At 36.6% G+C, this 72,089-nt stretch overlaps 4 protein-coding genes across 5 annotated transcripts; 1 reads left to right on the forward strand and 3 right to left on the reverse strand.

Moving 5' to 3' along the window:
- Window positions 1-19,890: 19,890 nt before the first annotated feature.
- LOC104224102 (pentatricopeptide repeat-containing protein At4g16470) lies at window positions 19,891-25,575 on the forward strand. Its single transcript, XM_070145734.1, has 6 exons — window positions 19,891-20,464; window positions 21,693-22,654; window positions 22,769-22,829; window positions 24,356-24,500; window positions 24,795-24,916; window positions 25,080-25,575. Exons 1-6 carry the CDS (start codon window positions 20,115-20,117, stop codon window positions 25,333-25,335), a joined length of 1,896 nt encoding a protein of 631 aa, XP_070001835.1. The 5' UTR covers window positions 19,891-20,114; the 3' UTR covers window positions 25,336-25,575.
- Window positions 25,576-26,004: 429 nt separating this feature from the next.
- LOC104224103 (putative pumilio homolog 16) lies at window positions 26,005-26,745 on the reverse strand. Its single transcript, XM_070147408.1, has 3 exons — window positions 26,690-26,745; window positions 26,283-26,541; window positions 26,005-26,160 (listed from the first exon to the last, which is right to left on the reverse strand). The coding sequence occupies exons 1-3, from the start codon at window positions 26,743-26,745 to the stop codon at window positions 26,005-26,007; spliced, it is 471 nt and encodes a 156-aa protein (XP_070003509.1).
- Window positions 26,746-30,417: 3,672 nt separating this feature from the next.
- Window positions 30,418-34,553, reverse strand: LOC104224101 (uncharacterized). Of its 2 annotated transcripts, none has more exons than XM_070145736.1 (5): window positions 34,277-34,553; window positions 33,657-33,701; window positions 31,816-32,235; window positions 30,980-31,132; window positions 30,418-30,626 (listed from the first exon to the last, which is right to left on the reverse strand). In XM_070145736.1, the coding sequence occupies exons 3-5, from the start codon at window positions 32,192-32,194 to the stop codon at window positions 30,559-30,561; spliced, it is 600 nt and encodes a 199-aa protein (XP_070001837.1). In that variant the 5' UTR covers window positions 32,195-32,235; window positions 33,657-33,701; window positions 34,277-34,553; the 3' UTR covers window positions 30,418-30,558. The 2 variants fall into 2 exon arrangements, with proteins under 2 accessions (XP_070001837.1, XP_009773977.1); XM_009775675.2 differs by lacking the exon at window positions 34,277-34,553 and adding an exon at window positions 33,833-34,214 and having other exon boundaries at window positions 30,419-30,626.
- Window positions 34,554-34,670: 117 nt separating this feature from the next.
- LOC104224100 (scarecrow-like protein 13) lies at window positions 34,671-38,863 on the reverse strand. The gene is made up of 2 exons (XM_009775674.2): window positions 38,766-38,863; window positions 34,671-36,876 (listed from the first exon to the last, which is right to left on the reverse strand). Exon 2 carries the CDS (start codon window positions 36,636-36,638, stop codon window positions 35,010-35,012), a length of 1,629 nt encoding a protein of 542 aa, XP_009773976.1. The 5' UTR covers window positions 36,639-36,876; window positions 38,766-38,863; the 3' UTR covers window positions 34,671-35,009.
- Window positions 38,864-72,089: the final 33,226 nt, after the last annotated feature.

Genomic DNA, 72,089 nt, shown 5'->3' on the forward strand with positions numbered 1-72,089 from the left:
ATCTTCAGATTAACTTTGACTCTGAGTTACTTTCAGTTATTATATTATCAGTTCAATTTCAGCTGTCAGTTATTCTGTTGCCTTATATACTTGGTACATTATTTCGTACTCACGTCCCTTTTTGCCGGGGATGCTGCATTTCATGCATGTAGGTCCTTATCGACAATTGGACAGACCTTCCTAGCAGATAGAGTCAAACATCAGCTTGGTTGGTAAGCTCTACTTCCTCGGAGTTTCCAGGTATAGACATTGGAGTCCATTTTATATATATAGGTTTGACGGGCAGGTCGAGGCCCTGTCCTGACCATGGTACAGTTCAATTATCTCTAGAGGATTGTAGACGAGTCATGTATATTTTGTATATCAATAGATATTCATGGCGGCTTCGTTGGCCTACATAGTTATATATATCAGCTTTTGGGTATGTTCACCCCATAGATGTGAGAGGCATTATTTTTAGACGATTCAAAATATGGCCTCATCAACCTAAGTTGAGGGTTATCCCTTTAGAGTTCACAGTTACAGTGTTGTACACTCGGGCCGAGTATGGCACTGGGTATCAGCCACGCCTCTTCAGGTTTGGAGCATGATAAACTTGGTATCAGCGCAGTTCTGTCCTAGGGAGTCTACAAGTCGTGTCTAGTAGAGCCTTATTTATAGATGTATTGTGCACCTCATTATATAAATAGGAAGCTACAAGGCATTTAGGAGTATGTTACACTTCTTTCAAATCTAAATATGTAACGACCCGGCTAGCCGTTTTTAGAATTTATGCCCCGATCCCCTACTAACTGCTTTCCCCGAGTTTGTTTTTTCCATTTTGATTAAAAGTGGACTGCATGGAGTACTTTTTAGTGGTGGAAAAAATATTAAGTGATATTTTCTTATTCGTCATTGCTTAAGGAATAGAGTTACCGGGGTCAAGTCAGATATGAGCGGGTCAAAATGGATAACTCAAAAAATGGATAAATTATCCGACCCGATCCGACCCATATTTAAGATGGATAAAAACAGGTTATCTGACAGATAATATGGATATCCATATTATCCCCCAATTTGAGGCTTTATAAATGTAAAAGTTAAATACATTAGTTATCCATTTGGTTAACTATTTTTTTAAGTGGATAATATGGTTCTTATTAATATTCGATCCGTTTTAAAAAGTTCATTATCCAATCCATTTTTTAAATGGATAATATGAGTGAATAACTGTTTTCTTTTAACCATTTTGCACCTCTACATGGGACGTTCTATATTATGGATAAAACGTTCCTTAACAGAGACAATTTCATACTCAAAAGTCGAACCTGAAATATCTTATTAGAAATGGAGGAGTAATTATAAGGTAAAGTAACCCAACATTAAAGGGAAAATGGTGAAAAATTCTTTAAATAGGTTTATATATGTATGTTCTTAAAATAAAAACGTTGACATGATGTCAAAGGAAAACATTCTGGGATTTTTCTTCATCTTAATTTACAGTGGGGACATACTATAAAAAGTTAGTTGCCTATTTCATAATTAGAATTTCCGACTATTTACTTGGGACATGTAATTCCTAGATAATATCATGGTCACCAGGAAATATACCGTAATTTATGCACTTTGTTTTTTCTTTCTTCCTTTTTTCGTTAGGAAATTAATTGGGAGAAATTTAAAAATAGTCAAATTTACAAATGGTCATTCAAAAATAGTCACAGTTTCAAAAATAATCGAATTTTAGTCACTTTTTATGTAAAGATAAATTTGAACAAAAATATTGTACAAAATCCGGAAAATACTCCAGTATAATATATCGGTCCATCATAATATGCTGGAAGTTCATAAACAGGTGCACTGATCTCCAGTGTATTATTTTGGAACTTTCTGTGTTGCACCAAAATAGTGGCTATTTTTTAATGACTTTGAAAACGCTAGCTATTTTTGAATGACCAATCCGAAAACTGGCTAGCCCGTGCTATTTTTACAAATTAATTAGTGTTGTGCCCAATAAAGAATTTTGGATGTTGCCTTATATTCTCCTTTCGGTTATACTTTTCTTTTTGGCCTACGTTAATATTGATAAATTTTTCAGGTTGAGTTGTAAGTACTTATTCATTACTAATTAGACGTCTTGGGTCATAGCGTTTTGGATAAATTAAGTCGATTTGGTAGAGGACATTTTAACCTTTAAAATGAGACTTTTCGGCGTAAATTCGCAATACTATGATCCTAATGCGGGTACGGATTAGCAAATGGAAAACCATAAAAATGAGACTTCATAATTTTAAAGCGTTCTTTTATAATTGAAACAAAACATAAAAGATATTTCTATGTCTCATTTTCATTAGTTAGACTTCTTTTTGAGTAGTTGGAAAAGAAAAAATTTCATTTTGAGTCAAATTAATAAATTTTGCATTTAGATTAAAAATATTTATTAAAAGAATCTGAAAAATCGTGATCGTAATTGGACGATTTGAGGGGAAAAAGCTAAGATAATATATTACAATTTTCGTTATATTTTATATCACAGCAATTATAAAATAAAATGAAACATCACTTATTTATACAAGCATAGCAACTTTGAGGAGATATTTGTGCTTAATTTATACCTTCGACAAGTAGAAAAATATTTTCATAGATATCTTCATAAATTGTGTGTCTGTGCCCTTAAGTTAAATAGTTGCTTACAATATCTTTATAAAGGTAGTTTTACAAGCTTACACTATTATAAATGGAAAAAATAAAATAACAAACTCCCATTTATTTAACAAGTATATAATTTAATCAATGAGCTCAAGATCTAAAACAATGTTATTATCTTTAAACTAAAGTTTATCGACAAATATTGTGGTAGAATGATAAATATTTTTTAATTTTATCCTTAACCAGAGCGCAAGTTCGAATATTGAATACAAAATCAATTTACCTTTAGGATGTGTCTGGTATAACGGAAGATATTTTTTTGGAAAACAAGTAGTAATCTTATATATTTTTCGGTATTTTGGTACACAAATTAAGGAAAATAACTTCTCAAGTGTATTAATAAATAATTTAGATACATTAAACATGATCATAAACTTTCGAACCAACAACCTTTCAAGCCCACAAATTTCATAAAATTCCAAACCGCCAAACTTTCAAAACCGTGAATTTTCAAACCCGTAAACTTTATAATTTCTAAACCCTTAAATTTCCAAACACATAAACCTTCGAACTCATAACTTTGGAACTTGTAAAATTTCGTACTTGTATTCCGAAAGAAGAAAAAAACTAAAACTGAATATATATAAAAAAATATTTTTTTCCGGAGAGGGTGGGGGGTGGGGGTGGGGGGGGTGGGGGGAAAAAAATAAAAAACAGAAATTTGAAATTACAGAACAAAAAATAAAATAAAATTGTGTCGGGGTGGGGTGTGTGTGTGTGCGGTGCAGAAATACGAAAAACACAAATTTAAAAATTACAAAAAAATGTAAAAAAAAAAAAAAAAAAAAATTGAGGAGGGGGGATTAAGCAGGGTGGGTGACGGAAAAAAAATTAAAATTTGAAAAAAAAAAAACCTTTTAGTTTGTTTTGTTCCTTCCCTGCAAGAAATCTACTTGGTGACTTTCAACTGTTAAAGTTCTTATTTTTTTATTTTTACTTTCATGCGGCCGCGACTAATCCTCATTCATTAAAAGGTAATACAAGGTTAACAGTTAACACGGGTTATTGATGTAAGGAATCTTTACACAATAACCGTCCGGATTCCCTGTTTAATTTTCCTAGCCGGTATACATAGATTATAAATTGATTGTGTATGATTAATAATTCTCCTTTAGATCTCAGTTCTGTTTTTGACAACTATAAATTATTCATACCACCCCTAATAATATACTACATCCGGTCCAAAATAAGTGTCTTTTTAGTTGTTTTCACACAAATTAAGAAATTTAACTTTTAACATTAATTAACAATGAAATTGACCATATTAACCTTTGTTATCTCTTCGCATAAATACTCATAACACACACTCCAACACTGTTTACTACAAGGGCAATGTAGGAAAAAAATAATTAATTCATTCTTGAAATCTGAAAAAATCACTTATTTTGGACTAAAAAAATGCCAAAAAATCACTTATTTTAGACCGGAGGGAGTATTTAATTTAAGTTTTATTTGTTGATTGTGTAAAAGGATTTAGTTAAATCCTATATATATCTTGCTCAATCCAATTAAAAAAGAAAGATGTGTTGTTCATCTATCCCTTTCTGTTTTAGGTGATTGTATTGTAGCTTAATTGCTATCACACAATTTCATTGTTGCTATGTCATTTCTGTGTCAAAATTAAAACATAATATCCATGAGTTTTTCTTTCTCTCTCGACGAACTAGACCGATTCATCATAGTTTATCTACCCTAAATCTATCGCTATTTGAAATTAAAATAGTTGTTTCTTTGATTACGCTCTTTTTATACATTCTTTTTGAAATTATTAATAGTAAAAAAATGTTACTTAGTAACATCAATAAAATATGGATATAGTATCTGAGTTCATCATACAATGATGCAATTAAATGATAATTCTACCTCAACGCAAAACTCATTTAAAGTTTAAATAAATAATCTATTAAATTTTATATTACATTTATTAAGTATTTCTTTACAAAATTTTCACTCATTCTATTCTCATTAAATAGATTTTTGAGTATTCACGATCGGCAGTTCGGTGCACGAAGCATTCCGCAGTCACACAGGATACGGGGGAAGAGTCGCACCTAAGGGGTGTGATATAGACAATCTATCCTGATGCAAGTATATGTTGATTCCATGACTTGAACCTGTAACGACCCGACCGGTCGTTTTGAGTACCAGCGCTCCGTTCAGCAGTCGGAGGCCATGAACAGCTTCATTTCGGGTATTATGACTTGTTCGCGTGGTCGGAATTTAAATTCAGGAAGATCGGAGTTAAAGTTAGATGAGAATTCTCATTTGAGAAGCTTAAAGTTGAAAGAATGAACAAGGATTGGATTTTTAAGTAAACGACCTCGGAATCGGGATCTGAAGGTTCCAGCAGGTTCGTATGATGATTTCGGACTTGGGCGTATGGCCGGAGTGGGTTTTGGATAACCCTGGAGCGTTTTGGCGCCTATTGTGGAAGTTAGCATTTTAGGAGAAATTTCATAAGTTTGATTTGAAGTGCATTTCGGTGTTATCAATGTCCGTTTGGAATTCCGAGACTGGGAGTAGCCCCGTATGGTGATTCTAGAGTTGGGAGCGCAATCGGAAGTGAATTCGGAGGTTCCTAGGTCATTTTGAAGTCATTTGGCTAAAGATAGCAATTTTAAGGTTTTTGAAGAGTTTGACAGGGGGTTGACTTTTTGATATCAGGGTCGGAATCAAATTCCGGAAGTTGGAATAGGTCCGTAATGTCGAATATGACTTGCGTGCAAAATTTGAGGTCAATCGGACGTGATTTGATAGGTTTAAACATCGAAAGTAGAAGTTGAAAAGTTCAAAGTTCATAAAGTTTGGATTGGAGGTCGTTCGATGATTTTGTCATTGTTTGATGTGATTCTAGGCCTCGAGCAGGTCCGTAATGTGTTTTGGGACTGGTTGGTATGACTGGTTGGGGTCCCGGGGGACCTCGGGTGAATTCCGGGTGGTTAACGAATCGAAAGTTAGATTTTTGGAAGAGCTGGGCAGCTGGTGTCTGGTATTTCCGCTTCTGCGGAAATGGAACCGCAGAAGCGGCCCTCGCAGAGGCGATAATTGGACTGCAGAAGCGGTTTTGGCCATCAGTGAAGAGGACCGCAGATGCGGTCGAGTAGCCGCATAAGCGGAACCGCACCTGCGGTCGGTGAGTCGCAGAAGCGGAAGGGGCAGCCTAGGAAGGTGACCGCAGAAGCGGATTTTTGTCCGCATAAGCGGGACCGCAGAAGCAGTCCCTGGACCGCAAAAGCGGAAAGAGCTGGGGCAGATTGTTGTTTTAAAAAGCGGATTTTGGCTCATTTCCCTCATATTTTCATGACTTGGGCGATTTTTGGGGAGCTTCAAGAGAGGGTTTTCATCTTCAACACTAAGGTATGTTATTCTCACCCATTATGAGTTGAATACATTGATTTTGTATGGATTTTAGTATGTAAATGGGCAGAAAATTGAGGGTTAGAGGAAGAGCTAGAAAACTAGGGTTCTTGGATTTTTACCACGATTTTGGACATGGAATTAAGAGAAAATCATATATTTGAGTTCCTAAGGTCATGGGTAAACTTTACCTTCAAGAAATTTCGGATTCTGGGCATTTTGGTCATTTCAGTACCGGAGTCGGGGAATTGTATAATTTGAATTATTAGCAAGTATTGGAGTATATTCTCATTAGTTTGCCGTTATTTGGCTAGTTTTGGAGCTTTGTGCGTTGGTCCAAGTCTTCGGGAGAATGTAGAATGCCGGTTGCGGATCTTCGGAGCGAGGTGAGTCTCCTTTCTAATCCTGTGAGGGGAAAATTACCCCATAGGTGAATTAAAACTGATTATGTGCTCCTATTTGAGGGGGCTACGTACGCACGAGGTGACGAGAGTCCGTGCGTAGCTACTATTATGCTATTGTCCGGGTAGTCTAGGACCCAAAAGCATGCTATACTTGAATCATTTGTAAATCATTGATGGCTTGAAATGCTTTAATCATATTAAATTAATAAGCGAATTTCTAAAAAGACTAAAGCTATGTTTTCCTCAAATTATTAAAAAGGAATGGACCTTACTTGGATATTTGCTCCACGCTGACTGTTTGACTGATTATCTGTCTACGTGTGTTTATACTTCTGTTGGAACGGGCCGATCGCCTCGGTGAAATGGATGCATCTATGGTACGGGCCGCTCGACCCTCGACAGTGCACAAATTTATATTTCTGTTGGAGCGGGCCGTCGCCTCGGCATGATTTGCGCATGTTTGTGCTATTATCTTGAACTCATTTGAGTTGTTTTATGCCACACTATGGCTCGAGATCATTTATTTAATAATAACAAGAAAACCAAGGAAATTTTTCATGAAAGAATGGTATGACTGCTTGTTTTTCCATATCTGGATTAGAATCCTTTTTATAAAATAAATTCACTGCTTGGATATATTTTTAAGGATAAATAGTCATTGGATTGCTAGTGAGTGTCAGGATTGACCATCTCGTCTCTACTCCTTCGGGATTAGGCGGGACACTCATTGGGTACACGTTGTTTTTGTACTCATACTACACTTGCTGTGCATTTTGTTGCACGGGTATATGTGATTTCAGTGGTCTACTGGACGTAGCAGCACGGATGATTCTGGGGACTAGAGAGCTGCATCATTCGAGACGGTCGCAGCTAGGGTAGTCCCTTTCCAGTACTGTGTTTATTTTCCGTCCATTGTATTCCGAACGGATGATGTATTTATATTCCTCTTATCAGTAGATGCTCATGTACTTGTGACTCCGGGTTCTGGGATGGTTGAAACATTGTATTAATTGCTTAACTTTAAAAGAAATTTGATTTGAAAATTGTATTCTTTAGAATTTCTAAATATGGAAGAAAAATCATGTATTTCCAAAAGTGTTAAAACAAGATTTGATTAAGAAATCTGGTTGGCTTGCCTGACAGCAGTGTCCGGCTCCATCACGACCCTTAGTAGATTTTGGGTCGTGACAGAACCCGTGACCTATAGGTCGTACGGAGATAAATTTATTGTTACTCCAAGGATCTCCTTCTTTTTGAGTATTCATCGTTATTAAAAAGGCATGGAACACCTTCTATTGTTACCCGTGACCTAAAGACTATGCACTTCAACATCATATTAAAAACACCTTCTCTTGACTTTATCTTAAGGATCTTGCCAATACTAACATAGAAGACATTAACTCTCCTCATAACTTACATAACCCCTTGGGCAATAACTCTCACAAGACAAAAGACTCTAATGTCTACCCCTTAGTACCAACTATTGCTCCGACAGTAGAGAATAACAAAGCACAAGGCATGGATATAGATCCTAAGATACCTACAAAAAGCTTACCACCCTCTTTAATGCAAAACCTAGGTAGCCCACAAACAATACCATCCAACCTGCCTATGAGTGACTCCAAGCTCATACAACAAATCCCTAATACAAATCAACCTCAATTCATGTCAACCTCAAGTCATAACAATATTAATGTACAAGACCTCTTAACTCCTAGGATAGACAAAACTCTAGAAACACATGTTGACCCCTACAAAGTAATAACGGATATAAACAACTTCCCTCCCAATAGTAGTGACTCCAAAGTTACAACAAACCCAATCCTTAGTAAAAACAAATTACATGATGCCAAGGTTACCTCTCAACCAAAATAGGAGATACCATCGGCCAAGGAGGAATGTATGGATGAGGTCACAAACTCCACCACAACCCTAAACACCCCTGATTTTCACTACAATACCAATACAATTGGACCATGCCCCCCAATCTTGGCTGGAATGGGGCCTCACGGGACATGCTCTCAACATCAATCTTCAACTAGAAGGGAGGGACCTCATAATCCAAATAGGAGATCCTTCATACCTAGCCCAAATTGTGACGGAAGGGATGCAACTATGCTTGAACAACGTAATGATCCGTCCATGGTTGATCCCCCAGCAGCCCATGCAAATGAATATGGGTCCCCACCCCTCCCCATGGAGCTCCCATGTAGGGGACCAACAGTCCAAGTTCTTCATGCACAACCCAAACCTCCTCATGTACCCGTCCCATGCAAACCCTCAAACCACATTTACCAACATCAATACTGCCCAAACACAGCCGTTATCCCAACCCAACAACAACACACCCATAACCCCACTTCCCAGGACAATACCACACTTAACCCTCCAAGTATCGAACCAAACACAAACATTACTACCACTCTCAACCCTCCAAGGATCGAACCAAACTCAAACAACATATCCAACCTCACAAACTCATAACCAAATGCGATGGAAGAGGAGGAAGAAGAGGAAGAAATTTCAACAGAAAGAATAGTGGAGCACGGAGTGTTAAGATACCCAAAAACAATGGCATTCCAAGCAATAAGAGAAAAAAGATTCATCTTAATCTGCCCAGTGGATTTGAGGAAATGCTCCATCTCCATAAGGAAGGTGAATCCACCGAGCATCTACCAACATGCAGTGGTGTTAGTACCAACAATGTTCACCCACTATTGGACATAACAGGAAAGCATGAGGAGCGACCACAACTCCTCAAGTAGCCAGGATAGAGGTCTATCAACCAGAAACATTAGCATGAATATGATTATTTGGAACTGTTGTGGAGCAAATAGTGCGGAATTTAGAACAACTTTTGGAGCTATGCTGGATTATCATCGTCCTAGTTTAGTAGCACTGCTGGAAACAAAAATGGAGGATCACCATGTCTTGGTCCATGATTTCGGGTACTCTAGTCTAATCCAAATGCTGGCTAATGGGAACTCGGGAGGCATTGTGCTCATGTGGAACAATGGAGATACTATGGTAGATCAAATTGGAGGAACGGATCAAGAGATACACGCCATGGTAAAGGTACAAAACTCAACAAAAAATGGTTATGTTCTACTATATATGCTAGTAACCTTATGGAAGAAAGATTAATTCTCTGGCAAACTTTAAAAACACTAGCAAAAAATTATAAGGGTCCATGGCTAGTTGCGGGGTGACTTCAATGAAGTCACACGTGCATCGGAAAAATATGGAGGATTGGCTATTAACTATAATAGAATATCCAAATGTGGACTTGTAGACTTAGGTTTCAAAGGGTCAAGATTCACTTGGACTAATAAGAGAAAAAATTGTAAATACATAATTATGGAAAGGCTTGATAGATGTATTGCAAACACAGAATGGTTAGAACTATTCCAAGACGCAAATATTAAGCATATAACTAGAAGCCATTCGGACCACTACCCAATCAAGCTAGAATTTTTTTAAAAGTTTCTCTACCAACAATAATATATTTAGAATAGAAACTATGTGGCTGTCACACCCCACGTTTAGAGCTTTAGTCGAAAACTCTTGGTCGAGCCAACCAAATATCACTAAAGCCATAGAAAATTTTTGTTTAAAAGCTATAGACTGGAATAAAAATACTTTTGGTAATATTTTCAAAATGAAAAGCAAAATACTTGCTGGATTAAATGGAATCTAGAATTCTCAAAACTACCCCCACAGTCAATTCTTAATAAACCTGGAAAACGAACTCCTACATGAGTATAATATTATACTCAGGCAAGAGGAGGATTTTTGGAAGCTTAAATCCAGGATTCAATGGATCCGGGATGGTGATGCAAACACAAATTTTTTTCACATCACCACCATGCAAAGAAGAAAAAAAATAGAATTATTTGTTTAAGAGACGAAGCTGGAAATTGGATCCAAGAGCAAAAACCCATCAAGGACCATATTATTGACTACTACAAAAATCTCTACACCACGGATCATAACCAATCCCTACTCAACAATACCCACCTATCCATTAATTCCAGAATTAAGGATCAGGATCACACGTACCTTAGTAGCATCCCCTCTATAGAAGAAATTAGGAGGGCACTAGACTCTTTTCAACCTCACAAAACTCCGGGGCCGGATGGACTCCACCCGTTTCTATACCAAAAGTATTGGAAGGAGACTAGCAAACTTCTCATAAAATGTTGCCAAGATTCCTTCTCAGAAAAAAAAATGCTTAAAAGCATGAATAATACACTAGTCTGCCTAATACCTAAAAGTGAAAATGTTGAGACCATTAGACAATATCGACCTATAAGCCTTTGTAACACGGCCTATAAAGTCGCCGTAAGGATTATCAAAAACCGCATTAAAACACTCCTGCCCACCCTTATCCATCCTACCTAAGCTAGCTTCATAAAAGGAAGTAGGGTTGTGGATAGTGCACTAATCATTGATGAGGTACTGCATCACTTCGAGAATACTAAAGGGAAAAAGTAAAAAATGATGATTAAAATAGATTTGGAAAAGGCATTCGACAAAATAGAATGGTCCTTTGTTCGATTTTCCCTAAACTCCCTGAATTTCCCTCCGGACCTTATAAAACTCATTATGTCCTGCATCTCTACCACCTCAACTGCTATCCTTATTAATGGATCTAGAACGGATTTCTTTGAACCATCTAGGGGTATTAGACAAGGGGATCCCTTATCCCCATACATCTTTATCATCTGCATGGAAATGTTATCTAGATTAATTGATCACGAAATTGACTGTTGTAGATGGACCCCAATCAAAATTAATCCCAAAAGCCCGGAATTCTCACATCTTTCTTCACTAATGATCTCATTCTCCTAGCTGAAGCCAACCAAAAAAGTTATAACTCTATCATAGACACTATCAACAAGTTTTGTAACGCTTCTGGGCAATCTATTAATTTCGATAAATAAAAAATTGTATTATCAAAGAATACTCCTATAAATCACAAAGACCACATCAATAAATTCTTTTCTATGAATTATACCAATAACTTCGGAAAGTACCTAGGTTTCCCTATGCCAAGCACCAACCCCACTAAAAAGGACTTCCAGTTTATCCTGGATAAACTAAACAATAGACTAACTGGAAAATAAAATTCCTAAATATGGCAAGTAGGACAACCTTCATAAAAGCCACCCTAGCCACAATCCCGAACCACGTCATGCAGATTTATGATCTCCCCAAAACAATACTCAACAAGATTGACTCTATTCAGCGGAATTTCCTATGGGGTAGCACGGAGGAAAAAGAGAAATGTCATCTTGTAAAATGGAGTATAGTTACAATGCCTAAAAAACAAGGGGGTCTAGGAATTCCTAACACACATATGAAAAATTCCTCCTTCAATGCAGCTCTAGCGTGGAGATATAGAAAAAAGAAAGATGGCTTATGGGCCAAAATTGTACATAGTAAATACAACCACAGAAAAAGCAAGAATATAGGCCCCCACACTTGGAAAGTTATTAAAAAAGGTAATGAAATATGCAACGCAAATATTAAATTGCTAGTAGGTGATGGAAAAACCATAAATCTTTGGCATGACAATTGGATTAATCAATAAGGAACTCTTAGGGAATCCATCCAAGGCCCCATACAAGCTGGGGAGCTTGACCAAAATCTATCCTGCCTCATTAAAAATGGAATGTTTGACCTCAAAAACCTATCCTTCGAACTCCCCCGGACATTGTCTCTAAAATCAACTGCACATACATAAAACAAACCGGACCCTCTGAGGACTCATACACTTGGAATTCTAAAAATCACAATTTCTTCTCAATCAAAGCTTCATATGAAGCTGTCTCATAATCCACGGGCAATCCTAAAAACGTAGCCTGGATATGGAAAATCAAGTCTTTAAATAAGGTAAAATTCTTCATGTGGACAATCGTTTGGGATTGGCTACCCACTAAAGAGTTGCTAAAAAAGAAAGGGATTTGCCACGAAGACACTTGTAACATTTGCAACAGGGAAACAACGGACATGTAGCATATTTTCTTCCGATGCAACTACTCTAGGCAAATCTGGCATCAAATCAATACAAAACACCCCTTCTCTCAAAATCCCAAGGGAAAAGACACTCTCCAAAATTGGCTTAAGAACAAACTCTTGTCGAAAGCTTTTTTTTATAATTACCTTTGTTGGGCAGATTTTCTCCCATTCCTCTTATGGAATATATGGAATTTTAGAAATGGAATCCTCTTTGGAGGAAATAAAGCACCCATCAACAAATGCCAACCCATCAGTAGGGCCATAGAATTCCTCTACATGGCAAAAAACAACTGCTTAAAACTTGCCAAGGAAACTATTTTTGTAAAATGGGAACCAACCAACCCAAATTACTACAAACTAAATATAGATGGCGCCAGCGCGGGCAGTGGGAGGAATAGGAGGGGTGTTTAGAGACAAAGGGGGAACTGGATTTTGGGTTTCAATATGGGACTTAAATATGCCACCAACATCTATATGGAAATTCTAGCCCTCCTTCACAGAGTCAAACTAGCACTAACAAAGAAACTCCTTCCACTAGTAATAGAGACAGACTGCTTGGAATTATTAAACCTCCTAAAATCTAACAACTGTCTATACCAAAATTTAATTGGTGACTGCATGTACCTATTACGGATGACGAATGATCCACAACTGACGCACATCTTTAGAGAGGCTAATGGAGTAGCAGACCCGTTAGCTAAAAATAATTGCAGCCTAGACACTTTTTGTACTTTGAAAACTTTTGATGTTCCGCCTGTTTTTACTTTTCATGTACTAAAAAGAGACAGTCTAGGCGCTATGTGGCCTAGACTGAGCTCTTGTTGTAATAACACTTAGCTTTGTTGAATAAATATTTTATTACCCAAAAAAAAATTGTTCAAAGTTGGACGAGGAAGTTGATTTTTGAAGTAAAGTTGTGTGTGTAAAATACTGTATAAAGTCACCAATTGTCATATGTAAGTCGCGTTCATCAACTGCAATTTGTACCACTAACATTTTATAAGTTGCAATCAGTGGTAGCGATTTATAACTCGTTTTTGGCTTAATGCGTTTTATTAGCATTGAACAGATGCAACTTATGTATTTGTTTAGCTCAAAGTTATCATACACTTTATAAGCACAAAACAATCTAAATAAACCAAGGTCCAATCATAGCAGATCATAATAAATCAAATGAACAAGCGAAAGAAACGAACAACAAGTATTTGGAAACAAGGAGAAATATGTAAAGAGCTTTTATTGATGATATTGGTTTGGTCTGCCTCTCCATGGAGAGGTTCAGAGCCTTATAATGGTGTTGCTTTTCCCCCAACATATGGGTATTGTTATCTATTCTCCCTCTTTGGGAATCGTGGTGAAGAAGAAGAAGCAGCCCCCCTTCTAGGGTTCTTTCTCTTAGTATTTATAGCTGCAAGCTGGATGAGCTGGCGATAAAAGATGGCCGTAACTACGTTGGAGTTCCCTCTTTAAGAGGATGGACAGGTCATGGCCGTGTTGGTTGAACCAAATAAGGATCAAACATTATTAATGATTAATGATCGTACCATTAGTTAATTATGGATTAACTGAAGACGGGGTTTGATTCTTCAATTATCGTAGGGTCGAATTCTGACCCATACAGTTAGTCCCTCCGCTTATTGAGGTCGGACCTTGGCTGAGCTCGATGAGCGGACTTCGTCGACTGTAAGTACAGACGTTCGGAAAGGGAGGTCGAATGTCGTTTTGGCCATGCTCAAAGGTGGTCGTAGGTCGAATCACATTGATAACCTTAGTCATATTTCATTGGTGGCTTTAGCCATTTATACACTGGAGATGACCGTAGCCGTATATATATCGGGGGTGGTCGTGGCCTTTCATACTTTGGGGATGGCCGTAGCCTCTTATACCTTGGGGATGGCCATAGCCTTTTATACTTTGGAGATGGCCATAGCCACTTATACCTTGGGGATGGTCGTAACCTTTTATACTTTGGAGATGGTCATAGCCTTTTATACGTTGGTCGAACCATGCTCTGACCGAGGCCGTGGTTAATTTCGTCGACGGCCTTTAACCTTGTATGGTGTCGATATCAGTTAGGCGCCACGGCCAGGGAGAGTACGGGCATGCTTTGACATGCGTTTTGGGAGATGTCGAAAGTTTTGGAGGTCGCAGGACGTCCTTGAAACATTCTCGGGTCGTTATAACCGTTTCGAAGGCGAAGCGCCGGTTGGTGATTGAAAAGCCGCTTCATAGAGTCTTGTCATAATGACACATGTTTCTATAGAATCGAACCGTTTTGCGGTTGGTCAAGTAGTTAATGATGACTATTGAAATTCGTGAAAGCCACTTGTGTTGCTTATAAATAAGGGTTTGAGGCATTTGTCTCTCACTTTTTCGTAATTTGTCTAAGAGAGATCTCTGAAGAAATTTCCTTTCTTTGTCAGTTCATCTTTGCTCTTGCTCTTCGGTTGTCGTAATCTTCACTTTTCTTCGTTGATTTTTATTCCTTTCTGATTTATTGATCAAAAATGGCAAGCGGTTCTTCCAAAAATATTGCTCAGGCAAGTCTTCCGGCCAACCCTACGGTGGTGGAAGAGCCTTCTCCGGTAGTGAGAGGTGTAGGACCGGTGGAGACCGATGGGGCTCCATCGGTGGAAGAGATTCTATCTTTGCCCGAAGGCGCGGCGACTGACTTCACCGACGATGGGGGCGAGGATCAAGTGGATGAAGCCCCATTGATAGGGAAAGTGGGTATTACCCAGTTATGGGAACAATGGGATATCCCCCGCTATGCTGATATTGTCCTTGCTAGAAGCGAGGAGAGGGTCCACGTCGACCGTAGAGGGTATTGCGTTTTCTACGCTTATCCTTTCAAATTGGGATTCAGGCTCCCTCTCCCGATGTTGGTGGTGGACTTCTGCCATCATTATAGGGTGTGCCCTGGCCAGCTCGTTCCTTCCCTTTACAAGCTTTTTGCAATGCTTATTAAATATGCGAAACTGGCCCGAAGGGAGATCGCGCTGCAGCACGTGCTGACTCTCTACGCCCCTCAGAGGGTCCGTGGTACTATGATTCGGGTGGTCCCTCGTGGGACGAAGGGTTTGACTGCAGAGTTAGACGACATGGTCGACTCTCGCCCTTATGAGAATTTCTTCTATATCAGGACTGAACATTTGGTGGCGTGTGCTACTGAGTTCCTAGAGGCTTGGAACCATGCACGTAAGTCCTTTATTCGTCGAATTCCATTTTTCGTCCCTCCTTACGTCTTGTCTTTATAAGTATTAAATTGCTTCATGTCTGCAGCGGGAAGGCCGCCTCTAGCTCCGCTGCTCGAGATTCGTGCATGGGTTGAGGCCGTGTTTCCTTATACAGCGAGAATTCGTACATAGGCGTCTTTTTGGGAAAGGAATGGCCGTAGGCCCGCTGCTGGTAAGAGTTTGACTTTCTTTTGTCCCGTTCCTATTTTATTCCATTTTGCCTCTTCTTTTCAACTTTGTTTTTTTGTGATCAGGGAGGGCACGCCGTGTGAGGGCTCCTCAGCTAGCCTTCTGTAGGCCGGGCGCGACTACTCAACTTGTTGCGATTCCGGAGCCGCTTTCGGTTCCGAGAGCGACGTCGGTTGAATCTTCGGCAGCTCATTCACTGATACGGACTGCACCTCGAGTCGAAGAGTCCTCGGGGTCGTACGTCCTCGGGCAGAGTCGCTTTTGAATGAGGATGAGGAGGAAGAGGAGAGGCCGCTGGTCAAGCATAGGGTCGCATTTACGCTGGCTCCTCCAGAGGTGATAAGTTTGGATTCTCCTCCATCAGATGCGGAGGGAAATGCGGCGGCGGCGCCTGCCCTTGAGGGCGGATGCACAGTGGGGGTTGCCCCAGTTGGCTCAGGCCGTAATGATACCGTCGCTTCGGTGACTCATTTGACAGTTCCAGTTGCTGAGAGGGGAGGTAGTTCCTCAGCAATTATTTTGGTTGGAGAAACAAGTGCCAATTTGTTGGCGGGGGCGGGAGCCTCAACTTCTCGGTCGGTGGAGGGAGGAAGGGGCGTCGCAGGAGAGGAGTATGAATCCGAGTCTGACTTGGATCCCGACGACGTCCGCATGTTTCAAGAAGGCCTCACCAACTCAATGGTGCATGCAGAGGGGCGGTTTCGCTATGTTGAGATTCCTACAGAGCAGAACTTGCTGCTTCAAAAGGAAAACTTGGTGCCGCTGTTCGAGGTGTTGTGATCGGAGGTAGAAAACGCGTCGTTGAGGGGCATTACGGACGTCGGGCTGATGGGTAAAGTGGCCACACTAGGCTTGAAGGTACGTGTAATGACCTTAGTCCGTTTTTCTTTTACTTAGCTTATTCCCTTGTTTTGATTATTGTTTTGTTCTTGTAGTCATTTTTGTTGGAGGTGGAGAGCATTCGCCGAGCTAACGTTTGCTTAGGGATCTTTTTGCAGGCACTGGAGAAGTACCGCCTCTACCGGGATCGGTGCCGCGAGATGTGCGAGCGCCTGAGGACGATCCTCGGAGCAGGGACTTGGTCGAAGAGCTGGCGAGGCGAGAGCTTCAAATGCAGCAGACCCTTGACTGGGTGAACACTCTTGAGGGGCAGCTTCGTCAGAAAGACGAGGAGATGGAGACCGAAAGGAGGGCTGCCGCAGAGAGGGAACGCCAGAGTTAGGTAACGGCGGCCGAGGCCTTTGAGGCTTTGACTGGGCAGGTGGTTGCTTTGGAGACCGAGTCATCGCCTTGAGGCTGCAAGCAAGGGATGCCTCATCGAGGGCTGGGGCATTGGACGCGGCGATCCGTTGTTCACGAAAATGAACGAGAGCTGGAGAGAGTTGCTGCGACTTTTTGAGAGGCGGGGTTAGAGGAACACATAGGTGCCTATGAACTGGACGCCCAATTTATGGCGGATCAGATCACGACCTTGGAGGCCGAGAATCAGCACCTAAGGGACCAAGCCACCTCTTTCGGCCCAGATCGTGATCTTTGGATGTTTACTGAGGCCCATCTTGATGTGTATAAGAGATTGTGGGAGGCCGACATTGTGCTTGAAGTTGCTTTTGAAGAAGCCCGCCAAAAGGCTCGTGAGGCCCATCTCAACTATGGATTTGACCCAGCTACTCCAGGGGTTGATGATGGTGCTGAGGGCGCTGATGATGTTGATGGTGGCGCGGGTGGCGCCGAGTCAAAAAGGATTTGTTATGTTTTTTTTCTTGTTTTCATTGCCGTTTGGCTAATTTTTTTTTGTTGTTGTTCCTTTTTTTTCTTTCTCTCTTATTTACCGGCCTTGGCCGGGTGTAAGCGGGGATGACCCGTTGTAAACAAAGATGTAAATATATGCAACTTTATTTTCCTCTATCTTTCTTGTGTTTATTTTGTACCTTTCTTGTTCCCAAGTTTTCCTTTTTGCACGCGTTCAGGGGGGGCTTTGCCTCAGAGTTTTTCTGGCAGACGTGTTAATCCCCCTATGTCTTTGGTCGTAATGATGTCGATGGCCTTGACCGTGATGACGTTGATGGCCTTGGCCAAGTAGGTGACTTCGACTGTTGTCGAGTCGTTTGCTTGCCTTAGTCAAAAACTAGGTTGGATGTTAACAGCGATGGCCTTGGACATGATTAAATGCTTTTTGTTTATCGTTTTCTTTTACTTGGTGTGAGCAAGTTGTAGCCATTATTTGGCGATAGCGGCATTTGGCCTTATTGTAGCCCTTCTTTGGCGACAATGGCACTTAGATTTAGTCCCAGTTCGGGCGTGGTCGAAATACTGGTCACGATGGTAAGGAATGCGGCCTTGTAGTTCTACTAGGGCCGAACTTTACGCGGCCCGAATCTTAGTTCGAGTTAGGCGTACTTAATTGAATGGCGAGGGTGCTTAACTTGTCTCTCCGTCCGTTGAGGAACATGCCTTGCTGCATTCAACGGTGAAGGTGTTTGGCCTGAGCCCTAGTTCAACTATGGTCAGACTTGTTAGATTTGCGGACGAAGATGTCTGGCCTCATTGTTGAGCGAGATTGAGCTCGTAGGATTGGATGGCGAAAGCGTATATCTTGAGCCTTTGTTCGATGTAGTCGAATTTACCGGCGAAGGCGCATGGCCTGTCTTGGTTCAACCGTGGTTGAACTCGTAATTTTTGATGGCGAAGGCGCATATCCTGAGTCCCAGTTCAACTTGTAGTTGAACTTTTTTGGGCGAAGGCGCATGGCCTGAGTTCCGGTTCAACCGTAGTTGAACTTGTAGTTTTTGATGGCGAAGGCGCATGGCCTGTCTTGGTTCAACCGTGGTTGAATTTGTAATTTTTGATGGCGAAGGCGCATGGCCTGTCTTGGTTCAACCATGGTTGAACTCGTAATTTTTGATGGCGAAGGCACATGGCCTGTCTTGGTTCAACCGTGGTTGAATTTGTAATTTTTGATGGCGAAGGCACATAGCCTGAGTCCCAGTTCAACTTGTAGTTGAACTTTTTGGGCGAAGGCTTATGGCCTGAGTTCTGATTCAACCGTAGTTGAACTTTTTGTCGAACTTGTTCCTTCTGCATGACCCGCTGCCATGGGGTGGAATGCTAGAGATCGGTTTTGATTCAGGATTTCGTACGACTCATGCGCTGCTTTCTTTACTAGGGTGTGTTCGTGTTACCCCGAGATGGTTCTCAATTTGAGATGTTTTTGTGCCGTTTTTCGGCAGGATCTTGCATCAGAGACATGGCTGTACCTTATACATATTCTTCCCGAAGGGGGGGGGGGGTTACTTCTTCTTCTTCTTCTTCTTCTTGCACCTACTTGAGGATGGATGGGTGGGGGGCTCAGGTTCTAGTTGAAGCCTTTGGGTTCCCTCTACCCGATATGTTGCTTTGACTCGTTCGAGCTGGGTTGCTTTCCTTTTCTGGCGTCTCTTTCCTTTTGGTCCGAGGAAGAACTACGTGATTCTGCTATGAAATCCCCACAGACGGCACCAAATTGTTTAGCTCAAAGTTATCATACACTTTATAAGCATAAAATAATCGAAATAAACCAAGGGCCAATCATAGCAGATCGTAATAAATCAAATGACCAAGCGAAAGAAACGAACAACAAGTATTTGGAAACAAGGAGAAATGTGTAAAGAACTTTTATTGATGATATTAATTTGGTCTGCCTCTCCATAGAGAGGTTCAGAGCCTTACAATGGTGTTGCTTTTTTCCCACCATATGGGTATTGTTATCTGTTCTCCCTCTACTCTCCCTTTACTGGGAATCGTGGTGAAGAAGAAGAAGTAGCCCTCTTCTAGGGTTCTTTCTCTTAGTATTTATAGCTGCAAGCGGAATAAGCTGGCGATAAAAGATGGTCGTATCTATGTTGGAGTTCCCTCTTCAAGAGGATAGACAGGCCGTGGCCGTGTTGGTCGAACCAAATAAGAATCAAACATTATTAATGATTAATGGCCGTACCATTAGTTAATTATGGATTAACTTAACACGGGGTTTGATTCGTAAGGTGGAATTCTGACCCATACAATATTATCAGCTCCGACTTCTACTGATGAACTCCAGCTTTCCCTCCAAGCCAAAGAACCTAAAACCCTTAAAACCCATGCCCCCTTTTCTTATCTCATATTCTAACATCAAATTCACTCAATTCCATATGTGATAAAATCTCAAAAAATTCTACTCCAAAAGCCTCAAAATTTATACCCCTCCTACATGTTAACATTATCAAGAATGAAATCACTACTTTTCCCAGTACTTTCAAGACCCCCAACAGGTCCTTTATCGTTCTGTTTTCATTTTCAAGAACCCATTTTTCTATGCAGAACATATGGTGTTCTTAGTACTTTCAAAAACCAGCCTATTTCTGTTCAAACAATAAACCCCATGAATAAAGTTTCTTCCTTTAGCTGTTCTACTGTGCCAAACCATAATCAAATTCGGGTCTTGCATACTGAGGTCTCGGGTTCGGATTCGGGTGAAGTTCATGTGATTGTGGGTCCCATGTTTGCTGGAAAAACTACTACTCTTTTGAAGAGGATAAAGTCTGAAAGCAGCAATGGCAGGTTAGGATTCTCCATAGGTTTCTAATTTAGTTTTTATCTAAATTTTATAGGTGATAAATGCTTTGCATATTTTAAAGTTTATTGTTTTCTCTTGGAAAATAACACTTTATAGTTGCGGTAAAAACAATAGCCAAAAAAATATATAAAATTTATATACTCTTTTGTATACATATATATTCTGTATGTTATATACAAATATTAAACAGGTTTTATACACTTTTTCGGCTACCGATGTAAATAGTTTCTAGCCAGAGAGCTAAAAGTGATAATGCACCTTTTCTTTTGGGATTGAAAAACCTCTTCTTTAGCTTTAATATATACTATGAATCTGTTGGAATAGAAAGGGGCAAAGGGCTAATATTTTTTGGCTTCCTCTCATAAGAATCTGTATATCTACTTAGCTACTTACTTCATAGTGTCTTATAATTCACACGAGTTTTTGCTGAACTTATAGAAGTAGGGCTTTTGACTACTATGGTAAGACCTTGTTGGACCATATATACTTTAAAATGAAACACAGACTATGAATTATAATGCATCGAAAGCCAATGGTTGTAAGATTTTTGGGTCGTGCCTCAGAATTGGTTTTGGTTGATACTTTTGATAGCTTAATGTGGCATGGGGAGAATTTCGTAGTATTGAGTGACATGATAAAGCACCTTTTCAGCAGTGCGTTGTCATGCTGTCGGATTTTTCTCCAAGACCAGGTTTTTGGGTGATCATTTATTTGGTTGAACCGATAGCTGTAGAGATATCTTTATGCGTTTAAGGACAACGTTGGGAAAGCATTTTAACACCCGAGTCCCGACTTAGTCATTTATATCATTTTCAGCGAGGGTGCTCTTTTCTTTGTATGCTTTCACAGTTGTTGTTCATATAAGCAAGTTGTTGGAACTTATAGAACAATCAAGTTGGTGCAGCACTAAATTTTCGTTGCTCCAAGGTGCCAGCTTTTTGTTCTGCTATGTGGACTTGGTTTCTTTGCAGTTCTTAGATGTTGAAAGCTGATGAATTTTGCCTGTTACTCAACCTTTCGTTTCTCATTGAATGATTGAGCCTTTTGTTTTTCTTTCTAATTTATTGTTCTACACTCGGTTTTTTGCTGTTTCCTTTACTTTCTTCCCTGGGGTGTCGAAATCTTTGGCCCTCTCATGTAGAGGAAGTAAAAGTTGGACCATGTTATTCTGATGGTATTTGAATTTGAAATCATGGTTGGTAATATTCCCAGTTTTCAGGGCAATGGTGTAAAGAACTCCCTCTATTTGGATGAGACAATAAAAGGTCTCTGTTTCTCTGGAAGGGTGGCTGAAGCAGTTGGAATATTATGCCGCTCTGGTGTACAGGTGGAGTCAGAAACTTATTCCCTTGTTTTGCAAGAGTGCATTTTCCGGCAGGCATATAAGAAAGGGAAAAGAGTCCATTGGCAAATGATGGTTGTCGGCTTTGTTCCAAATGAGTATCTGACTATTAAGTTGTTAATTTTGTATGCAAAAGCAGGAGACTTGGATACCGCACACATTATATTTGATAAGTTGCAATTCAAATGCCTGGTTTCATGGAATGCTATGATTGCAGGATACGTGCAGAAGGGTATGGAGGAAATAGGCCTGAGTCTCTACCATAATATGAAACAAAGAGGTGTACTTCCAGATCAGTACACATTTGCATCAGTCTTTAGAGCCTGTGCCTCTTTAGCAGTCCTGGAGCAGGGCAAGCAAGCACATGCGCTGTTGATTAAAAGCCAAATTAGTGGAAATATTGTAGTTAATAGTGCACTTATGGACATGTATTTCAAGTGTAGTTGTCCATCTGATGGCTATCTTGTGTTTTGTAAGTCCTTGGAAAGGAATGTGATAACATGGACTGCTTTGATATCTGGGTATGGACAAAATGGAAGAATAAAAGATGTTCTGGAATCATTTCATAGGATGATAGATGAAGGATTTAGGCCAAACCATATTACATTTCTTGCTGTTCTTTCTGCTTGTAGCCATGGGGGTTTGGTAGATAGAGGTAAGGAGTATTTTTCATTGATGATGAGAGATTATGGGCTTCGACCAAGAGGAAAACACTATGCAGCTATTGTGGATCTCCTAGGCCGTGCTGGAAGATTACAAGAGGCTCATGAGTTTGTCCAAAACTCGCGTTGCGGGGAGCACCCAGTATTATGGGGTGCCTTACTTGGGGCTTGTAAGATTCATGGAGATATCGAGATGGTAAAACTTGCTGCTAGAAATTTCTTTGACTTGGAGCCTGAGAATGCTGGCAAATATGTTGTCTTGTCGAATGCATATGCTTCTTTTGGTTTATGGAACAACGTTGCAGAGGTAAGGAGACTGATGAAGGACTCGGGGGTGAAAAAGGAGCCTGGTTATAGTATGATTGAGGTTCAAAGACAAACGCATTTCTTCTTTATGGAGCATAATGCTCATGAACAGACCGGTGAGATATATAAATTGGTCAAAAATATGGCAGGGGTCCTAAAAGACGCTGGTGATGTTCCAGATTTACTGAGTTAAAGGGAAAGGACCAACATCAGTATAGATAGAGCTTGGTTGAATCCTCAGCCATTTAACTGAGTAGAGTCTTTTTAAGAGGAAAATTTGCTGTATTTCCAAAAACAGCCATGCTTGCCACACTCCAGCTATTATGCTAGCAGCCTTTTAAGCTATAAAAGCGGAAAAACTAACAGTCCAAACAGAAAGGAAAACAGGCTTCAGCCTCTGTGCTATGCAGTTTCCACACGAGTTTTCTCTGGAGATGCTATTTGCCTTTGAATGTAGAAACTGGATTGTGTTCTCTTTGCAGTTTCAACTGCTACAAGAGGTGCATTTTGGCAAGCCGGGGCTTGCTATTTGCTTCTACGAGGAACAAGTATGTGATAAACTGATGGATTGTCTTGTTACCAAAAGTAATGTGATGGATCTCGGTTCATGGGACGCGGTTCTTGGTAAAACAAGTTTACCAAAATAAACATGTTCTCTTAGAGGTCATTTGGACTATATTGCTGCAACAATGGAGTTGACTAGTTTCTGATAAAATGCTTTAAAAGCCATACGTCATCATAATTTGAATTTAGCAAATAATTTTGTTTCTTCTACTATATTATATTCTAACCAATGCTGCCCATAGATGATGAATTTTAGGCATTGTAAAAAACATTTCATGTAAAATTTGTTTATATTTTTATTTATTTTGTTATGTGCTATGTCTGGTGGTCAAGCAGATCATTCTATGTTGTCACTAAGTTGCATTTAGGCAATGCATGAAATGTTTCAACCTGTGACTCTTACTCTGGAACTGGCATAATTCCATGTACCTGGCACGACAAGAGCTATAGTCATGTAAAAAAGCAAAAAGAAGTGGTGTGTGGAATTTATGTCTTCATTTGGTGGAAACATTAATGTCTACTTTTGATAGATTAAGAATTTAAGATAAACAAGTTCTTTTACCTTTTTATATTAGACTATGCTTCCCTTGTTTACCTTTTCATGTTAGATTAAGATAGAGAGCCGCTCATACTGCAAAAGTAAAATTTGAAAATTCAGTTCCTCCCGTGTTGACTTGCAGTTTGTGCGAGGATCTATCTCTTGTGCAGCCAACCGCACAGAAAAGTAGAACCAGCTCATTCTGTTTCCTTTTGTTCAATTGATGAAATCATTCTGAAAGTTTCATTCTTTACGTGAAAATTTACAAAGCCAAAAATTTCCTTCTAGATATCAAAACTTTGACATGAAAATTGAGGACATCTAACTTGATCCGCGAAGCACGCAAACTTCTAAATTTTGAAATGCTGCTTGAAATTTGATTATCTCGATAGAGATTCAAGGCTTCCCGATGTTCACATGTCATCGTCTGACTTAACTGCACGCTATTTTCCCCTCTCTGCAGAAGTGTGGCAATTATAAAATCGGACAAGGATACAAGATATGGGTTGGATTCCATTGTGACACATGATGGGGACAGATTGCCATGCTGGCCTTTAGCTAATCTATCGTCATTCAAACAGAGATGTGGTTCTGAAGCATACAGTAAGGTAACACTACAGCGGCAAAATATTGAGATGTGAATGTATTAGATGATTAACATAGGAGTTTCTCAATGCGTAGTTAGGGGCGCTAGCAGTGTTAGCAACATAAATTTTTCTCTAAAAAGTTTGGGGCAAGAAGTCTATTTTTGAATGATATAATCATGCAGCACTAGCTTTGAAAGTTGTCATTGAACTTTTTTGCTAGCATGTGACAATACTGTATTGTGACTTTTACATGGTTTATGCTATATCATCACTCAATTTTCTTTGCTAGTATATGTGACTGTTACATGGTTTCAGTTAGAGGTCATTGGCATTGACGAAGCTCAGTTTTTTGAGGATCTATATGATTTCTGCACAGAAGCTGCTGACCATGATGGCAAGATTGTGATAGTTGCTGGGTTGGATGGTGACTATCTGAGGTACTACTTCCATTTTCTGTGGAAAGACGTATTCTGCTTATTCCTTTGAATACTTCATATGTACTAAATGTGATGCTAAGTTACAAAGTTGTTGGTGCTATTATGCTCGGTATTTTGTACTCGTATGCTGATTCTTTATTGGATTCATATTCCACATTTGCAGAAGAAGCTTTGGTTCAGTTCTTGACATAATACCAATTGCTGATACTGTGACCAAACTAACTTCCCGATGTGAACTTTGTGGTAAACGTGCTTCTTTTACCTTGAGGAAGACAGGGGAGACGAGAACCGAGTTGATTGCAGGAGCAGACGTATATATGCCTGTGTGCCGAAAGCACTACGTGAGTGGACAAGTTGTCAAAGAGGCTACTAGAAGTGTTCTGGATTCTCAGAAAGTTCAATGCAGCTCTGTTTTGTAATTGTCTTGTATTGTTACCTGGGATGGTAATATATCAGCAGCACTTGTCTTTGCAATATAGTAGGGATACTGATGCCACTTTCCTATGTAGTTTATTGGCCATTTGCTTAGATATGTTAACCGACTATTGTACTCCGATCTGTCCAAGCCTTTGTGGACAGAGTTATCCGGTAGTTGTGCTAATGGGAGGTAGCTAGTATATTATGAAATTATCAAGGTGCGGGCAAGTTACATTTTTTTACTAGGAATGTGTTTGGTAATAAGTGCTTTATGTTATGGTTAAATTTAATTGATAATACAACATTTTGAACATTAAGCCATAAACTTCTTGCCTCAAACACAAAATTTAGAAATTCCCAAACTGCCCCCCCCCCCCCCCCAAAAAAAATAAAATAAAAAAAGAACATAAAAGAGAAGTTTCAGATTAATGGACAAGAATATAGATAACAATGCATTTGTAAACACACAAAAGCTCTTACAAAATATTTCTACCAAAATGCCAGATTACAAATCTCAAACAAATCCTAGTTGCTAACAACTAACTACAATTTTAGACACTGATTTGCATCATCTCCAATTCACCCCTTGTGTACAAAGAAAAGACACAGATTACACAGAAGTAACATAAACATAAACAAGAAACATAGGAACAAGATTGTCCTCCTTAACATTAGCTTGATAATGAATTCAAGACTGTCTGATAATCTGGATTTAGACTTTTGATACTCAAGATCACATGTTTTCCAGGTTTGCTGTGTAAAAGAAACGAGGCATGTCGCATGAGGACTCTAACGAGAGCTTGATGTCGCGTTTCCTCTCCATTTTCCTGCAATCAGAAACAGACACAGTTCTTAAATCAGTTATTACAACCATGTTTTGATGTGCTATTACTGATATTGATTTATGTTGTGTGGCTATATAGCTAAAATGACAATAAGGATTACTTACTTTTGTTGATTTTAATGCTTTCTGAATTACATAATTTCCAAAGGGATCTTTGGCTAGTTGAACTAGTGATTTTTCATCAGCTAGAAGAACATTAACCACTGAAATCATTCCAATATTTGATGATTCAATGCATTTCTCAACAACATGGCTACCACCCTTTTTGTAGGCTAGTGTTAAATACTGCTTCTCAAGTTGGCTGAATACCTTACTTGAAATCTCTTCATCTCTTAGTTCAAGAACATGTTGCACAACATAGTTCCTGTTGTACAAAAAACACACAAATTCTTAAAATAAACTAGAAACCAGCCAACAGTAGTAAAAAGGGGCAGCCCGGTACACTAAGCTCCCGCTATGCGCAGGGTCCGAGGAAGGGCCGGACCACAAGGGTCTATTATACGCAGTCTTACCCTGCATTTATGCAAGAGGCTGTTTCCACGGTTTGAAGCCGTGACCTCCTGGTCATATGACAACAATCTTACCAGTTACGCCAACAATAGTAAAAGAAAGAAAAAAGGGGGAAGGGTGAAATTTTTTAATTTACACTCCGTTGTACTATATGTCCATGATACCCTTGCCGTTAGCAAATCGTCTCATATTTTCCTATTTGAAGTATTTTAAACAATCGTCAAAGTAGAGGAGCAAAATTGCACTTTTTCAGAAGTACTTTGACACTTGGAATTCACCTAGTTCATGCTGGAGCTACGTTAAAGTCTTTCATATGCATGCAAATCATCCTCTCACAAATAATAATATGTCTCTTTCTATTTTGGACAATCTCAAATTATTTGATACAATTTTATATAGTTTTAACAAATAACAATTACGTCTTAATTCAAAAAAATTGTGATTAAAATGCTAAAAATCTAGGAACGATCAAGGCAAAGCAATGACTATAGTTCATTAGGTCGTTTTTGATGATCCATAAAACTTAGGCGATTTGGAGCCCGTCACCCGAATTCATGAAGATAGTGTAAAAATTAGCACACGAAAAATCGAAAATCGTCTTAAATTCTTATTTTATGGTCCTAATATGCTAAAAACAAAAATTATCATGGCGTAGCAATGACTAGTGTTTATTTGTTCGTTTCTAATGGGCCCATAAAATTTCAAGCAACTCGGGTCCGGGCGACAGACCCATTCAGATGGCTAGGGATAAAGCACACGAAAATCTGGGAATTAGACGGAATTCTAGTTTTATGGCCCTAAAATACCAAAAACGAGGAACGGTCATGGCGAGGCGATGGATAATGTTCCTTAGGTAATTTTTGATAAGCCAGCAAAATTTTAGACGATTCGGGTCCGGACACCTAGATTCATGTAGATGGCGTGGGTTATACCATACGAAAATCTTGGAATCGGGTGAAATTTCAGTTTTACGGCTCCAAAACGCCAAAAAGGACGAACGTCATGGCGAGGTGATGACTAATGTTCCCTAGGTCATTTTTTATGGGACGACAAAATATTAGGCGATTCGGGTTCGATCGCCGAGACCCATGCAGATGGCATGAGCTATAGCACATAAAAATCTAAGAATCGAACGGAATTCCAGTTTTATAGCTCTAAAACGTAGAAAAAATGAGAAACGGTCATGGCGAGGCGATGACTAATGTTCCCTAGGTTGTTTTTGATAGGACGACAAAATTTTAGGCGATTGGGGTCCGATCGCCTGGATCAATGCAGATGGCGGGGGCTATGACACATGAAAATCCAGTAAACGGGTGGAATTCCTGTTTTATGTCCCTAAAACGCCAAAAAACGAGGAACTGTCATGACGAGGCGATGATTAATGTTCCTTAGGTCGTTTTTATTTTTTTTTAAATCAACCGTTGGCTAACAGTGAAAAATTAGTAAATTTTTTTAAAAAAAAAAACTAAAAAAAAACTAAGGGTATCTGTGCGGTACCTTAAGGGTACCAATTGGACTGATTCTAAGGGTATTTTTTCGGTTCACTACCCCTCCCTTTCCCCCTACCCCTACCCCCTCCTTAACCAGATCAGGACGGACAAGTACTGGTACTGGTATGAACCACGTCGATTTCAGATACTCCCCCCCCCCCCTAGACAAGCTTAGTTTTGGGGTCATGCAATACGAGTTTATATTTATATGTATCTTTTCGTATGTATTGATATATGCTGATTTTATAGAATTTTTTTCACGGAATATGATTGGCCTAAATTTTTGTAGGTCCATAGGAAACAATTTTGTGACCAATACTCATTGCTTCGTCATGGCGTTTCAGGGTCATGAAATACAAATTTATGATTATATTCACTTTTTCGTATGTTAATGTAGAATTTTTTTATGGACTTTGATTGACCTGGAATTTTATAGGTTCATAAAAAATAACTTAGTGACCAATACTCATTGCTTTGCTATGACTTTCGAGTTCATTTTATGGTGTTCTGGGTTCATGCAACATAAGTTTTTGATTATATTCATTTTTTTGTGCGTTAATGTACATGATGATTATATTGAATTTTTTTGACGGATTCTGATTCGCCTGAAATTTTGTAGGTTCATAGAAAATAGTTAGTGACCAATGCTCGTCGTTTCGCAATGACTTTCGAGTTCATTTTATGGTGTTTCGGGATCATGTAACATAAATTTATGATTATATCCACTTTCGCGTGTACATGCTGATTTTGTACAATTTTTTTGACAGATTTCAATTGGCCTGAAATTCCGTACGCTCACAAGAAACAAAGTTACAACCTTTAGTAGATAAGCCGGAGTTAACTCATGATAACTCTTAGCCCTGACTTCCGATGAATGGAAAGTCTATAGTTAGGCAGTGAAACCTTGTACATCATAGTGACCAATATTTATTGCTTCGCTATGACTTGCAGGTTTATTTTATTTCATTTTGTGGTTGTACAACATGAATTTGTGATTATATCCATTTATTTTTATCTATTAGTATATGATGATTTGTACTAATATAACTTTGCAATCATTTATTAGTATTGTGAGTGAACTCATACATATGAATTTCAGCATAATATGTTGGAGCGAGAAACTCTACGTATGTGAAACTCCAACATTCAACACAATGTGCTAAGTTTGAAATATTACAATTTAAAATTAAAATGAATGTACCCGGAAGTGCTGTAAATATATTTTTGCGTTATTCTCCCAATTGACGGATACGAAAAATGTGTCAACTCACGAATCAATTAAATTAACAAAGTTAAGTGTTTCCATTATCTGACACATTTACAGCTTGTTTGGATGGTTGTTACTATTGTATTGTTCCTTTAAATACAATGTTTATTTTGATGTTACTTAAATTTTATAGTATTGTATTGTTAATTTCGTCGTTACATAACGACAAAGAGTGTCGCTTTATAGAACGACGAATTTAGTGTGGTAGTGTCGTTACCTTGCTTTTTTCTCTTATCTTGCTCTTCCTTATTATTAAATAATCATTTTTTATCCTTTACCCTACTCTTTTATATAATAATTCTACTCCATATTCTATTTTTCTTAGTAATATTACAAGTTTATTCTTCATATTGTCAGTTATGCGTGTCTAACGGGCCGGGTCAGCCCGTTTCAGGACCGGCCCAGACCGGTACAAGGAGGCCGGGTGGGGCTGGGTTAAAGGGGTAGGCGGGTTGGTCCGTTTACTTAAATCCTACCGATTAACCGGACCAGTCAAACTCGGTCAACCCAAAGCCCTGTAGAACCGGTTAACCGGACCGGTTTAAAGGCTAGATTTCAATTTTTTTAAGGTTTTAGAGTCTAAAGCAATGTAAAACCTTTGAATTTACTCTTTTTCGTTAATTTACTTGTTGTTAATTGTAAACCTTTCAATTTGTAAGTTTGAATTTTGAAATAACGGTAGGACTTGCAATTTATAAATGCAATTTTTTCCATCTTCATTGTATTCTTTATATTTTTACTTTATATTAATATAAATTACAATAATTATACAAAATACAAAAAAAAAAAAAAAAAACACTAACCCAGCCCGGCCCGTTGTACCTGTAACCCAGCCCGGCCCGGCCCACCCGTTAGACACCCTTGTTGTCAGTGCATAATATCATGAAACGACGACGAACGATACAATCTATCCAAATATTGTATTCAGCAAACAATACAATATAATACAACACAATACAATACGATACATTATGAAATGATATGAAATAACAATCCAAACAAGCTTAATGTTATTATAGTCAACAACAATGCAGCTAATATGGAACCAAGTTTGAGCTTTTAAATTTAAATAGGTACTTCAGTTCTAGCAAAAAGAAAAAAAGAAAAACATTCTTCAATTTGCATTAAGCGCTCGGGCCAGACGTTTAACATCAATTAATCTTATACCTCGTCGCAATGTACCTGAAATATCAATTAAACTTGAGCAACATAGAAAGACAAGAAAAAAGACATGAAAAATATGTATTGAAACTTAATCTCTATAATATCCTTCTGAGTTGCCCAGTTGGTCTCGAGGGTGGTCATCCATACAGATGAACTGGGATCGAATCCCCCTTTAATGCCTTTTAGGTTGAGCATGTCGCACAGGGTTTGCCCAGTGCGATTTATATCCCTGTGTGATTTGTAGACTATTACACAGGGGAGGTTTACCCAGTGGCACAAAGTGCTCGCTACAGATTGCTCACCCGAAGCACCCGAAGGACAGAGGCTATGCAGAGGTTGCGGGTTTCCCCTCTTACAAAAAAAACACTTACTCTCTGTAGTAATATTGTCATTTGACGTTAAACCTGTCCCAATTTCTTGATTGTCCCTTGAAAGAGAATTCAATAGTCGAGCAAGATGTCTTATTTGATATAAAGGCAGAATATTTGGACTTCTCTGCACTTTATTCATCCTTTCTTCTGCTCCTATTCAATCACAAAAACAAAGCTGAATCTTAATGTCTAACAAAATCATTGGCCTTAACAACGACTCAGCAAAAATGGCACCAAATATCTATCCGGGGGGTCAATGAAACGGGTAAAAATCATAAAAAATAAAGACTGAAGTTTCAATAGAGAAAAAAAAATTGTTAAGCGGCTTCTAAATATTACTATGTGATTTTTTCTTCTCTGTCTAAGCCTTGGTAGACAGATTTAACCACTACCAGTACGGTGGGAGGTAAGAGGGGGATCCAGGATTTGAAGGTCGGGGTACACTTTTTAAATTCAATCAAAATCAACTTTATATACTGGATGCTCACTACTAATATATCCTGAGTCGAGGGTCTATTGGAAACAACCTCTCTATCCTCACAAGGTAGGGGTAAGGTCTGCGTACACGCTACCCTCCCCCGACCCCACGGTGTGGGATAAGATTGGATATGTTGTTGTATGCTCACTACTAATATATCACTATTTTATAAAGACATATATATGTATACATGAAATTTTTGCCAAACTTTATGGGTGCCCCTCTCGGTATAGCATAGGCCCGTCTCTGGAGGTAACAGGTATGCCGTGAAATAGTCGAGGTGCATACAAGCTAGCGCAGATACCACTGTTATTAAAAAACAACTAATCAAAATATACTTATTCTATACATAACATACCTTGGTGCAATGTATAACTTGATGCAGCTGATTCTTCTTGTGATTTATATGATTCAGGACAGAATGTAGCCTCAGATGATTGAACCCCAAGTCCTGAAACAGGAACAATTGCTTGATTTTCTTCTTCATTTGAATTTCCACCACTAGTACTCTCATAATTTTGACAACTTGAAAATGAATTATTCAAAACTTTTTGCCTTCTCAATTGATAGTTTCTTCTACGTCTAGCTAAATGTTTTTCCCTCTCCTCAAGACTCATTGTTTGCCTTCTCAATCTATCGCGAATTCGACGACGCTCTCGTTCTTTTTCTTTTTGTACATTGCGCCAATTCTTTACAATGTGCCATTCTTTAGTTTCAGATAACTCTTCAGTAGCCATTGAACTATGTATTCATGCAGTTTTGCTCCAGCCTGATTGCACTGCAACAGAAAAATTTATGCTTCAATCAGTACAAAAGAGACAGAAATCTTTAATGTTGGAATAAAATAAATCTGAATAGAGTATAGCCTTTGGCAAAGTGATCAAATCCAGTATGTGATGTGTAGGGTTAAGCGCACGTCATGAGTTCATACTTTGCCGCAGATAAAATGAATTTGAATAAAGTATAGCCTTTGGCAAAGTGATAAAGGTAGAAGGAGCTTGTACGGAAAAACCTTTTGTATAAGGTTCGAATGGTGAATTGAGGTAGAGTAGACCGATAATTTTGTAGTCATATTTTGTTCTACAAATGCTAACCAAGTGATACATTGGGGCCATGGGTCATGAAAGAGGTTGACCCCCGTCCTCCTTAACTATGTATGGCTAATGAACTCCTTGCTTTAGTCGGTTCTTTTCCTTCTTTGGGCTCGGGTCGATAGTAGCCTTTACTTTTTGGTTCGTCTTCTGCCACCACCCGTTTTTTGGTTCCCATTAGGTTTACCTTCTTCACAGGTCGACCCCATGTGTGGGTTTAGGCGCACGTCATGAATTCAAACTTTGCCGCAGATAAAGGACAGTGATTACAGCACTGACTAGTGTTAAGAAAGGCGAAAAGCGCAAAAAAGCTCTAAGGTCTGTTGGGGATTTAAATGCAAATAAAGCGTGGACTTTAATGAAGAAATGCGCAAATAGAGAAAAACTACAAATATACATGTGTAGTTCAAGACTGATATCCTATAAGCATGAACACCAAATATACGGACAAAAAATTGAAACAAATTTACAACAAAGTGAAATATCAATTGTTTAGTGTCGTCTCTTCAGGATACGTTTGTTAGTCTATGTTGGGCGGACTCTCCAAAATGGTGCCGCATCCGTGTCAGATCCTCCAAAAATATACTATTTTTGGGATTCGACACGCACGCAGCAATATTTTCGAAGAGTCTGAGCAACATAATTGTTAGTAAAGAAAAGTATGTCGTAGAGCCTTGATAACAACATTAAAGTGCCCGCTAAGCGAGGTGAAGCGCTCAGCATGTTTTGAGCCTTATTTCAGGGCTTAAGTGTGCTTTAAGTGCGCCTTTGATAACACTGGCAGAGACAAAGTGCACTTTTGTATCGACTCAATCACTCTTTTTGTCTAGTCGGCGAAACCGATGAACTACAAAATACCATAAAATTTGACATGTAACTAATCTATTAAGAGGATTAGGTGAAAGATAAATGTACTAGTAAAAGAGAAAAGTGTTATATCATGTTTAATATCATTGAAATGTAAAAAGAAATACAAATTATATAAAGCTCGTAGCAGGCTATGATTTTCTTTACTGTACTAATAATAAATAAACCCTACATACATATGATGCAAATGTCAATACCAGACACCGAATGAAAAACCAAAAAAATAAATAAAAAGAATTACCTTAACTCTATATCCCACGTCCTTAATCATCCATAACACACAAATCTGCAAATAAACACAGAAAAAAAAAGACTTTAATTACTGAATAATCACGAAAAATCCAGGGGGGGAATTCTTTATTTGAAAAAGCTCACAATAAATAAATAAAAATTAATTCTTGATAGGGACTGAAAGACCTATCTGTGTTAATGGTGACTGAAGAGAGGGATTTGTAATTTCAGATTTAAGAATAGATAGGAAAGAAAGCTGAGCTGTTTTCTTTCCTTAATAGAAAAAAAATACAAACAAAATCTTTTAAACGCCATTTTTGGTTATTTGTTAAAGGTTTATAAAATTAACAAATTAGAATTTGCCACCTTTACACAAAGGGAACAAAAAGATCTGTTTTTATGCGAAATTTAGGGATGTAGATCCATTTGGCTTGCTTTTTACATTTGTAACTGACTAAATCAATACTCAGTCCTCATCTAAATTTTGTATTTAGTAAAATTTAATATACATAAATTGCTAATATTGCCTCCCAAAGATTAAAAATATAGTAAAAGTGTACAAAAAATTCTAGCCAAAAGATTAAAAAAATTTAAAACTAATAAAATGATAAATAAATAAATTAAAAAAACCTTTTATGCAGGGTGGGGCGGGGCAGACGCGGGTGTGGATGCGGAGCGAATGCAGGTGCAACTGCTATGCGAGACAGGGCGGGACGGGTTAAAATTTTGCTGGTTAAATGAAAACCCGCCCCGCACCCGCACCACTTGCCATCCTATCAACAACCTATGCGCCAAGTAATTCTATTCACCACATGGACACATGGAAAGAAATCGCCTAGTCTCACATATGACCAGTTGAGCTGTGCAAAAGGTGTTGCACTTCAGCACATCTGTTTTCTTGTTCGTTAACGTTGTTTTTTCGTGTAGAGCAAAAATACATTTTTAGCCCAAGGTGGCAATCAATCTACACCATTTAAACTGCTAAAAGAAATGTACAACTAAAGAAAAGCATGCAAACATAAAGGGAAACAAAAAACCAAGAAACCTTGTACTCAACTAGAAGAGTCTGAAACAGGATTTCATGTATACAAACATTAGCAGATAGAGCTCAAGATCTATATGAGAAAAACCAATAAACTTGGAGAAAAATGACAAAAACCAGATGTTGAGACATGGAATCTATTTTAGACTCGCGATATTCCTCCCTGTGCTGGCATGTAAAAACCTAAGATTTCATACTCCGAGCTCTGTATATGAAACGAAAAGGGTTAAAAATACACTCTTCTAGTCTTCAACAAAAGATAAACGTCGAGATCATATGGCAAAAATGTACAGATGTTTGACAATAATAGGCAACAAGTTGTCATCTCCAGGCAGAAGAAGTTGCTAAAGCTCTATTTTTCCATCCAAGGTAGAGTGCCCCTTCGCTTTCTGCAAACCTGTAATTTGGGCTGTACTCCTTCAACATATCGTTGATGGTCTCACCAACTGATGGACTCAATGGACATGGAGTAAATCCGGCCATCATAAGTCTCAACCTCCACTTTCCAAAAAGTTCGTGCCTTTCCACTCTGTCGGCCCCCTCACATGCTATTATGTTGACAACGTCCCGTGCGACACAATGCTCCTCTGCACTGATCCGCTGCTTGTCATCCCTAGGGCGAGCTGCATCAATTGATTCGAACATTGCTGTATAGTAATCAAGAGTTTCACGGAACCTTGGAAGGAAAGGGGCGGTGTTGGTGTTTGATTCTTGTTCAGCTAAGGTCACAATTTTGGGCGACAAACTCTTAACTAGCCTTAATAGGCGGTCTCGATGGTTGATCGTGCTTACGCTCTCGTCTGGCATGTGGTGCAGCATGTAAGGGAAGTTTACTGCCAGCGCTTCTCCACGCCTAACATGAAGATTCTCTACTTGGACCTCACAGCCTGATAGTGCAGCACCGTGGAATTCAAAAGGTACTCCGCATGACTTGGCAACTTCTGCTAGCCTTTCGCCTACTAGCTGAAGTCCTCCACCTCGTGCATGAGCTGATTGGGAATCATCAACACCTGTGATGCGGACAAATGGGGGTCCACCAGGCCGACGAGCAAGATCGTGGAGGAGGAACATCCACTGACTTCCCTGTGCAATCTGAAAATCAATAATATGGATTCTGTTCTCATTCGTCATGGCTTCCCTGATGACGACATTTGCAGACATATAAGCAAATTTGTAGTATGGGCACATGTTATAGATGACTTGCATATAAGATAATAACTCCAAGCTAGTCGGTTCTTTGCACTTCAATTTTTTGTATATGATGCTTCCTGACGACAGTAGTCGTGCTCTAAGCCCTTCCAACACATATGCACTCAATCGTTCCATAGGTTCCCCAGAGACTGACACCCTTTGCTCTAAAATATTCATAAGAATTTCAGCAGTTGAGATATCAGCATCTGACACTGCTTCAGCACAGGCATAGAGCAACTCTTTCAAGTTCAAGCTGGGCGCCATGTCCAACACTTGGTTCCACCTTGTCAAGGAAGAAGGTTTCGAGACCACATCATTAAAGGAGCAACTGCAGCTGTCGTCAGTATCAGATTCAGGCCCCAGTAACTTATTCTCCAGCTCCCGAAGCACATGTTTCAGGTCACCATCATCAACTCCTGAACACCCACTGAAAGGTGAACCACAAGTGTTGTTATCAGAGGAGTGATGCAGATCAGACATGTATGACTGTGAACATTGCGGCGAGAAGGGACTCCTGTTGGAAGAGACACTTAAGGCAGTAGGTGAATCGTATACAACATAGTCAGTAGCCGGCAATGAGTCCAGAGTGAAGAAATGTTCATTCTGTGTCTGAAAAGTAAACTGTGTCACTGAGCTAGTATTATTGCAATTGTTGTTCTTGAAATGGTAAGGGGCGTAATATTGCTCAACTTGCTGCATTGGCTGATTGTATAATCCATGGACGCCACCAGACATTTGAGGTCGTTGGGATGCTTGCATCTGGAATATCAAAATGACTAAGAAGATGAAGAGTGATTTCAAACAACCGTTTCGGAGGAAAGCTATCTTAGTGAAGGAGGTACATCCAGATTAGCAAATCTCTCTCAACTAAAAGTGGTCACAATATCTCTAGGAGTAGCGCTTCTTTCAGCAGCGAATGACAATGTTAAATCTGAAGAACTCGAGAAAGATTTGCTACTCCGTGATGTGTCAGCAAAACCTATATAACTAACAGAACCTGCCAAGAATGGGATGCATGATCAGTCAAAGCACATACTAATTAATAATGATGCTCTTAAGCTAAGAGAACAATTAGAAAGGATTATGCCGAGAAAGTATAAATGAATGCACATCTACTTATGAAAAAGCAAAAAAGAGCAAAAGCAAAATACGAAGACGCTCATGAAAATGGGCAAGACACAAACTATTATCATCCATCTTGGAAATCATTCTCCGGATAATAACATCCAAGGGTTTCTAAACTTGAAACATAGTTTCTACATCCCGGAATTGCAGAGGACTCATCTCTAATAACATTCCTTTCTCTTCACCAAGACATAATTTCCATATATAGCAATAAACTACAATAGTTAAGAAAAAAATTAACAATCCCGGAATCGCAGAGGATTCATCTCTAATAACATTCCTTTCTCTTCACCAAGACATAATTTCCATATATAGCACTAAACTACATTAGTTAAGAAAAAAGTTAACCAACCCAATCTCTACGAAAAAAAGGAAAAGCAAGTACATCCTTAACGGCCTCTATTCCTGACGTGAACGGCCGCTTTCTTGGAACTAATTCATAGGCCTTCTTAGAATTAGAACCCATTGAGGGGGCCTTGGCCCGGGAACGGGACAGTGGCCGAGTAGTCAAAAGCGGCAGACTGTAAATCTGTTGAAGTTTTTCTACATAGGTTCGAATCCTCCCTCTCCCACTTGTTTGTTGTAGATTTCAGAGAAGAGAAAAGAGGCATTCGTAAGCGTAGGAAGGCCAACCAAGAGAAACTCTTTCTTTTTCCTCATTTCTCTTGAACTATGAAAGTTCAATTCATTTTATAGCCATACAGAGAAACTAGACATATTAGGCAGAAAAAAGAGAACACTAAAAAGAGGCCCTACATCAGAGAAGTCTCTTTTTGCAGCTTCTAATTAAGGGAAGAAAAAAGTGAAAATTCAATATAAGTAACTCACATCTAGAAAAAAAAAAATAGAAAAATAGCAAATGCACTTGGAGTTATACTCAGTCTTTAACTTTCAAATACTAATTGCAGTAGCAAGGTTACCATAGAATCAGAAGCATATCAAGAAAAAACAAATACCTCTCAATTACAATGAACTAATCAGCCTTTATTAGCTTATTTAGAGAAAAGGTAATACAAAAAGAAATCCCTTTTTTTGTGTACAAATCAAATGCCTAATATCAAATTTCCTTTTTTATTCACTGGATACTTCAACTCAAGAGATAAATCATGAAATCCATGATAAAACTGTAATCATGGAAAGCTAGCTTGAACATTAAAAAAAGCACCCGGTGTACCCCCACCCCCCTCCCCAACCCCCCAATTAAATGGAAAAATAAATAGGCAATTAAAAAGAAGATCAAAATAAGACTTGAAACAGAACTAACAGAAGGAATGAAAACCACAGAGACCTAAACAAAAAACTATGATAAACTAGAAAACAAAAGAATAAACCTAAAAGACTTCAAAGATTAAACCTTTCCTGATTCCATGAATGAATTGAACATAAAAATCAAATCTTTATGCAAAACAAATAGAAAAATCACTCCCCATCAAAATATAAGGAAGAAAAAGAGAAGGGAATTGCAATAAAACTCTTACCAACAACATAAAAATCAAAACTTTACACAAAAACAAATTAAAAAATCACTACTTATACACCCCCATCACCTCAAAAAAAAAAGGGAAAGAAAGAAAGAAGGGAATTTCATATAAACTGCTAACATATAACAGAATCATTCATCTTAAGATGTTTTCAAGATAAACACAAAACCTTAAACCATGAATAAAAAAAATCAAGACTTAACATAAAAATAAGGAACTACTCAAGACCAACAAAAATTCCTTAACCAAATCAAAGAAAAAAAAAGATGGTATTACAAACCTTGAAAATTCAGAAGAATGTATTTACTTTTGTGATTTTTGTTCAAAAGGGAGAAAGAAAGAGCCTGATGTCTTTTGCTGATTGATGAAACTAAGAATGGAGTGTTAGGTACTACTCTTTTGTTTGTTTATATAGTCAAAGAGTTGAAAATAGAAAAATAAAAATACCCTCATTTTTTTAGAATAATTACTTCAAATGCCACTTTCCACAAATACATGTAAACTTACAAATTTACTGTCTCTATTTGATTATCGTACATTTTTTTTTGTTTGTTTAAGAAGAATATTCTGTCCGCGTTGAATTACACAAAGTGAGTGATGACACCTCAAAGTGAGTGTTACTTTCTCCTTTTTTCCTCAGCCTTTAGATATTTTTTACGGGAGAAATAAAAAAATAGTCATATTTATAAGTGGTGATTCAAAAATAGCCATAATTTTAAAGTAATCGAAATTTAGCCGTTTTTTATATAAAGATAAATTTGAACGAAAATACTGTTCAAAATCAGAAAAATACTCCAGTATAATATATATTGGAGCTCCAGCATAAGTATACTGGAGTTTCAGTGTAATATACCGGTCCAGCATAATATGCTGGAAGTTCATATACAGGTGCTCCAATCTCCAGTATATTATGCTGGAATTTTCTGCGTGTTGGAGTTGCAGCATAATATGCTGGAAGTTCATATACAGGTAATGATGTACGGTGGGTCGGGCTGGGACCGGGACCGGACCGGGCCCGCGGTCCTAACGGGCTAAACGGGCCTGGTGGGCCGGTCCTTAATGGTGCAAAAAGCCCGTGGCGGGCCGGGTATGGTAAAAAAGCCCACGAGCCCGGGACCGGGCCGGTCTTACCGGGCCTAACGGCTACTTTTTTAAAAAAAAAAATAGCAACGATCAAAAATTAAAACTATAGTCGTTGGGCTGCAATTTTGACCGTTTGGAAGTTTAAATGATGGCAGAACAAGCTTGGGATGCTGCTTCGCCCGGAAGTGGTGATGAACAAGCTTCTTTTCCACCACCACCAACGCAACCTCCTCCGAACCTTGAAGGATTTATAAAATTTGTTAGAGATACAATGTAGATTATGGTGTACCTTGTACTTTGGCATATCTTCTTTTAGTTTTTTTCCCCTTTTAATGGTGGTATTAGTACCTTGTTGTGCTCATTCCATTGGGGGGAGGAAGACTAAGAAAGATATACCATTTTTGGTAATAAAAATTATAAGACATGCCCTTGAATATCTTTTTGCAATATTTTTTTGTCTTTAACTTGCAATTATTTATAAGCTATAATATATATACATAACATACAATATATACTACAAGAAAATATATAAGGGAATATATATACATAACATACAATATATACTACAAGAAAATATATAAGGTAATATATATACATAACATACAATATATACTACAAGAAAATCTATATATATATACTACAAAACAATATAAGGTAATATATATACATAACATACAATATATACTACAAAAAAATCTATATATATATATATATACTACAAAACATTATAAGAAATTATATTGGGAAATATATATACATAACATACTATATATAGTATACTATACTAGTATACTATATATACTACAAAACAAGATTTTTCAAAATTCAAAATGAGGGCCCCGCCCCCAATGACCACCAACGGCCATATTGCACAAATAGCCGGGTTTTTTTTCAATTTACAAAACTAACCTTCTCTAACACTATAAATACCCCCTCTCTCTTCTTCATTTCAATACTCAATACTCATTTCTCAATCTAAATTTCTCTCAATCTCTCAATCTCCAATTTTCAAGACTTCAAGTCTCAATCTTAATTTTCAAGTTACATCATGCCTCGTTCGGAAAGAGTGCGCTTATTTGTTTCGCACTACTATGAAGTGCTTGAAGAAAATGAAGAAGGCCAAATATTAAAATGCAAGAACTGTGGAAGAGTCTTAAATTTTCGTTCAGGGTGTACCACATGCATTTTAAGGAGGCATATAACGTATTGTGTTGATGGTATTTATCCGCAAATTCGTCTCTAAGATATTTCAATAATTTGTGTTATATTAAAATTATTAGACGTATTTATGCTTCATGTTGTACTTTCTTATTAATTTATTATGCATGACAATTTAGTTTTACTATTGTTTTGTTATTTTACTTTTTCGTCAAGCACTTTAATAATTAGATTTCTACATATATATTATATATTTTTTTTATATAGCCATGATATGGTTTACAAGAAATTGCCTTAAACAAAAAAAATTAAAAAAAATGCCCGGAAATAAAAGAGCCTGTTAGGCCCGCTAAGCCCACGAGCCCGACCCGTTTAGCCCAGGACCATATGGGCTTAGGCCCGTCACGGGCTGGTTCCACCCGTTGAGCCCACGAAGCCCGGGACCGTGAGGCCCGGGACCGCCAGAGCTGAGGCCCGCTAAGCCCAGACCCGTTAAGCCCGGCCCGTTTGGCCCATATGGTGGGTATTTTTGAATGTCCGGTCCGAAATCTGGCTAGCCCGTACTATTTTTACATTTTTTTTACCTTGTACAGTACTCCCTCGGTCTCTGTCTCATATTATCAATCGTGGTTACTAAAAATAATTATCTCAAATTATTTGTCATTTTAAAAGTTCAAAATCAAATTAATTATTTTTTTCCTTTTTTATCGTTAGTAATAAATTTCCTTGAAGACTACAAACAACTCAATTATGAGTAAGTATTAAGTGAAGAGATTATATCTTAAGATATAAATAAGAGTAAAATAGTCAAAAACTTGTTCTATTTAATATATTTCTTAAGGAACGTATAAAATAGAAATACGACAGATAATTTGAGACGGAAGGAGTAGTAAATATCAATAATATTTTTTTCCTTTTTCTTTTAATTTAAAATTTATTGGCTAGACTAATTCGATGTCACGTGTATGGTTCACTTAAGGAGAAAGCATCCTACCAAAAGTTCATCTATATCCGAAGCTCTAATCCAAAGTTTTTAGTAATTAATAATAGAGGGATCTAATCTATCCAACATTCTGATCATAGTATTCAGTTGGAATAAATATCGAATGTTTAAAATAAAAATGTGCCACATTACATCTAGGGGAGATTTACAAAAATATCCATTGGTCCATTTCATTTTTGGCCTCCAGTACTTCATCTGATTACACGTTTGCAAATTGTGGAACAAATTCATAACGAGTAAATTTCACTATTTTAGAACGAGTAACACATTGTACTATTATAAAGCGCAAATTAATCTAATATCAGATAATTCCATTGATTGCGACTAATTAACACCTCAATAATTGTGTCTGTTTCAACTGTCTGACTCAAAAATAGTTTAAATTACAAGATGCTAACAAAGCAAATTCAAGAAGCTAAAATTTTCAGTGAAATTTTATGACTTATAAAACTGGTCAATTCATGATGAATTCTCATAATATTAATATTTATTTGATTTGGTATGATGGTCGGTGGAGGACTTAGGATTTGAAAGTAACGGGAGCACCACTATCAAATAAAAATTTGAGCATTTACAGGAGCGGTATCGAACCCAAACAGCACACTAAGAAGTCGTTTGGTAGAGTGTATTAGAGAAAATAATGCATGCATTAGCTTTGTGTATTAGTAATACTTTGTTTGGTATACTTTTTCCACCTATGTATAACTCATACAAGTATTAGTTATATACTCTATTTGGTATTATCCTATGTATAGCTAATACATAGAAAATTATGGTATTAGTAATACCAAGGCTATTAATGCATGCATTAGCATGATTAAAAACAAAATTGTCGTTAAAGTCCCTTAAAGCTAAAGAATATAGAGGGCATTTTTGTAAACAACTAATTTATTTAAAAATTATGCAATACATTTTAATTTGTAATACATCACACCAAATAATGTATAAAAAATAATCTATGCATAACTAATATTTGCATTACTAACCCATGCATTCTAATCCTTGTATTACTAATATACTCTATTCAGCATTATTCTTATACACTCTATCAAACGGCCCCTAAAAGTCAAGTTGTACCCCCAAATCGATCAATCTAGCGGCCGAAATTTTAAATCTTAGGGTATCATTCAAAATATATACATGTTATTTAAGTTTTATACACACTCACACACACACACACACATGCACACACACACACACACACACACACACACACATATATATATATATATTCACTTTTGTTTTTAGTTACCTGATGATAAGCTATAATTACGTATTTTAGTCGCTTATTACACTCTAATTTACTGCACTTTAATTGAGTTTGAGCTTTAATCGCTAGTGTTTTGCACTAATTGTGTGTTTTATGCCTTGTAGGAGTGATTCCAATCTATGTAGATGCTATGGAATGAATTCAAGTTGCTCTGGAGCTTTGAAGTCTAAATAAAACCCCAAGGTTAAGTTGGGATCGTGTTGGGGATCAACGGATGATAGGGCAACGAAACAAAGAATCGAGCAGGCATATTGCGCATTGTCTAGTAAAATACTTATAACTTTTCTCTCAGAACTCCCTTTGTTCTCCACAATTTATTTTTGAAAATTTAATTCAAAGGGTTACAACTTTAATGTTTTACGTTTTTTCAAATTCCCAACAGAGCAGGGTGAAAAGTGCGTGGTTGCGCACTGACCGCGCATATGGGACAGAAAGTGTGAAAAGTGCGTGGCTAAGTGCATGGGCATACTTCCAGGTGCGCGACCGCGCACGTCATGTCCGGAAAAAGTGTCATTTTTCGCGTAGGAAAAGGTATAATTATTTGGATCCGACCCTACTTAGTATATATACATGGGAAAACGGTAAATTTGACGACTTTTTACACATCTTAGACCTGAGGAGGCAAGAACACACTGGGAGCAAGACGAAGAATTCTTCTACGAGTTTTTCATTTCCTTCTTCCTATTTCCATTATTGGTTATGAATTCTAGTATTGTAGTTATGCATACTATTATGAATAGCTAATTTATTATCTAGGGTTTTGATGGAACCTACTGGAGGATGATTTTCATGTTACATTAATATAGATTTGCTGTAGCTTTTTCTCTAATTGTTCAACTACGTTTATATTGTGGTTGGTTAAAGAGGTCTCAATCGAATGTGCCTATTTAGTGTGTATTACTCTGGAGAGAGTGCATATTTAGGTATTTATTGAACAACATCGCTCCTAACGCATATGAGGGATCAATACGGAGGGTTTAAAGGTGGGATTAGGGATAACGAAACCTTGGTGCGATCCGAGTGAGCTGTACTTAATTCCAGCTAGCGTAATTCGGGAGAATATGTATAGTAAATTGTGGTAGTTACTTGGGAGAGAATTACAACATTCAGAGCGTTCATGATCGATAGAGAAAACTTAAGGCAATTTTATAGAAAACATAGCGGAAATGATTGCGACAATAGGGGAAATCATAACTCTAGACCTCAGTAATCTTGTCTCCAATCTTTATCCTTGTTAATTGATAGTTTTACTGTTTTTAGTATTTTTTAGTTAATTAAATAAAAATAAACATTATAATTAGGAAATTATTGGGACTTGTGTTTCTTAGCAATATTGAAGAGTTGTAGTTAAGTCTTAGTTCTCTGTGGGATTCGATTCTGGACTTGTAAACCGGATTATATTTGCAATGACCGCTTAGTCCTTTTTATAAGACATAATTGGGCGTGATCATTACCGGAGGTCAGTGAATCTCCTACCTACAGTGTTGATCTGCCTCTAATGATGATGTCATGAGTTGAGCTTAAAAAAATAAGTAAAAATTTATATATTTGACTCCAATTTATTTGTAACTTAGGCATACTTATTGTTGTGATAAGAAAAGTTTTGAAGTGCAAAAATAATTCGAAATATTAGACGAAAATAAAATTAATAAGAAACCATGGGCGATTGCGTACGCAAGTTAGTGGGGCCGGCCTGCAGGGGTTGGAGTACAATAAATGGCAATTTGAGTAAATAAGAGCTAAATGAAGAGCAATTTATAGTGGGCTCAGAAGACCGCGTTTGATTGACACTCGTTGGTTCCGGGAAGGTGCAACCAAACAGTCGTTACACTACATATTTCCCATATGTTTTTTAAGTGTTAAAATTCTACAAAATTTATCATTCTTTCGCTTTTGGAATTAACTTTATTTAATTTTACATATAAATTTATGTTTCGCGTCGAAAGTACTGAGTTCAGTTAAACCCGATAGATGTATGCTGCATCCGTCCCTGAGTAGAGCTATTACGATATATACGAGTTAAGTTCTACGCCTTAACGTTAAAAAATATTTACAATATTAGATCACTTAAAAGGTAACTCTATTTACATGGTAAGTCGCAAATTATAACTAGTTAAATTACACTAATGTTATAAAAAATTATTATAATGTTAGCATAGACAACTTGAATTTTTTTTTTATAATATCTCTGGATTTGAAATACTTTAAAATAGTAAAAAGGAAGTTTCTAAATACTGTAATTTTTTTTTTATCTCCACTTCCTTTGATTATTCTTTTTCTATTTCCTAATACATTTGCGAAGCATCATTTCATTCTGTCAAATGACAGTTGCATATATAAAGTTGACACTTGACAATATAATATCCCGTACAAATTTTTTCTAGCTTGGAATTAATATGAATGAATTTTTTTAAAAAGGATGACTATAAATATATTGCAAGTGACAAACAATTTCTAGAAGAGTCAAGGGTTTTCCAAATTGGAATAAATTAAAGTTTAATTTCAAGATAACTTTTGCCTTATTCTTTCCGTGCATATTGTCATTCTTGAAAATTCTAATGACCCATGCTTTGGCTTTTTTTTTTTTTTTTTCTAATATATTCAGTACTCGGAACGTTATTTGACTAATTTATTCTTGCTTTATGTAGAGTCATTAAAGAAGAAATCGTTATTTTATTATTTTTTTTATTTCAAGACTCGAACTCGAGAAATGTAATTAATTAAGGGTCGAACTTGAAATGATTTAGCCTACTTACTTGACAAGTAGTGTTAGTACTTTAGTTATTACTTGACACAAAATAAAATGTTGGAAAAAATATGTGAGTGCGTCAAAAGTTAATCAAAGATAAAAAGAATTGGAAAAATGATACAGTATAACCACTGTAAAAATAATAGTCGAAAAAATATATAATTTTTTTTGTATATTTATATATTATGTATGTTATATATAAAAATTATATAAATTTTATAAAGTTTTTCGGCTATTAGATATATATATAGTTTTTGGAGCGCTAAAAGTGATAATACTCAAAAAAAAAAAAAAAAAAGTCTTATCTGATCACAAATGTTAAGACGGTGCACAAAAGTTGTGATTTTGGTTGATAATGATCTTGATAAAAAAGGTAATTCAAGAAAGAATAAACAAAAGGGGAATCTTGTTTTTTTTCCTTTTATTTTAGTGTTTATATTGTTTTGGATTGTGATAAAGGCAGCTATGAATGACCCACGTCTCATTATCCTATACCATCTTCGAGACCTATTTTTTTATTTTTTTATTTGGAATTTTTACATTACTATGTCACATAGAAAATCCTATTACCCTTAATATTTAAAGTTTGACTTAATTACTTAGTATACTAAATTATAAATTCTATAACATAATGTATTTTAAGGGTACAATTAATGCAGCATATATCCCTCCTTAATTCAAGGTATCGTATATCCCACCCCTCCCACGTTTCTCTCTCCCAAACCCTCATCCTCACCCACGTTTATGTACTGTTATTAAACATAAAAACTTATGATTGTGGAAACATAGATTTGCAGCATATTGATGTAGAAGCACTTAAATCTTACATTGCAATTAGGAGCATCAACCGTTCAAGTTCTTGGTTACTGCAGTCAATTACCTTAAAAATCACTTGAAGGAAAGGAAGTACGTTTTTAAGGTTAAATCACTGAATTGCGTCAAACACTGGATATCAATAAGTTAATTTCTTCGTATAGTCCTACCAAAGAACTTTAGCTGGTCTAATTGATTGATTAATGAGATTCAAGTTCCTGGTAAAAATCTTGTGAACTGCAGTCAATTACCAATACTTTATTTCCCAAAAAAATAAAGACAAAGAAGCTCGTGTTTTAACTTCAATCAGCACCTGATTTGAATTTTCTGTTACTTCCACATCGAGAATACAAATAATCTACAAAATATCTACAAACTGGGTGTATTGAATTTTAATATCCCAATTCTCATTCGATTGTAGCTTAATTGGGATTTTCGACATAATTGTATTTTTTGCAGAAGATTTGTAGAAGTTTTAGTCGTTTTTGATATGTGAAAACAGAAAACAATGCATCTATAATCAAATACAAATAATCTATAATTCATCTACAAAATATCTACAAATTGGGTACATTGAATTTTTATATCCCAATTTCCATTCGATTGTAGTTTAATTGAGATTTTCGACATAATTGTATTTTTTTGCAGAAAATTTGTAGAAGTTTTAGTCTTTTTTGATTTGTGAAAACAGAAAACAAAGCATCTACAATTAGAATACAAGTAATCTACAATTTATCTACAAAATATTTACTGGGTACATTGAATTTTTATATCCCAATTCCCATTCAATTGTAGCATAATGGGATTTTTGACATAATTTTGTTTTTTCAGAAGATTTGTAGAAGTTTTAGCCATTTTTTATTTGTGAAAACAGAAAAGAAAGCATCTACAATCAGAATCCAAATAATCTACAATTTCTGCAATATGTCTTCTTCTTCTTCTTCTTCTTCTTCTTCTTCTTCTTCTTGCAATATGTCTTCTTCTTCTTCTTCTTCTTCTTCTTCTTCGAGTTTCAATTTGAAATTCAGTCAAAACCAAGTCTAATCTTCACCAAAACCCCTTAAAATTAAGATACAAACTCCAAACCATATTCTCAATTATTTTCAACAACACCCAATCCAAACAAATAATGATTTTTGAAAACCCAAATTTAAATTCAAAGCTTACAAGCTTTTTAATGGTTGTCAATGGTGGAATTACTGCTCTCTTTTCATTTGCTTTGTATTACTAAAATTTGCGATTGAGAAATAGAGAGAGATGTAGAGAGAATGTCGACGAACTGAGCTTTTGCAGAACTGATTTCTACAATTTGACTCGAATTTGTTGACGATTTTATCTTTTTTTTGATTTGTGGCTTAAGAAAAAATATCGAAGAACAGAGTTTTTGCAGAAAAGAGTCTATGTAATTTGATTTTAAATTGCAAATATAGGATTTGCGTTTCAAATTTGATATGAAGGTCGCTAAATCAATTAGAATATTCTGTTCTTGATTTGTAGCGCGCCTAATTGGGACGGAATCAGCTCCTAATAATTAGTATTTAATGAATGATATAATAATTGTAGAAAAACTGTGAACATGGCGGGTAGATATGAAACTATGCACATTTTTAGTAATAAGGATTCATATATGGTATAGGAAGGAAAAAGTCTCCTTTTTTTTGCTTCCCACTCGATATCCGATAGGCCACATTGAAGCACGTTTATATTTGAATTCGCGTTGGGTAGGGCCCCATTCGAGAGGACGCGTTCCCTACCAAGGATTTTTTTATACCTAGGGCTCGAACTCAGAACCTCTGATTAAGGGAGGAACAGCTTCATCTGCTGCACTACATCTTTTGATGGTACCATCTTCGAGACCTGATATTAGCAGAAAAACGAGTTTAGGTTATATATATATTATTTTTATTTGTTTTAGCACGTAATTTATCTTATTTTGAAAGTATAAATATCATATTTTAAAAAGGTTTACCTGTAGGTACCCTTTTAGTAACATATCAATATAAAAAATTCTTTACCATAACAGTATATATGCTTAATCTCCATAAAAATTAGAGATGAGTTTCTTAAGCCCATAATAGGAGTTTTATTTTTAAAAAATATTTATTTATTAGAACAAATATAATTAAGTATTTATCAAAAAATGGGAAAGCTAAATGATGTGCAAACCATGTGCTGGAAAAAAGTGACTAGGAATTCTTTATTAATTAGTGTGAGAATAAAAGAAATTGATTTTATTCAATCTCTTTCTCCCTTTCTCTATTAATAATCCAATTTTTCTCCCGTTTGAAAATGTTGAATAAAATTAATTCAGTTATATGAGATTTGTGTAGTTGAAAAATAGACGAAGGAAACAACCAACACACAAACTTCTCTATTCCCATTAGCTTCCTTTTTCTTTCTCTTTATATTTTTAAAATTATTTTTTTGGAATCTTTTGTCATAATTCCACAAACGATGCCCAAAAAATCTGCTTACATAACAATATCTTGTTAATTTGTATGGCTAGACTTCTATTTTATATTTTTCTTTTTTGCCCTAGATGATCTAGACTTTTGCTAAAAAAGAAAATATTAAACCTTTGCCTGAAATACATAAATATACACATGCATTCATTCACTAATGCAAAATCATAGTAATTGAACGTGTTAAAAAGAATGAGATAGACTATATAAAAAGGAAGTTATCTCAAATGACAAACAATCCGTATATGTATTACCATTAGTTGGAATTAAGTCATGTTGGTATGTTAACTATTCAAATTTAGATATTAGGTTGAGATGCATTTAAACAAAGCGACATGAATAATGAGGATTTGTGTAATCTATTTCCAACTAATTTTGCATTGAGGCCGAGTTATTCTTGTTATTGTGGTTAGGGGGTGTCCATGGTTCGGTTCGGCCGATTATTTTATAAATTTTGTACCATATCAATTTTTTGGTTATTTTATTATAACTAAAATTAGACTTTTTGAAACCATCCCAATCATGTCGATTTCTCTTTGGTATCGGTATGGTTCAGTAATTTTTTGAATGTCATATAAAAATCACTAGTAGAAGTAGAATGCAATAACATACGTACTTTTATATGACTTAGCAAAACTTTCTAGATATTTTTACAGTTTAAAAGGTGATGAATTAAGAAAATATGAAAGATGGCTAGAGTATAGATCTATCAAATATTCTACAGTAGCGTAGACGAAACTAAGCAAATACAAAGAAAATATAAATTACACATGTGGAAAGATGTTAACCAAGTTGGGATTCAAGAATAAAGTTTATAGAAGATTAAACATTTCAAAAACAACAACAACATACCTAGTATTATCCCACGACCCACACCGTGGGGTCTGGGATCCCTACCTTGTCTGGATAGAGAAGGGGTTTTCAATAGACCATCGGCTCAGGAAAGTATAAGCACCTCATTAATGAAAATATAGACAAGAAGGGACAGTACCAAAAACCATATAAAAGCAAATAAAAACAACAAGATAGTAAGGTCATCAACAATGAAAGAAAATAACTATTAATAAAAATTTACTACCAACAGAAAGCAAGACTGCATGCCAATACTACTGTTATGAACACTCTAGACTACCGACTCTATTACCCTAATCCTTGACCTCCAGACCTTCCTATCAAAGGTCATGTCCCCAGTCAGCTGAAGCTGCACCATGTTTTGCCTAATCACCTCTCATTAACTCTTCTTTGGCCTACCTCTACCTCTCTGTAGGCCCTCCAATGTCAACCTCTAACACCTTCTCACCGGGGCGTCTGTGCTTCTCCTCCTCACATGACCAAACCACCTAAGCCGCGCTTCCCTCATCTTGTCCTCAATAGGGGCCACGGCCACCTTGTCGCAAATAGCCTCATTTCTGATCGTATCTAACCTGGTGTGCCCGCACATCCATCTCAATATCCTCATCTCTGCTACCTTCATCTTCTGGACATGAGCGATCTTGACTGGCTAACACTCAGCCCTATACAACATCGTTGGTCTGACCACCACTCTATAGAACTTACCCTTAAGTTTCGATGGCACTTTCTTGTCACACAAAACACAAGAAACGAGTCTCTACTTCATCCATCCCGCCCTAATACAATGTGTGATATCTTCATCAATCTCTCAATCCCTCTGAAAGATTAAACATTTCAAAAGATAAATCTAATTCATACGAAAGGAAATATATTCAATAAATTGTAGGTTGCTACTTCTAATCGCTACAATACCTTGTGTCTTGCTAGTGAATATGCTAGAAATAATTTAGTTTCAATAGAAGTAGCATTAATAAGTTTGAGAATTCGGATTTTAAGTTTAATTACTTGTTGGCTTGTAACTATTTCATAATTCCAAGTCCCAAGAAAAAAATGAATGTTTTATTATTTTTAAACTTAACATGTAAATATATTTTTCACATTGTAAATTTATTCGGTACGGTTCGGTATTTTTTCGATTTATTTTTATAAAAATCTACCCTAAAATCAGTACGGTTATAGATTTATATCAAAACCTATGGTTTTATTTAAAGAAACCTAGAATTCGATTCGTCACAGTATAATTCGATCCGTTTAGTCGATTTTTAAATAACCATTGACATCCCTAATTGTGGTTCTATGTACGGACTTCGGAGTTGCCGGCAATGTTAACAAAATTTATAGCCCGTGTGGCCAAGCTTCTCAAATCAACTTATTTTGAGAAGTGCTTTTCTCAAAAGTACTTTTAAAAAAAGTGCTTTTGGTGAAAAATATATCTAAAATTTTATTTACGTATTTATTTTGCAAAAATGGTAGGCCGTCATTTGAAATTGTGAATTTGTGACAGCTTAATTAAATTGCATTGAAACTTCTAGCCAAGTGATCTAGTTTAACGTCCATCGTAATTTGTAATTTTAACTCCATAGAAAATTGATACTGTAGTAGTTTTTAAAGAAAAATGATAGTAGTAAATTACTTTATTACTGTATTATAATACAAAAGAGGAAAAACATGCGTCATCCTCATGGACCTACCTATATTTATTATCATCCGACGTCAGATATAATGATGACCAAATCACTATTTTTTGACCATTACCAACTTATCATTATCTTATAATAATGAATTAACTAATACTCGTATAAGCATATGTAATAAGGATTTAATTTTATTGCATTTTTTTTTGAGTATTATCACTTTTAGCCCGCGCCATAAATTATTTATATTTAGTAGCCAAAAAAGTATATAATTTTTGTTTATAACATGCAGAATGTATATATATACAGAAAATATATAAATTTTATATATTTTTTCGGCTACATCGTGTCATTTTTCTTATTTTTTCTCCTTTTGTGGGTTCCATATGGCAAAAGAAAATTATTATCGTTTCAACTGCAATCTCTTTCACCTTTATTTATTGTTCTTCCTTTTGTGGACGTGCGGAACAATCATTCTTTTTTTCTTTTTGTAATTTTTTTTTTTTCTCTTTTTCTTTTTCTTTTTCCTTTTCAAGACCCTACAAGAAGAATAAAGAAAGAAATAAAGAAGCACAACTTGGTGGGATAAGTCTACTTCTCAATATCAATGGTTGAATTTATCAGAAATTCCTTAATTGTATTAGAAAAAGTAATTTAAAGTTGTTTTTATTTAAAATAACCATGATCTTATGAGATCTTGTTTAATTGGATGTGTGCCTATTAACAACCCACTCTTCTAACGTTTTATTCATATATTATTATTCATTCAAAAGCATATTGTGATATTATGAAACATATAATATATATATAGAGAGAGGGGAAGAGGGGAAGAGGGGAAGAGGGGATCCAATATTTAATCTTGATGGTTGCATTCTTTGATAGTTTTTTTTCGGACCGGCCCGAGTAAGTTTGTGGCCCGTGAGGCTTGATTAAGGTTGGGCCGGCCGGCTCATGAGCCTAACAAATTTATTTAAAATATATAAAATATAAAAAGTATATGACACTGTAACATCAGAATCATCATTTAGCATCGGTGGACATGCTCTTATCAAGTACAGAAGTTGCATCTATCATAAATATGTCCAAATACTTGTTACTACTCGAAATTGGTTGCACGGCCTTTTCCAAACTCAAACTGATAATTTTTTTATGTCAATCTGAATATTATTAGTTTTTAAAATTTAATTATTCTAAGTATTTAACTAATTAGTATTGATGTAGTTGAAAGGCAAGATATTAAGACAACCCTGTCACAAACGGATTCAAATGTGTTTGATGAAGATGATGTGTTGGATATCCCATAAGAATCATGAACATTCCCTGGAATAGTTTATTTTGAGTTTTAACTTTTAGTGGATGAAATATAGTCGTGTCTTTTACTTTTTAGTATTTATTGTGATATATTGGAATAATATAAAAAGTTATTAAGTTTTGCGAATTTTTTCCGGTAAGTTATTTTTTAAATTTTAAATATTTATCTTTTTTTAAGTTAGTACTTAAAAGAAAAAATATATAATCATATTTCAAAAAAAATGATGAGCCGACCTGTCGGGACCCGCATGCCCACATAGGGCTGGGGTAGGATAACCATCATAAGTTCCATCAAAATAGCGAGCTAGCCCAACCCAGCTCGTCAATTGCTAAAGCTCACGTGGACTGGGCTGGGGTAATTCGGACGGTCCATTTTGACAACTCTAGCCTAATAAGCTACCTCCATCACTGATTTTAATCAAGTGTAATCCACGTTTACTCAAATGTAATGCTTTTTCAAGAAATGAAAACAACGTTCTAAAATGAATACTAAGATAAGAGAATGTTAAATACACTAAAGCTTAGATGTGTGAATATTAAAAGCTTTTGCACGTTAAACTTCCATAGTCAATACATAAATCAAAATAAGATAATAGAAAAGAAAGAAAGAAAAAGTCTATCAAAACCTAAAATTTGATGGAACAATGACACAGTATAACCGCTCTCAAAATAATAGCGGAGAAATAAATAAAAAATATATATATACATACACATTACAACAACAACAACAACGACCCAGTATAATCCCACAAGTGGGGTCTGGGGAGGGTAATATGTACGCAGACCTTACCCCTACCCCGAAGGGTAGAGAGACTGTTTCCAGGAGACCCTCGGCTCAAAAAAGCAATAGGAGATGATATATTAGTACCATAAAAATGCGTAATAAAAATAACAACAATAACAACAACAATATATAAGAGATATGAAATATGAAATACAGGATACAAAATACGAAATACGAAATAGATGGCTGGTATAGTACAACTAGAAGGGAAAGCCCTGCATCAATAGACGACCAATGACATTCTTAGTCTAACTCCTAACTGGATAGTCTCCCTCTATTGTGCTGTATATACATACCCATTATGTATGTTATATACAACAATTATACACTTTTTCGACTAATGAAAATAGTTATTAGTGCGGGCTAAAAGTGAAAAAAGCCCAAATTTAATTGGGCCAAACAAGGATCAAATCTTGGGCTAACCCGTTAAGGTCCAGTAAGAAGACCATATTGGACCACAAATTTTATTTGGCCCAACAAAAGAAAGAAAAAGAAAAGGAGAGAGAGCAACTGAATTAAAACTTGACCTTAGCTAATTGTACGACGAAATCATCTCATTATCTGTTAATTATATTGTATCTCTCAATATACCAGTTTGTGAGCAACTGAATCAACATTTGCTAACTTGATTTTTCTGATAATTAAATAAACAGAAATTTTAATGCGCGCTTAAATACAAATAAATTCATCTGAGAAGTTTAGGAGCTGTAATACTTTTAGGCTGCTGTTTCTTCTCTAGAAATGTCAAAGATTAATGTTCATGTTATTTAAAGCGAAAATTTCACATTAGAATAATTGGGCTCCCTACTTTTCATATTTTAATTTACAACCAACTAGCCCAAAAGTAATGGGCTAATACTCAATATTCAACTCTAATAGGTTCTCGAAATTACTATTTAATTTTTAAAAAGGATTACTCAAGCTTTTAAGTTAATTTTCGAATCAGTAACTGTGACTCAAATATTAGTTCAACAAACCAAATCCATTTGGGTGGTGAAAATTAGATTTTTAACAAGCTTAAATATGTGGGTTTAAATTCCGAATTTAATTTTGTGAGAAATTTTGAAGGTGTGTTATTTAGATTTGTTGTAAATAGTATAAGGAGGTTGTATATAAAATTTGAAGTCATTTAATCGAGATTTGGACTGGTTTTAACAAGAATTGCAACAGAAAATCGTGGAAGAAGTTCGTCTACAGACGCCTGTATAAAGGCGTATAAAAGTGTATAAGATGTGTTTATACACTCGTATATACTATTATACAAGATTATACATAATTCTACAAAAAACTGACTTCGTCTTCTTCCTTGCGTTTTTTCTGAAATTCAACTCAAATCTACTCCAAATCACTTCAAATTTAAATTTTGAACTCCTTTTGGTATTTTCAATCAATTGGAACAATACCCAATCCAAACAACTAACAAACTCAAAAACTTTTATTTTCGAAAAGCTTTGAATGACCTTCAATGGTGGACTTCTACTCTTCAATTTCTTACATTGCAACCAGGTGACATAGAGGGTGAAGCAGTAATGGCGAACGATCACTTGAAGCATATGTAGAAGATGTGAGAAGAAGAGAGAGTGAATGCAATGGTTGTGAGAACACAAATTTATCTCCATAGCTTTAGAAGCATTGGTTGTAAGAACACAGATTTTGAATTTGCTAGTGCTTTCAAAATATATACAATATGGGCTAGGTCAGGTAAAACTTAAAAACATGGGCCATTTTTTGTTATGGTGTGAAGTCATGTGTATTTTCTTGTAATTCTTTCATTATACTACTCCGCCTATGTGAGTTTATTCACATTGCCGGTCCTATTTCTTTGTTCATGTCAACTTTTATCTTGTTACTTTGGAAAATTCTAGGGAAACCCGCTGCAATAGCTAGCAAACTATACAGGAGATGTAAACCGCACTAGGCCCGACGCGACGAGCTCCGACTGAGAAGGCCGCTGATGAGGGAATCGATCTCAGGTCTCCCATGGGGGAAATCACTCATCCAACCAACTCAACCAACCCTTGCTGGGAATGAAGAAGGGCCAAAATAAATAAAAAAAAAGGAAAAAAGATTGGAACGACCTAGGTTGAGAAAGATGCTTAAACATGAAGGTAAGTAAATATGCTCTAATACAAGTCTCAAATAATCCCAACCATAATCTTATGATCCAATGAGAAAAATAGTAAAAGAAATAATTGGGAAAGATTAGTCTAATAAGGTGCATGAAACCCTATTTAGCTTCTCCATCCCCCCACCCCCAAAGTACCATCTTTCTTTTAAGTTTTAAACCCTATTTAGCTCATTAGGTTAATTTGCTACTATCAAAAGGTGTAGTATATATATATATATATATATATATATATATATATATATAAAGACTTGATGCCACGCATGCATGATATTGTTTATAGAAGCATACAATCCCCCTTTTCTATAGTTTGGAGGGCCATGGCGCCGTAAATAAATTAAAAACACATTTTCAACAAAAATAAATTTTTAGATGAGATGATCACATAAAAAGAGCTACCATATACTAAATCTCTCCCCCCCCCCCCTCTCTCCCCAGGTTCAAAGATGAAGAGAAGTATCAACATCTGAATAAGACCCATCAAATTTGATCTCCGTCAAGCTAGCATTACTGACTCTTGACTTGTTCATAGTCTGCGAATGAGTTTCTGGCCAGAGAGAAAGAGAAACTTGATCATATGATGGCTTAGGGTTTTGTAGGAATAAAAACTTATCATTATTGAGTGGCTGAAGAAGATGATGATGATCAATATTATTATGCATTTCCATAGTAATAGGATGATGATGATGATGATATTGATCATAACTATGAGATAATATTCTTTCAGACTGATGATAATTATCAAACTCGAAACTACGATCAGATCCGATTGAATGAGTAATAATAGTAGAAGAAGATAGTATTTTCAAGAGATCTTTCTCCTGCCTCATCTCTTTCACTCTTTCCAATTGTTTAAACCTTTCTTGCAACAAAGCAATAGAGGAACAAACGGCCATTTTGATAAGAATATTTTTTGTGCTAGCTAAAAACTAGTAATATTTTTGTACGTGGGATGAGTTTTAAGCTGCATGGGTATGTATTTATTTGGAAAGTTGGGTAGGGATATTTTGGTCTTTTTAATGTTGTTTTTAGAGGGTAGTATATGATTTAAATGAAGAAACTAAAAGAAGAATCAACAAAGAAAGCACAAAGTCCAAAAGGAAAAGGATGTGAATATCCAATCTAAGTAGTAGTAGTTTGTTTGATCATGAGAGCATGTGTGAGAGGCCAAAGTGGAGCTAAAGAGGAAAAGAATAAAAAGAAAAATCCAAAAACAAGATTGAAAGTAGCACATGGAATTGTGTGTTTGGAGGAATAATAGGTTGTGTTGATGCTCTGTCTATATTGTCCCCCCAAAGGCTCCTCTTTTACCTTTGGAGAAGATGGTGCCCTCTTTTGGTGGCCTTTTATTTGGGTGCTCATCAAATTTTATGTTTTTTCCCCTTAAATTAATACACCTATCATGTTCAAATCGGAGCGCCTCGACGATGATATAGTTGTAATAGTATATCATTGTCGAGGCGCTCCGATTTGTGTGTGGAATCATTTCTTCATGTGCCATAGCTTGTGGTTCGTGCTATTATTATTGTTTAGGAGTGTCAAGACCGATTTCGAGGTTACTCGATTGTTACATTTTATATATGACACTATTTTCTTTTTAATCTATTTCGAAACGATTTATTTCAGGACAAGTGTAGACATGCTAAGATGTTGATAAGCAAGAAGTTCACTGTAGAGGCGCGGGGATATATACCTAGATTGAGTAGGAGGTTGGATATAGTCTTAGTTTTTACCCATAGGGGTCGTTTGGTAGGGTGTATAAAAATAGTGCGGAATAAGGTATATTAGTAATGCATGGATTAGTAATGTATGAGTTAGTAATGCAAGTATTAGTTATGCAAATATTATTTCTTATCTACTATTTGGTATGGTGTACTAAAATTATAATGCATTACATAATTTTTAAGAAAAATAATTGCTTACAAAAATGCCCTCCATATTCTCTAGCTTTAAGGGACTTTAAGGATAATATTATCTTTAACTATGCTAATGCATGCGTTAAAGCCTTGGTATTACTAATGCCATGGTTTTCCATGCATTACTTATGCATAGGATAATGCCATACACGAGTTAAAAAATTAGACCAAATAAGGTATTAGTAATGCATAGAACTAATGCTTGCATTATTTTTTCTAATACCTCGTACCAAACGACCCCTAAGTGTTTGGAAATAGTTTGTTTTAGTGGCTAGGAGATAAAGTGATGTTTGCTAACTTAGGGCAGTATGTCCAAGTCTGCAGTTTGATATTTAATTTTGAGCTGCACATATTATACTTGGTAAATAAAATATTTAGTTACCATATAAAAAAAATCTATTTCGAAACAAAAATTAATGAAATAATTTAATTTTAAATTTTTCATTTTAGTTAGACATGCTTTTATTGCGACAAAAACTAATGACATATAAGGTAACAAAATATAAAAATATTTTTTTTAAAATTTTTTGTGGCTAATCAAACACTCCACGCGCCATATAATTAAAATGAAAGGGGGAGTATTATTTTTCTCTTTCTGAAACTTTTTCTAGTTGTTGTTATGTTGGAAGGTAGTGTTTGGAGGAGAAGGAGAGGAAAATAAACTAAGAAGAGTACAATCATATAGAAATGGGAATAATCTTAGGAGGTCATGATTCTTTGATTGAACTATGATACAATCCTTTTCTTTTTAATTAAAAAATATATGCCCCAACATTCTCCTATATCTAGCTCCTCGCTTTGATACAAAATCAAACCAACATTCAGAATTTTAATTCTACGGGTTTAATTCAACGTTGAATTTATTATATTTTTTTAAAATTATGAGTTTATATTTATTACGTATTTATTGTAATTATAATTAATTTTTACGTATTAATTTACCCTTCACATAAAAAGTATTAGATTCAGATGAATTCGAGACGTGAAAGTTGCATCCGTCCCCGGAAGATGGGGGTGTTAATTAATTTGTCTTCAAGTTATTGGATGAGAGTGGCATGCAGAGATGAAAGCTGCATATGCTAGTTTTTGATGATAGAATGTTGCTTTAACTTTTTCCCCTTTTTTCTAGTTCAATTATCATGTTAGAAATGACTCCATTATTAACAGTATTTTCTTGGATGTTTTGGCCATGAAGAAAGTGTTAAAAAAAAGTGTGTTGTGTGTGCATTATATAATGTTTTTCTTTTTTTCATCCCTCTTTTTCCTTTTGTATGTACAAACATACACATGGTTTTCCATTGGGAAGAAAGGTAGCGCAATCTATGGGGGTTTTGTCACCAATAAAGTGTTAAAATAGCACGGTCTAGTCAGTTTTCGGATTGGTCATTCAAAAATAGCCAGCATTTGCCAAGTTATTAAAAAATAGCTACTATTTTGCTGCAAAAGAGACCGATCCAACATAATATACTGGAGTTCGGTGCACCTGTGTATGAACTTCCAGCATATTTTGCTGGACCGGTATACTTTGCTGGCTCCAGTAGAATATGCACCAGTGCTCCAAACTCCAGTATATTATGCTGGACCGATAAATTATACTGGAATTTCAATATATTAGACTGGAGTTCCAGTATATTTATACTGGAACTTTAGTATACTCTGCTGGAGTATTTTTCCGAATTTTGAACAGTGTTTTCGTTCAAATTTATCTTTACATGAAAATTGGCTAAATTTCGATTACTTTTGAAACTGTGGCTATTTTTGAATGACCACTTGTAAATCTAATTATTTTTAAATTTCTCCCCAATAAAGTTGGTAATAGGATGTTCTGCTCGAGTTTAATTTTTATATATTCGAAGCCAAAAATTTATTTCATGGGATTCAAAAACTGATAGAATAACACATACGAGATTCGAACTTCTGAAGCAAAATAATTTTGGAATCCCTTTTGCCACTTCATTAAACTTTTTCCTTATATTAAAGGAAATCAATAGTTTATGTAATTAAAATTTGCTCTTTGATTTGCAGAATAAGACTTAGGAATTTTTGTTCTATTTGTGCATTATCATTTTTCAATGAAGGAAATATTGGATCCCCTTCCCTGTACTTAGCTCTGCAGTTAATGCACAATTAAAAAATAAATTAAACTATCAAGTCATCTTGATCATTACAAATTAAATAACCAAATGTCCATAAGAAATGGAGTTAATAGCCTGGAAAAAAAATATGTGGTACAATAAGTAAAAATGAATTGATAGCATAAAACTTCTTTATTGTTAAGTTGCATTACATATATATATATATATATATATATATATATATATATATATATATATATATAGCTCATTATACGACGCAGGCCGAGAGGGGGGGGGGTGGAGGGGATAATCTTTGCTTAAGTCATAAATAGCTCGATAAAAATAATTATAAGAAGTTTAAAACCTTACAATTGACTGATTATATCATAAATAGCATGTCAAGATAATGTTCTAATTAATTACTAGAAGTTGCGCGTAAGGGTTGGATGAATTGGTTGTGTGAGTGTTATTCCACATGGGTAACCTGAGATCGATTCCCCTTAATTACCAGTACCCTTCTCAATCAAAGCTCATCGTAGCGAACTTATTTAGTACACTTTACACTTGCGTGTTTCCCTGGAAATTTTCCCAAAAAAATTATTAGAAGTTTAAAACCTTATAATTGAGTGATTCCATCATAAATAGCAAGTCTAAATAATGTTATAAATGATTTGCCTAATGTGGAAATGGGACTGATACATGGTGGAGAATAATTTAGACTAAAAATGGACAAAGGCGCTAGGCAATTAATGTTGGTAACCAAGCAAAATGGTATTAGCATCGTGACAATTTTTTCATGTATGATGGAACATATAGAATTCTTCATGTAAAGCATATATGTACTTCTCGTAGCATTGTCGCTACTCCAATACAGAAAATAAAAATAACAAAAATAAAAAAGGATAATCAAGGATTAGTGTGTATGGGTCAGAATCTGACTAAGGGAATCTGTCACAAGGATAAGTTACTAAGAGGCGATTAGGCCGAGGTCATACCCAAAATTAAAGGAACATACTGACGAACTGTTAATCGGGGCCGAGGTCGAACGTTCAAGTCAACAAATAACTACTAGTCCTGTAATAAGATATTTAGGAGAATATTTCATTGGATATTCTCTGTACCTGTACTTTATGTTAGGTTGGAGGCATATCTCATATAAATAAAAAGGTAGAAAGAAGAAAAATGGCATGTAATATTCTATATGATAGGAACACTCTTGAAAAATTGACTCTCAAGAAAAATGCAAACATTACCTTTTCAAATAGATTTTTTTCCCAAAGAGATTCGATTTATTGTTTATTCCACATTTCTCGTATTAGATCCGAGAAAACTTCCTATATTCCTATATTCATTTGTCTTACATCATTGTCAGAAAGAGGAATCGTCCACGTCTTTCAATATTAAGTGAATCATTCTCTTTATATACATTTAGTGCCATTTATTGTTATTTATTACTTACTCTCATCACATCAACTACAACTACATTTATATTATTTTGCATTTAATCTATTGCGATGTGGTTCCACATTATCCATATAAATTGATTTTAGATCTAGGGATATTATCTTTAACTAGGATTAATCCCTTATCCTTTTATTTTATTAGTTTAACAAGGAGTTTCATGTTTTTTGATCAAACAATTTGGCGCCGTCTGTGATGATTTTCTAGTTAAAATTTTAGTTTCTTCTAGATATAAAAAAACACAAAAAGCTCCACACTTGTGTACACAAATCTAACATGGCAGGCAACGAAGAAGAAAAGAAGAAAGCAATATCCGACCTCAGCACCAACCTCCTTCACACCATCAACGAAGTCAATAAAATGGAGGCTGAAGACATAACACCACATACCTCTCCCAGGCGAAATAACTCGGCCCCTCCTCACTGCAACATCACAGCCTCACACGGTAAAGGAGCCTCTACGTCCACAACTGAAGAGGCACTACCGGTAGTGAAAATGCTACTCGAGGCGTGATTGACAAACACGTTGACCAGCATTCTCGACAGCCCGCTCAAAGGACGAACCTAGAAGATGCAAGAATTAGCGTTGTGTCAGCGACAGACGAGCAACACGCCCCCTAACATGTATTGCTCACAATGTTAGTGAAACATGTAACGTTACCCTCATAGCCATTCTGAGGAAAATGAAGGAGATGGAGAACGAGAACAAAATGCTCCGTGACCAAATGAAGAAGCATCAAGAAAGCGTAGAAAAAATGTTGGGCGCCTCAAAACTCCTACCAAAAAGGGATGCCGGTTGATTTGCTGAGCAGCCATATAATGACGAAGCTGCACCACATGCAATACCCAAAAGGCCAAAACCTTCAAAATGTCGCCGTACCTAAAAATATACGACGGCACAACGTACCCCGAAGATCATGTGACTCATTACGTCACCGCAGTAAAAGGCAGTGACCTCACAAAAGAGCAAGTATCATACATCTTGTTGAAGAAGTTCGGTGAAAGCCTCACCGAGGGCGCGTTGACTTGGTATTTGCAGCTGCCCGCACGCTAGATTGAAACATTCGAAGAGATGGCTGACAAGTTCGTAACAGCCCATGCCGGAGCAAAAAAGGCAGAGGCAAGAGTAAATGATATATTTGCCATTAAACAATCACTTGGAGAGGGACTCAGGGATTTCCTTGCTCGATTTAACCGAGTAAGGATGACCTTACCAAATGTATTGGAAGGTTGGCCATGACAGCTTTCCAAAACGGGCTGAACAGGAGTGGTTCGAGGGCGACCAGAAAGCTACTGAGCTGCCTCATGAAATATCTCCTGACCATTTGGAACGAAATTCACAATGCCTACTGTGCTGAAGTTCGAGCTCACGAAGATGATCTAAACGGACCGACCCAATGCCTAACCTCGGTACAAGCCGAGTCCATAAAGGACCGGAGGAACGACAACAGGAGAGATCTAGCAGGACCTCGACCTAATCGAGAAAGACATCAGCCTTACGTTAGAGGCACCCTCATGCCACCTCCCCACCACGACGAAGGCCCATCTAGGCCGCGAACAGGAACTCACCGAAATGAGAGAGGTATGCCCCCTTATTATCTGCTCACAATTTCTCTATTTCCCCCCTCAAAAGTAGTCTACGCGCTGGAGAAACTCAGTCCAAAAGTGAAGTGGCCGCAGAAGTTGAGGTCCGATCCGAGCACCAGAAAGTCAAATGCCCTCTACGAATTCCACCAGGAACGGGGTCACAAAACTGAGGAATGTATCACCCTGAGAGAAGAGGTCGTAAACATGTTTCACCAAGGGAACTTGAAGGAATTGATGAGTGACCGAGGGAGAGCAACTTCACCCGAGGACGTGAACAACACCAGAGACCACCCAAACCACCCTCCCCAAATTGAACCATTCAAATGATCATCGTAGGGGGCGACGATCGCTCAATCAACAACGTGAAGTTCACCACCACCCACAAACAAAAACGGTCAATCACTAATGAACGTTACGACGAACTCGAAGAAAGTATCATCGTCGATAAGTCGGATACCCACGGTTTGGTTTTTCCTTACTTGGACGCCCTTGTCATTACTTTGTGCATCTTAGATACCGATGCAAAACGTATTATGATAGATAACAGGAGCGGCGCATGCGTTATCCACCCTCAAGTTCTCATACAAATGAAGCTCGAGGATAGGATAGTGTGACGCTGCATCACACCGACAGGTTTAACAATGCAGTTGAGCGAATGTCAGGAGAAATCACACTGCCCGTCCTAGCCGGCGCATCACTTTGGAGACCACGTTCCGTTCCATATTATGGACCAATATACGACGTACAACACTATCATAGGTCGACCATGGATACACGCCATGAAAGCCGTCCCCTCCAGCTTATATCAAGTCATCAAATTTCTCACCCCCTGGGGGGTATTCAGTATCCGAGGAGAACAACGCACTGCACGGGAATGCAACCGCATCGCCCACGACTGTACACACACCCAACAATTGAAGGGTAAAGCTAAAGAAGCATAGCAATCAACAGGGTCGAGGTCGAACGAGGACGAGAAAGATGTGGTCAAAGAACCCGAAGTCGTGGAAGCTACAGGATCTACCATAGAAGACCTCAACCCCGTCCAACTCAATGATAACGACCACAAAGAGAAATCTTTCATCGGCCACAAACACCAAGAACCAGGTAAATTCCATCAATTATTAAAAAATAATGTAGATCTGTTTGTTTTTTCCCATGCAGACATGCTAGGTATCCCAAAGGAGATAACAACACATAAGTTGAACATCGACCTATTCCACCCCCTAGTGAGAAAAATCGTGCGAAAATTCAATGCTGCCATAACTGATGTAGTTCGCGAAGAGATAGAGAAGTTGTTGGAAAATGGCTCCATTAGGGAGTCAAAATATCCTCAATGGGTCGCCAACGTGGTCATGGTGAAAAAGAAGATCGGGAAGTGGCGGATGTGCGTGGACTTCACAGACCTAAATAAAGCTTGCCCAAAAGATTCGTTCCCGCTTCCTCATATCGACCAACTCATTGATGCAATGACCGGGCACAAGCTACTCAGCTTCCTAGATGCGTACTCGGGCTATAATTAGATCCTCATGGAGGAGGAAGACCAGGAGACAAAATGGACCTTTCGGAACGTTCTGCTACTCACCAAGGAACGTTCTACTACAGAGTGATGCCTTTCGGACTGAAAAATACGGGGGCGATGTACCAGAGGTTGGTGACAAAAATGTTCAAAGACCAGCTCAGTGAGATCATGGAAGTCTACATCGATGACATATTGGTCAAATTGAAAAGGAGGGAGGACCACATCGACCACTTAAAAGAGGCCTTCGGCATACTCACACAATATGGTATGAAAATAAACCCCGAGAAATGTGCCTTCGGAATAACCTCGGGAAAGTTCCTCGACTTATTAGTATCACAACGAGGCATCGAGTTCAACCCCGACCAAATCAAAGCTATAGAAGGAGTACCGAAGAACCTGACTAGTAAGAAACAAGTACAAAAGCTGACCGTATACTTCCTCCAAACGATCAGATTAAGAATCACTTAATAATCCAATCTTTAATCAAATGACCCATTTATTTATTCATGCCAAGGTCAGTTTGTTTGCATTTGAATCCTTTCACAAAAGCATGATGTCTTCAACGTCAATTTCAAATGTTTTTCAATTGCATTTTGTCCTCCTTTTTCTAAACATTAGTATCCGTACCCGCACGATGCGCGGAGAATTATAAAATTAAAAAATAATAAGAAATATTACTTGAAATGGTAATGAAAAGTGATCAAAAATAATATGTTATTGGTTAATGAAAGTAACAACCTCTACTTCTTAAACCGTATTTGGAACAAACAAAAAAAATAGTCACAATCTTTAAGACTCTACAATATATGTAAATCATTGTCTCTGTTCAATTAGCTTGAATTTATTACATAAAATAAAATAATGAGCTTTACGAACAAAGCATTCTCGTGGAACTCCATCTTTCTCTGGAATATAAATCTAAGCAAATGCAAACTGAACTCGCTTTTCACAACAAATTCCACGAAATTGTTTGCTTTCTCTGGCTAGAAACTTTATCTGACAAATAAATTCATGTAATGATCAAAGATCGAACATCAAAGATCAAACTTTGGATAAACTTGTATGATTTCTGTCTTCCACAACCAAAGTTGTTGTTTATCGATGTATGACTTTACACTTTCTGAATTGTTAACTCGATGCTCAAAACTCAACAAAAATATTACAACAGTGATGAAGACAGAATTTGGCAAAGAAATACGGGCAATGTCACATTCACATATGTAAGATCATGCCTAAACTAACTGAAAGGGTAATGTTTCTTTGCATTTAGAGTCGCACAAATTACAAACATTTGAAATGTTCTGGTTCTATATATAGGACATCTAGAGGACCATTTGTATTATGGCCTCAATGTGCTGCTATCTTTCAACAAAGAATCATTTATACAGAGAATTAATCTCTGCAGAATTGCTTATTTAGTATTTGTATTTGTATGATTGAGATGCTTTTTTCTTTTTCCAAGGATCATATAACAACCTCTTGTTCTGATAACTTTATTTATTGCTTGCTAATGTTTTGTTCCTAAATGTATTCACCAAAACTATCAGGTTAGTTGTTTCATGTTCTCAAAGAAGCGACATGAGCCATTTTATTGGAAAAAAGTGATTGAAGATCTTTTATCGCTTGTAAACAATCCTATATAGTAATTGCTTTGAGTAATGCACTATTTATTCTTAAGTTGTAGCTAAGTGAAATGATTTCTTGCTTGCTTGATTATTAATGATCTAATTTAATTAATTCACAATTACCCTAAAGCCTATGGTATTAATGTCACGATCCTAAACCCAGATTCTATCATGATGGAGCCTCTCGTGAAGACAAGGCCAGCCGATACTTCCCATTTCAGTATTTATCAGTTAAACAGTGAGAAACAGTCTAAATCATGATAAAATAATCCAAAGTTTAAGCAAATGATAGCATAATTTACGGAATACGATCCAACACAGCCCGATACCGGGGTGTCACTAGTCACGAGCATCTACAATCCGAAATAACCAAGAAAAATTATACAGAGTTCAATACAACTACGACAAAAGAAATAAGATATGGAGGAAGCTCTGGGTTGTGAACGCCAACAGCTACCTAGAGACTCCTCGGATCCGCTTGAGCTGGAAAGATCAGCACTCGGGAGCGGGACCAGATGCGCCTGAATCTGCACACATGGTGCAGAGAGTAAAGTGAGTATTCCAACTCAGTGAGTAATAATCATAAATAAAGACTGAAAGCACGAAATCACGTAAGACACATTACAGGCTATAACGCAACAGTAAAACCAATAAAAACAATAAATCAGTAAAGATATGTGAAAGTCATTTTAGTTCAACTTAAATTCATGAAAAGCCTTTTTCAACAATTAAACAGGTAAAAGACAAATTAAGGAAGATAAACACATGAAGGTTCGCTCCTCGGGCACAGTATCAACAAAACCGCCCCTCGGGCAATATCGCAAAACAATACCAGCCTCTTGGGCTATATCTCACATCACAATAGGTACCCGCGCTCATTGAGGGTGTGCAATATCTCATTACCCTAAAAACTTCGCACCGACATGGGCCAAAACCCACCCATCGATTCGTCTACGCTAGAATCATCCCAGTCCGCAATACTTTCTATCTAGTCCACATTAGAATCTTCTACAGGAAGACTTGCCAGTTGATTTTGACTTCAACAGGAAGACTTGCCAGTTGATTTTGGAAAAGATGTGCATTACCTATGTGCTTACACAAAGCAATGAAATCGGTCACATTTGCCTTACTGAAGTACAGTCCCATCGGGAAGCCTCCGTGAATTCTTTGAGAGAATAGGTTTCAATAAAAAGCTAGAACTTTTATTGAACCCTATTCTCTCAAAGAATCCATGGAGGCTTCTGATGTTTCCTTGTTTTCGCTGGGATGGAAGCTCTCGATGTATTGGTTGTATCTTGGGACAATACTTTAGTGAGGCAAATGAGACTGTTTGCATTGCTTTGTGTAACCATATAGGTGGTAAACATCTGTTCCGAAATCAACCGGCAAGTCTTCCTGTAGAAGCCAGACATGACTTGGCCACAAGCTGATGTAAGTATTCGGAAGACTTGCCGGTTGATTTCGGAACAGTTGTTCACCACCTATGTGCTTTCGTAACAGATGTCTGCAGGAAGGCACTGATTTTACTCAGTCACATTGAGTTAAATAAATACTCCATCTTACTGTGTTAAATCTGATTAAGCAATGTGTTAATAAAATTAGTGTATGTATTCCCTGCTTATATGACTTTTATGTATTACCTAGTTTCCTTATGAAATTTGTTGTAAGTTCTGTCCTTATTCAGATTTTATGAAACATTTACTCCATGTATTTCTGTTTACATGGCTCAAATGTGTTCAGATTTGCTTAAATATATCTTGCCACATGACTCAATGGGCTACCTTGTTTCATTGAGATTTTCTCTCTCTAGGTTCTGTTAATACTCTCTCAGATTGAATTAAACAGACACTCCATGTTTTACCTGTTTAAATGACTACCCTGTTTCTTAGGAAACTGTTGGCCTATGTTCAATTTATACCATCAGGGTTCTTTAAATTGTTTGTCTTAATTGTTTACATGATTCTATGTGTTACTTTGTTGCCACTGAAAATTGTTTAACTACCTTATGTTTATACTCAATCAGATTTAATAAAGTATTGACTCCATGTTTAACCTGTTTACATTACTCTTTGTGTTACATTGTATCCGTTGGAAATTGTTTTTTAAAGTTCTGTGTATACTTGATCAGATTTAATAAAATCCAGAGGCTAAGTTTGTTTGAAATTTGTTTGACTGAGCTTTTTTATCTTTAGGGAGATTGATCTGAATGATGATCTGGAGGAGGTCGTTGGGGGTTTGCTTTAGCTTCAAGAGCAGCCCTTGGATCAGTCACTGCAACAGCAAGAACATGGTCCTGCAGATGTTGACAGGTCTGACCCATTTTGTTTGTTGGGTGATGATGAAAATGGCTGTTTACATATTTGATTTGGCTGAACGGAAGATTAAGGCTGCTCTTGTTGTGTTGAGTGATGTTGGTGCTAAGTGGTATGTGCAGCCTCGGCTTGAAGCCAAAAGGATCGATTGTGAATGAAATTACAATTTAGTACTCATAATTTCTCATAGATTTAAATGCATACACAACTTTAAATTTAACCCCCTCTCTCTCTCATATATATATATATATGTGTGTGTGTGTCTGCAGGAAGGCACTGGTTTTACTCAGTCACATTGAGTTAAATAAATACTCTATATTACTGTGTTAAATCTGATTAAGCAATGTGTTAATAAAATTAGTGTATGTATTCTCTACTTATATGACTTTTATGTATCACCTTAGTTTCCTTATGAAATTTGTTGTAAGTTCTGTTCTTATTCAGATTTTATGAAACATTTACTCCATGTATTTCCTGTTTACATGGCTCAATTGTGTTCAGATTTGCTTAAATATATTTTGCCACATGACTCAATGGGCTACCTTGTTTCATTGAGATTTTTTTTCTCTAGGTTCTATTAATACTCTCTCAGATTGAATTAAACAGATACTCCATGTCTTACCTGTTTAAATGACTACCCTGTTTCTTAGGAAACTGTTTATATATATATATTATTTACTAGATTGTTCTCATAATTTCTTGCATAGATTTAAATACATACACAACTTTAAATTTAACGCCTTAATTTATTGAAGATGGATGATTGTTAAAGGGTTACTACAATGTTCCCTGTTCTTTTTGAAAATTTCATGAAGACTTACTATATAATATTTTGGATAATATTTAAAATATTTTTGGAATAGTTAACTTTTTTTTGGTTGCTATAATGAAGAACTTTTGTTGAAGACAAAAATTAAGGCGAGTTATTACAACATGGAACTAATTTTATCGATATATTCCCTAAAAAGTCTTTGCTGAAATTTAAAGAAGCAAATAAAGACGGTGTAGCCCAAAATAGATCTTCATGCTCAACATGGTTATGTGATGTCCATGTAGTTTCATAGTTTTGTTAGAGCGTGTGCGGCCGTGTTGACTTCATTGTATATGTGCTTGACTGGTGGGTGGTCCATGGTGGTGATGAAGAACCTGTAATTAGGGGTGTTCAAACCGAACCGGAAAACCGCACCAAACCGAAAAACCAAACCAAACCGATTAAAAAATCCGACTAGGTTTGGTTTGACTTGGTTTGGTATTGAGTAAAAAAAACCGAACCAAACCGACATATAAATATATAAATTTTATTTATATTTTTAAGAATTATTGTGGATTTTCTTTTGAAAATGTAGAAATATTTGGGATCCTCTCATGTATTAACCTTGAAAGCATAAATTAACGAAAAATTATTGTTAGACGACTAAGAAAATAACTACCATGTGTTACTAAAAAATTCTCCCATTAGAATATTTTAATAGATCATATGTTTGTCAATTTTTTTCTATACTTACTAAACATATATTCACTTATCAAAGCTTTATCTATAATTTTAACAAAGTAAGATTGAAATAATATTCATGTAACAAAAAAACCCGAAAACCCGACAAAATCGAACCAATCCAAACCGATATAGTTGGTTTGGTTTGGTTTTGATAAAAACCGAACCAACCCGGTCCATGTACACCCCTACCTGTAATCATGTAACAAGTTAGTGTAACCAGCATTATTCATAGTAGGCTGTAGTATAGTAAAGTCAATACCTGATAATCTGTTGCTCCTCCATGTATGGAGTTATAGATGTTGCATGGTGATGGATGCCTGTGAATTAGTATACCATGTATCTATCATTGAGGATTATTTTGGTTAGCAAGACATAAGTATTCTATGAATGAAGGTGTTTTGAGAATTTACGATTAGAGATGTCCTATTAAATTTGTTATGGTCACAATTTAGCTAAATTTTTCAAATGATTATTGGAGTGAGGATGGATAAGGGAATTTCAATTTGGTTAGAGAGAGTAATTAGTACATGCAGTAGATGTACACATAAATTTTAATCCATTCAAGGATGTCTTCCACGTTAGAGTCAATGTGTAGGATGTCTTTCGCGTTACGTGACGGTAGTACGTTAGCAAGGTACCCATTTTTTACTTTACCACAGATACCCCTAAGAGTACGCTAACAACGGAAAAGGGTTATGTATACCAATTTACTATTGGAAATTAGTTATCAGTATCCTCCGTTATACTTCTCGAAGGTATTTGCCCTGACCGTTACCTATTTTAATATTTTTACCCCCTCAATCTAACGGAAAACTCAAACCCAATTTCACTCAAAATTAAGAAACTTGCCGCAGACGGTCATATTCATCATCCACCAAATAGAACTCTAAATCCCAATAAAAAATCAGAGAGATAGAGATTTTTTTATTAATTACCAAGTGCAACCATTATGTGCAGAGATAAAAGGGAAGGCGTGGAAGATGGGAAGGAAAAGATCAACCCATTTATAAAATAACAAAGGACGAGTGGGGGTATCGGGTCGGGGCTGAACGGGTGGGTTAAATGGGTATATGGTTAGGTTGTTTAAGATTGTACCACGTGTCTATTTAAAGGAGTCCGTCAGTTGTAGAGGCAAAAATATTAAAATGAGTAACGGTAGGGATAGATAGTGAAGAAAAGTATAACGGATGATACTTATACCTAATAAGTAAAATAAGGGGAGAATCCTAGTTAAAGTTAATGACTACTAGATCTGGAGATTTAGTGTGTAAATAAGATTAGATCGTGTCCAACAATATTAAATGTAAGCAAATCTTGCCTTATAATTGTCAAATGAATGCAATAAAAGGTGTATAGAGTGAGTGCTTATAATAGCAATAAATGTAATAAGAAGGAATTTAATATCCAAATATTAAGTGACTTGGGTGAATCTTCTATCTGACAACAACGTGGGATAATATAAAATAGGGATGGACACGAGACTCTTGGATCTTGTGAACGAAAGGTATATTGAGAACAAAGGAATCAATGGAAAAGACAAGCTTTGTATATATGTTTTTTGTAGTCAACTTTACAAGTGTGCTCTAATCAGAAAATTCCAAATCCCATTTGTTCTTTATCTCTTCCTATTTATAGGGTTAGTCTTAGGAAATCCTAAGAAAAGTACAACCGAAGGAATATTCAAATGGAATATTCCTCCGCTCTGCCCTAAACTTATACTAACGTTATTTTCACACGTTCTCTACTCGACCTCGGCACTAACTCTCCTAAAGATGATTCCTCGTCACTAAGATATGGTCGACTTAAGCTTCGACCACGTCCATTACAATTGTTAAATCCAATCCAAATTTTTGACCAATACAGATTGAGAGTTATTTAGATTTTTGCACTTATGTGATGAGTAGGGGTATACATGGATCGAGTTAGTTCGATTCTTATCAAAACCAAACCAAACCAATTATATTAGTTTGGATTGGTTTGGGTTTGTCGGGTATTTCAGTTTTTTGGTTTTTTTAATTATATGAATATTGTTCCAATCTTGCTTTGTTAAAGTTATAGATAAAGTTTTGATAAGTGAACATATGTTTAGTAAATATTAAAAAAATTGACAAACATATACACCAATAACAACAACAACCAAGTATAATCCCACTAGTGAGTTCTGCGGTGGGTAGTGTGTACGCAGATCTTACTCCTACCATGGGTAGAGAGGCTGTTTCCAAATAGACCCTCGACATTTTTCCCACCAAGAACTCCCCACCTTGCTCTTGGGGTGACTCGAACTCACAACCTCTTGGTTGGAAGTGGGGGCTGCTTACCATCAGAGTGTATGTTTGGTATTGAGTAAAAACACCCGAACCAAACTGACATG

This window comes from Nicotiana sylvestris, chromosome 5 (genome assembly GCF_000393655.2).
Source record: "Nicotiana sylvestris chromosome 5, ASM39365v2, whole genome shotgun sequence".
In the NCBI taxonomy this organism is placed as follows: domain Eukaryota; kingdom Viridiplantae; phylum Streptophyta; class Magnoliopsida; order Solanales; family Solanaceae; genus Nicotiana; species Nicotiana sylvestris.

What these genes read in the sequence shown, in the direction of transcription:
- LOC104224102 (XM_070145734.1), top strand. Translation starts at nt 20,115, where the DNA reads ATGTTAACATTATCAAGAATGAAATCACTACTTTTCCCAGTACTTTCA. An exon ending in GGGTGCCTTACTTGGGGCTT is followed by an intron (nt 22,655 to 22,768) that starts GTAAGATTCATG and finishes ATGCTTCTTTTG; the next exon opens with GTTTATGGAACAACGTTGCA. An exon ending in GACTCGGGGGTGAAAAAGGA is followed by an intron (nt 22,830 to 24,355) that starts GCCTGGTTATAG and finishes CCCTCTCTGCAG; the next exon opens with AAGTGTGGCAATTATAAAAT.
- LOC104224103 (XM_070147408.1), bottom strand. Translation starts at nt 26,745, where the DNA reads ATGACCAGGAGGTCACGGCTTCAAACCGTGGAAACAGCCTCTTGCATA. An exon ending in GCCTCTTGCATAAATGCAGG is followed by an intron (nt 26,542 to 26,689) that starts GTAAGACTGCGT and finishes TTTGTACAACAG; the next exon opens with GAACTATGTTGTGCAACATG. An exon ending in AAGCATTAAAATCAACAAAA is followed by an intron (nt 26,161 to 26,282) that starts GTAAGTAATCCT and finishes TTCTGATTGCAG; the next exon opens with GAAAATGGAGAGGAAACGCG.
- LOC104224101 (XM_070145736.1), bottom strand. Translation starts at nt 32,194, where the DNA reads ATGGCTACTGAAGAGTTATCTGAAACTAAAGAATGGCACATTGTAAAG. An exon ending in AAGTTATACATTGCACCAAG is followed by an intron (nt 31,133 to 31,815) that starts GTATGTTATGTA and finishes GTGATTGAATAG; the next exon opens with GAGCAGAAGAAAGGATGAAT. An exon ending in TGACAATATTACTACAGAGA is followed by an intron (nt 30,627 to 30,979) that starts GTAAGTGTTTTT and finishes TTGATATTTCAG; the next exon opens with GTACATTGCGACGAGGTATA.
- LOC104224100 (XM_009775674.2), bottom strand. Translation starts at nt 36,638, where the DNA reads ATGCAAGCATCCCAACGACCTCAAATGTCTGGTGGCGTCCATGGATTA.